Source organism: Nicotiana tomentosiformis, chromosome 2 (assembly GCF_000390325.3).
Source record: "Nicotiana tomentosiformis chromosome 2, ASM39032v3, whole genome shotgun sequence".
NCBI classification, from domain to species: domain Eukaryota; kingdom Viridiplantae; phylum Streptophyta; class Magnoliopsida; order Solanales; family Solanaceae; genus Nicotiana; species Nicotiana tomentosiformis.
In genome coordinates, this window is record NC_090813.1 from 139,384,097 (window position 1) to 139,456,185 (window position 72,089).

General features: G+C 38.9%; 4 protein-coding genes and 1 non-coding gene across 5 annotated transcripts in view; 3 read left to right on the forward strand and 2 right to left on the reverse strand.

The window, feature by feature from the left end:
* The window catches only part of LOC104084863 (protein EXPRESSION OF TERPENOIDS 1-like), a 4,867-nt gene extending 837 nt beyond the window's left edge, over positions 1 to 4,030 (reverse strand). The window contains exons 1-3 of the mRNA XM_018766908.3: positions 3,315 to 4,030; positions 2,321 to 2,662; positions 885 to 1,241 (exon numbers count right to left, since the gene is read on the reverse strand). Coding sequence (XP_018622424.2) covers positions 885 to 1,241; positions 2,321 to 2,662; positions 3,315 to 3,639 — 1,024 coding nt within the window. The 5' untranslated portion in view covers positions 3,640 to 4,030. The remainder of the gene's footprint in view (positions 1 to 884; positions 1,242 to 2,320; positions 2,663 to 3,314) is intronic.
* Positions 4,031 to 13,380: 9,350 nt separating this feature from the next.
* LOC138905713 (uncharacterized) lies at positions 13,381 to 14,876 on the forward strand. Its single transcript, XM_070194235.1, has 2 exons — positions 13,381 to 13,811; positions 14,732 to 14,876. The coding sequence occupies exons 1-2, from the start codon at positions 13,381 to 13,383 to the stop codon at positions 14,874 to 14,876; spliced, it is 576 nt and encodes a 191-aa protein (XP_070050336.1).
* Positions 14,877 to 25,373: 10,497 nt separating this feature from the next.
* On the reverse strand, positions 25,374 to 25,480 carry LOC117281013 (small nucleolar RNA R71). The gene has a single exon (XR_004511597.1). It is a non-coding gene; the product is annotated as a small nucleolar RNA R71 (small nucleolar RNA).
* Positions 25,481 to 26,182: 702 nt separating this feature from the next.
* LOC138891361 (uncharacterized) lies at positions 26,183 to 27,616 on the forward strand. Its single transcript, XM_070194236.1, has one exon. It carries the CDS (start codon positions 26,183 to 26,185, stop codon positions 27,614 to 27,616), a length of 1,434 nt encoding a protein of 477 aa, XP_070050337.1.
* A 9,326-nt stretch (positions 27,617 to 36,942) lies between these two features.
* Positions 36,943 to 39,488, forward strand: LOC138905714 (uncharacterized). The gene is made up of 3 exons (XM_070194237.1): positions 36,943 to 37,124; positions 38,081 to 38,561; positions 38,640 to 39,488. The coding sequence occupies exons 1-3, from the start codon at positions 36,943 to 36,945 to the stop codon at positions 39,486 to 39,488; spliced, it is 1,512 nt and encodes a 503-aa protein (XP_070050338.1).
* The last annotated feature ends 32,601 nt before the right edge of the window (positions 39,489 to 72,089 follow it).

The following is a 72,089-nucleotide window of genomic DNA, read 5'->3' on the forward strand; positions in this document are numbered from 1 at the left end:
CTTGATCAAATCAAAAGCTATTGCATATATATCTCCTATTGCATACAAGTCACATCTCTCCCATATGCAAAAGATCATTTAAAATACCATCGACATAACATGGCAACAGAAAAAGGTATTCCTACTTATTGCATTGCTGGTACAAGATATATAGTGAAAGAAAGGGTAAAATTACGATGATTTACATTGTACATTTTCCAAACAAAGAAGTAACCTCTTTCCTTTAATATGTTAAAAAGAATTAAAATGACATATTTTCTGTATTCAAAAACTTCTTAAACTTTAAATATCATGCCAAGTTTTAGACCATTAGTTCTAAAGATATACATGGCAAAAACATTTATTTCTTTCTTAAACTCTCGATCATGTTCAGTCAAAACCCTTATATTCAGTCAAATACTACCCAAAAAAAAATAAAAAAAACGTGTAACAAACAATACATGTAAACAATTCAACTCTGCATCCGTATTTCTACTAAAAACTAGACATAACGCCCTCATTTTTCTCCCGCTAATTTTTTCTATCTCGTGCTCCTATTCTTCCTGGAATCTCTTCGAATCATCAACGTGTGTCATTTTTCTAAACTACTACTATATAGTATTACCTAGAAAGAGGATGTAGTGCTTTAGTTATGGGTTCACATAAACTCGATAATTGTCTCAAATTCAATACATGTGCTAACATAATAGAATTTGAACCCATTAAATCAAATGGTTTGTGATGAATATGAACACGAACCCATAACATTCAAATTCTGGAGTCGTCTCTAACTACAAACTAGCATAGCTGTGTCACATTAATACAGTAAAAAAGTCAATGTCAATTCGGTCATGAGATTTTTTTCTTTTATCTAGGAGATCTTGGAGGTGGAAAGAATTGCGTACCAGTTGACATGAAAGTACTAAGGGAAGCTGGAAATAAAGAAGGGTCAAGAAAATTTGAGGCTTCCGCTGCCGCTGCAGCACCGCCGCTTGCGATGGCTGTGGCAGCGGAGTTATGGTGGTGTGGAATGCCAGCACTACCACTTCCACCACCAGAAGAAGTATCACCGGCTGCAGCCATATTATTATACTGACTTTCAGGACCTTGATCATATAGAATTCCTTTGAACACGTGGCCCCCAATATTCACAGCGGCCTGATATGCTAACTGATCCTCAGCGTCCTCAATTGAGCTCATTTGGATGCACTGAAATAGGGCAGCTGAACTTACTTTTGCTGGAAATTTTCCCACTTCTAACCCTATAAACATCAAACACGCTACATTTAAATACTCGCAATAAGAGATTATGTTCCACGTAAAAAATATTTACAAAATTAGATCATTGAAAAAATCATCACAAGTAAATTTTTATCGCCAGCATTAATTAATAGTAACTTGATAAAAATAGTACAACCTGCATGTACAATTTATATAAGGGGATTTAAAAGTATCACCTAAGATTTTGAACTTGTGACCAAAAATTATTTTTGAACCCTCTTTTTGCCACTGCACTAACAATTTTCCATATGTCAAGATAATTCAACAGCTTATATATAACAAAAAGAATAGTTTCTGACCATTTAGACGGTATGATTTTCAATGAAGGGGTTTCAATCCCCTTTCTTCAAGCTAGCTCTGCCACTAAATGTAACATACTAGTATCAGTGTAAACAATTAAATCTAATATTAATCAACAATTGATACAGCGAATTATCATACGTAAATTGGAGGGTTTGAAATAAATTTGTGTAGGTCTAGAGAAAAGAGAGTGTGCATACATAGATACCAATGCAACGAGAGAGAAATGGGGAGAAGGGAGATATATAATAGCATATTCTTTGTCAATCTTTTGTCGGGAAAACCCCCCAAAAAAAGAATGTGATGAGAAAAGAATGACAACGAGCTAGAAGAAGGAAAAGCTGACGATTTTACTACTGCATTGTAGCGTTTCTCTTGACTTTCATCAAACTCTATGGTTATGGGCTTCTCTTTCTAGACCTACTTTATATAGAATTATTTTAGGCAAGCAACCTTAGCTCCTTTACATGATGAATCTCGAGACTCTATGTGTTTATACAAACAAAGGAAGAAAGATACTCCCTCAATTCGAATTCATAGGAACGTGTTTGACGGGACATAAAATTTATGAAGAAAAAGAAAAGACTAATAAATATGTTATAAATATTTCTGTGATATAAATCTATCTCATTAACAAAATTTAGAAATATAATTAAGTTACAAGTATTTTGAAAATATTGAAAAAATGTCATTCTTTTGAAACAAATTTTAAAAAAATATTGTGTTACATGAATTAAAAAAGAGGGAATAAGAACTTTACCATTAGTATTTGAAGGTAAAGGAGCACAAACAAGAGCGGAAGCACTTGGATCCTCTCTTTTCCTTTTAGGTTTATAATTATTATTATGATCTAAGTGCAACTGATCATGTCGTTCCTGTTGCTGCAAAGCAGAAAGTTGTTGTTGCCTTTCTCTGCGTTTAGCGGCTGGAACCCAAGTGCTTTTGACATGAGTTTGGCACTGTAACCCTCTACTCTTGCAGCAAGTCCTACATCTCATGTGTTGACAATCTTTCTTAGCTTGGTTCCCACAATCTTGGCAGCTAATTCCACCTCCTCCACTCCTCATCATCACAAACCCCGATCTTGATGCCTCATGATCACCTACAAAAAACGGATGCGGCCTTTCTGAATCTAATATTTTCGACATAAAATGATGCAATATCTCTTACCAGGTTCAACTTAACCTAATACTTATTTTTCATATAGAGCAAGTCATAGCTACATTTTTTGCAAAAACGGATGCGGCCTTTGAGAAATGGATTCAACTGAATCTAATATTTTCGACATAAATGATGCACCACGTGCAACTAAAATCTAATACTTAATTTTTACACAGAGCAAGTCAGAGCTAAATTTTTTTATTAAGGAGTATAAAAATATAAAAAAATAAACGCAAAGAATTCAACATATAATTAAAAACAAAAAGTTAATCTATCTATATTGTGTAATTTTCCAGTAACCAGAAGAGTAGGGAGCAAGATATATAAGTAAAAAAATATCAGTAAAATTTCATGATAAAAAAACCTAAAATTTTAACCTCAAAATTGATAAAGTGCAATGATTCTGTAATGATAGCATAAATTTTGAACCCATCAAATTTAAATTATAGATCTGGCTCTATGAGGAATATGAATATACATATGAATAATATAAGTTCAACTACTAATAAATTTCAAAAAGAATTTTTAAAGTATGGGTACTTCACAAATAGAATATTTCGTCAAGTTTAAATTCTTGATCCGCCGTTGATCACCTGCAAATATGTCAAAGCCACTTTGGTTGGGCCCTACACCTAATCCAACAGCAGTGGAATAAAGATCTTGCAAAGGATAAATTGGGTGACGAAACTGTTGTTGTTGTTGTTGTTCGGGTTGATGCTGAGGAGTTGTACTTTGCCATAGCTCGAAGCCTTTGTAAGTGGGCATTTCTTGATTATGATCATTTCTGTACAAGAACCAACTCTCTGCACTGATTTCTGTGGGTACTGGGTTAACGGTACGGTGGTGACTGCTGCTAATTTCTTGCTGTTGATCTTGGCTGCTACTTCCTCTTCCGTCTAGTGAAAAGAAATTAGCCATTTTGCCACCTTTAATCCTTTTTCCTCGTAGTTCAATTGTGACTCATGACAATCCATAACAGAAATGCACGATCACTTGCCTTGATTATAACCCAACAATGATGTTTGTACCCCTTAGATTTCTGTTGGATTTTCTTCATTAGAAAATGTCTTTATAAAATAAGAAATGAAAAAGTAAAAGTTCTTGTCTGCACTACTATATATTAGCGTGTAAAAGTGATGAATAAATTTAGAGGCTGGAAAATAAAAGGGAGGAGCATTTAGTAGCTGCAACTTTTGTGGAGATAATTAAAAAGGTTTAGCTCTTTCTAATTTCTTGGAGAGACAAAGTAATGAAGAATTTTGGGGATAGAGATTAATCGAAGAGGAAGTGAGGAAGGGACCTTTATTTTCCTTATGTTTCTATGTTGTGGCTTGTGTTGGAAACATTAAAATAAAGGTAGAATTATATTACAGCTCTGCAAACGCCGCCATGGCCCAAAAAAAAAAAAAAAAAAATCATAAGTCTTTTCTCTCTACTACTACGGTGACACTAACTCAAGTCTTACATGCAATAAATTAATGCAAAATTTATAATATAAAAATTAAATTAATAATGTAAGAATGAGCAATACAATAAATATAATGTAAAAATTTGTAATGCAATATTTATAGAGTGAGTTATTTTTTGTTTGATATTTTCAAGGTAAACAAAGAAATAAATTTAAAGAATGCGAGAGCATTTTTGTTATTTTTTTTCTTTTATCCATATATTACTAATTCGATATTCTTATTTCACATAAGGTATTATTTTCTGCGGGAAACAAAAGGTATAACCAAATTGTTTTATATAGTTATACAGAAGAGTTGAATGTGGTGATTAAATCACTCCTTCGACCAACCAAACGGGCTCTAAGTACTAAGCCGACTTAATCAAAATTCTGTATAACCTATCAGCTTTGTCTAAATTATATGCACTTGCCATGAAAAAAGAAAAATAATTACCACAATCAGAGCGAGCATTTGTTTGGAACGACTGAAAAGCTGAGCTTCTAATGGATGTTGTTCCATATTTATAATTTACTTTCATTTTTTATCTGTTAAAAAAAAGTATAAGTTTTCTATATTTTTATTTGCTAAGCAGCGGCGGCCCAATAGTAAAGCAACTCAAGCAATTGCTTGAGGCCCCACTATTTCTAATATTAAATAGTTGTATATGATAATTTTTTTTTTAAAAATATTTAGTTTATCAAAGAAAAAGCATATTTTTTTCATAAAAAAAAATAATTTGAGACCGCTAGAGATATTGGGTGAAAATAGCACGGGCTAGTCAGTTTTCGGACTGATAATTGAAAAATAGCCAACGTTTGCAAAGTCATTGAAAAAACATTAATTTTACCACTTTATTACTCCCTCTTCAAACCATATTTTACTTCAATCTTTTATATTCCGTTTGGCCTCTCTACACTCACAAGTTCATTGTCTCGTAAATCATTCTCTCAAATAAGATAGCAGAAAGCAATTGCCAACACTCTTTTTTTCAAACTTTCCCCACGTTACATCTTTTGTTCTTAATTATATATTGTCTTTTTTTTATTTATTAGAATTTTAATATATATATATATATATATATATATATATATATATATATATATATATATATATATATATATATATATATATAAAACAAGAAAATATGAATTCGCATATTTAAAATACCAAAAAAGGGAAGAGTTAAAACTTTAATACTTTCCAAAAAAGGAGTTATTGATAAATTTTTAGCGAACTATAAATTTTTTGAATCAGAAAATATAGAAGAATTTATGGTAGATGAACAAATCACTAATAAATTGAGCTAGACGATAATGAAATCCAAGAAGAAGAAGAAGCTGGTGAGAAATCTATCATAAATCTTTCGGAAAATTAGAAAATTCTAAGAGAATGGAATAATATCCTAGAACATATATGGTCCTAGTAAAAAAACCGATTACAGAGGCTATTTCCAATAGACCCTCGGCATCCTTCCCTCCAAGAACTCCCCACCTTGCTCTTGGGGTGACTCGAACTCACAACCTCTTGGTTGGAAGTGGAGGGTGCTTGCCATCAGAGCAACTCACCTTGTCATAAAAAAATCGATTATAAGTAAAGTATTAATAATTTTGTATCTCAAAAAGCTAGAAAAATAAATTTTAAATAAAATTTTACTAAATTATTTTTTGTAATACCGAAAATTCAAGGCCCCTCGTTGAAGTATGACTTTAGGCCCCAAATATCATTGAGCCGCCCCGTTGCTAAGTTGTTAATAACTAACACTCTATTTTACCCTTAATTACACAATATCACAAGATTAATAAAATATTTGATTTGTTATACACAAACCATTAATTTTTAACTTCACGAGATTCAAACCACTCTCACTGAAAATCTAAGAGCCCGTTTGGCTGCAAGCGGCCAAAAACTACCTATTTTTTAAAAAAATATTTTTTGCAAAATATCAGTTTGTGTTTGGTCATCTCATTTGAGTAATATTTTTTGTAAGCAAATTATGTTCGGTCGATCTTTTCAAAAAGTACTTTTGAATATCAAATTATAAAAAGGGAAAATAAAAATTCAGTTTGTAATTAGTATTATTTAAAAAGAGATATGCATTTAAATATTTATTATAAATAAATTCAACTAAAATACAAAACATAAAGTAACAATATAAATTTGAGATGATAATTAATATAAAATATAATTATTTCAAAACAATAATTTTGGATACTTGGTAGAGTATTACTTATTATTTACATGATGATTTAAATATATAAAAATACATCATTTAATATAAATTAAAAATCTACTCTTATAAATCACTTTATAAAAGAAGAGATCTATTTATAAATTATAATAGAGAGAATATTCCAAAAGAGGAATAGGAAAAAGAGAATAAAAATAATGGAAATAAAAAAGAGAAGAAAGGAATAGTAAAATGAAAAATAAAAATTTAAGTTAATAAGAGATAATTTGAAATATATAAATTTATTGCAAGGATATTTTTGTCTTGAATAAATTAATTTTTTATTTTTTGAAAGAAGTTAGAATTTATAACTTCTCCCCAAAAGCAGAAAAAACTAATTCAATTAATGCTCAAAAACACTTTTTTATCCCGGCAAAAAAGTACTTTTAATCTCCAAGAAGCTCCAAAGCAGGTCTGTTTGCATTCCGCAGTTTGCCCCCCCTCCCAATTTGCAGAGTTTTTTCCCACCATCAAAATAACTTTAAAAAAACAGTAAACTGCTAATCCTAATCTGATAACTTAAGATTCAGGGAGTACCTGATTAAAATAAAGAATTGATACTTTACAATTTTATACATATAAGTTTAATTTTTCTTTTTAGTCTACAATATCTAGCATCGATTTTGGAGTACAAGATTACTATTTACCTTTCTTTATTATTTGTAAATTGGTTGAAAGGAATATGAAGAGTTCACTTTACAATTACGGGAGCTTAGGTTTTTGCCATGTTGTCCTCCTATCGCCAAATAATATTTTGCAATTTTTATGCCACCCAACTATGGGTGGGCATAGTTTAGGTAAACCCAAAATCCAAATCGAAATTCGAATTGTTTGAACTTTTGGTTTGAATTTTTGGATTATAGATTGGATCTCGTATTTAATTTTTAAATTTTTTGGATTTCGGATTGGATATTAAATTTGATACTTCAGATTTTTGGATATCTGAAAATTTATAACTTTTATATTTTTAATTTAGTCCATTATTTATAAGTCAATAGTAATAAGTCCACTATCCTAACTATTTGTAATGACCCAACCGGTCATTTTGACTTTTAGAACCTCGTTCCCCTAAATAAAACTCTCCGTATGTGCTTTTATTAATTTATGACTTGCGGGGATGGTTGGTTCAAAATTTGAAAGTGATCGGGTTGAAATCGGAACAATTGGTTCCTTAGTTTAACTTTAAGAGGCCAAGTTTGACTTCGGTCAATATTTTAAGAAAACGACCCCAGAATCGGGATTTGACGGTTCCAATAGGTTCGTATAATAATTTCGAACTTGGGCTTATGTTCGAATCGAGTTTTGGATAACCCAGGAGGGTTGTAGCGCTTAATAGTGAAAACCAACTATTTGAAGGTTTAAAGTTCTTTAAATTTGGTTTACAGTAGGTTTTCGAGTAATCGAGGTCCGTTCGAAATTCTGAGTTTGAGAATAGTTCTGTATGGTAATTTACGACTTGCATGCAAAATTTGGTATCATTCTGAGTAGTATAAGTATGTTTCGGCGCATTCAGAGTAAGTTTGAAGAATTTGAAATTTCTAAGTTGAATCAATTTGGTTTGAGGTATGATTCTTAGTTTTGATGTTGTTTTACAAGTTCTGAGAGTTCGAGCAAGTCCGTTTTATGATGTCAATCTTGTTGGTATGTTCGGGCAGGGCCCCGGGAGCCCCGTGCGTTAATCAGACGAGGCTCGGACTAAGATGGAAATTGAGAGCCAAAGTTGAAGCTCCCGAGTTCTGTCAGATCCGCAGACGCGGAAAAAGGGCCGCACCTGCGAAGGAGCAGGTGCGAAGGAGAGAAGCGCAAGTGCGGAGAAGGCGCAGGTGCGACGTACAAGTCGCAGATGCGAGCCGCTGGCCGTAGAAGCGAAGGGCCGCTTAGGGGAAAAAATTGCATCTGCGATACCTTTTCCGCAGATGCGAAACAACTGCTTGATAGAATTGTTAAAAATCGGAGCTCGGACATTTTTGAGCCCATATTTCTCCATTTTCGGGCGATTTCATAGCTTTTGAGAGAGGATTTCAACTAGCAACTTTAAGCTACACACCTTGAGTGAAATACATAGATTATGGATAGATTATAACTGGTAAATCTTGGAAATTAAGGATTTAGATAAAAAACCTAGATTTTTATAAAAATAAGATTTTAACCACGAAAATGGTTATGGAATTGGATAGAAATTATATATTTGAGTTCTTGAGAATATGGGTAACGTTTTTCTCCGAATATTTTCGAAATCCGGGCAATTTTGGATAGGGTAGTTTATTTAATAGATGAATTTCGAATCATTGAACATGTATTAATTATTATATATAACTTTTGGATAGTTTCACATTTTTCGGCATTGAATTGAGATTTTACACGACATTTGATCGAACAGTGGAACTTTGAGAAAAGGTAAGTCTCTTATCTAATCTTGTGCGGGGAAATTTACCCCATAGATAATTTAATTTAATAATTGTTGCTAAATGTGGGGGCTACGTACGCACGAGGTGACGAGAGTCCGTACGTAGCTACTATTTATGCTAAAGTCCGAGTAGTTAGGACTCAAATCATGAATTACGTGTGTAAATTATATTCTTTATTTAATTAAATTATTTGTAATATATTATGAATTGTTAAGGAAATATAGTAAAAGATGGAAATCTAATATACTTAATTTTTCTATATAAATTAATTAATTTTTAAAAGAAATTGTGCATCCTCTCATTCCGGAGGTACATAAAAAAATGTCCTCCTTTTTTGTAGAGCGGGCCGAACGCCTCGACAATATAGATGCATCTCTAGATCGCGTCGCACGTCTTTACACAATACCTTGATATTTTAATTGCAGCTTGTGAATTTAATTAATAGATTGGGAATTGTTGCATTTGAAGGAATTTAATTATTTCTGTTGGTTAAATAAAATTATTGCTAACTCTGTGAATCGTGTTGATTTAAATATTTCTATTTTTATTTTATTTATTATTATTGACCCTTAGTGAGTGTCAAAGTCGACCATCTCGTCTCTACCTCTTCGAGATTAGGCTTGATAGTTACTGGGTACACGTTGTTTACGTACTCATGCTACACTTGCTACACTTTTTGTGCAGGACTTGATACAGGTGCTATAGTTGGACCTATCGACGCGCACCCACGATATCCAGAGGCTTAGTGGTGAGCTTCCTTTCTGAGCCATTCTGCAACAATCACTGCCTCTTCCTGAATTTTTATTCTGTCTATTTTATTTCAGACAGTATTTGAATTTTTGTATAATCTACTAAATGCTCATACACTTGTGACACCAGGTCTTGGCACACACACTAGTAGAATTTTTGGATTTAATTATTTGTTTGGTTATTTTAATTTACCAGATCTTTTCACATTGTCTTGATTATTGCAAGTAAGAAGAGTTTAATTATTCGGTTAATTTTTAAAAGGATTGAATATGTGTTTGAATTACTAGTTGGCTTGCCTAGCTGTAGTGTTAGGTGTCATTATGACCTATAGGTGAAATTGGGTCATGACAACATGGTATCAAAGCACTAGGTTCATGTAGATCTCACAAAGTTATGAGCAGACCTAATAGAGTCTTGCAGATCGGTACGGAGACGTCTGTACTTATCTTCGAGAGGCTATAAAGTGTTAGGAAACTACCTTTCTTCATATTCTATCGTGCGATTGATGTAGTACTAAATATCTTTCTCTTATTCACTCACAGATGGTGAGAAGGCGCTCTAACGAGGCTCCAGACCAGGGAAGATCTACTCCCCCAGTTGTTAGAGGCCGAGGGAAGGCTCCAGCCCGTAGTAGGGAACGAGGATGTCCCATGACAGTTCCAGTTAGGCCACCAGTGGGTCTAGAGGATCACATCATTGAGGAACATGGCGAGGTACCTGTGGTAGAGCCAGCTCCGGTGGATTTCACATCTGCACCGGGATTCCAGGATATCATGGGTCCTATGCTACGGTTCATGGACACTATGACTTAGGCCGGTTTATTTCCGGCAGACCCAGCCACATCTCAGGAGGGCAGATGAGCATAGACCCCTACCGCACATGCTCATGGGCAGGCAGCTGCTGTTTATCAGACCCAGGGTGTACTACCCATGGGTGGAGCCCAGCCAGTGGCAGCAGCTATACCTGAGCCCAGGCCAGCTGCAGCCGCTGATCTGCAAAAACTATTGGACAGATGGAGTAGACTACATCCTCCTGTCTTTTGGGGTAAGCGACATGAGGATCCCCAGGACTTCATTGATCGGTGCAGGGACAGACTGCACAACATGAGGATATTGGAGTCTCATGGGGTAGACTTTGCTACTTTTTAGCTAGAGGGCAGGGCCCATAGATGGTGGACGTCTTATCTTCTTGGCAGACCAGTAGATTCTCCTCCCATGACTTGGGACAGGTTCACCCGTATTTCTTGGACAGGTATATTCCACCCTCCCAGAGCGAAGAGTTGCGGTTTCAGTTTGAGCAGCTCCAGCAGGGTCAGATGTCAATGACCGATTATGAGGAGAGGTTCTCTGAGTTATCTCGCCATGCACTTATGATACTCCCTATCGAGGCGGAGAGAGTGCAGAGGTTTGTTGTGGGTTTACATATTGGCATTCAGACCACTATGGCTCAAGAGGTTGAGATGGGTACTTCTTATGAGCTAGTCATGGAGATAGCCTAGAGGATTGAGGGTGTGCGTCGGCGTAGCCGAGAGCAGGGTATGAGAGATAAGCAGTTTAGATATTCTGGAGAGTTCAGAGGTGCTCTGTCTGGGGGCAGAGGTCAGTTCATGAGAGGGCAGTCCAACAGGCCCCCATATCTAGCACCACCATCTCCTCGGGGTCCTCCAGTGCGACTTTGTTTCAGTGCTATGACAGAGAGTTCTTATCGCTCACCAGCTATTCAGGGTTCTTCCAGTGGATATTCAGGTCACCAGGGCCAGACTCTTAGTCAGCAGCCCATCACACCGAAGAGTTATTACGAGTGCGGGGATCCCAGTCACATGCGGAGATTCTGCCCCAAGCTTCGGGGTAGACCATTGGAGCTGGGTCAGCAACCTATGATTACCGCACCAGTTGCTCCACCAGTCGTCCGACCACCAAGAGGTGGAGGACAAGTGGATAGGGGCCGTCCTAGAGGTGGAGGTCAGCCAGGCGGAGGCCAACCAGTTGGCGCTCCAACTCGGTTCTATGCTTTTCCGGCCAGACCATATGCAAATGCCTCAAATGCTATGATTACAGGTATTATTTCTATTTGCGGCAAAGATGCCTCCGTATTATTTTATCCAGGGTCTACATATTCCTATATGTCGTCTCTATTTGCTCATTTCCTGGGTGTTTCTCGTGACTCCTTGAGTACTCTTGTTTATGTGTCCATTTCTGTGGGCGATTCTGTTATTGTGAATCGGATCTACCGATCCTATATTATTATATTCTGTGGTTATGAAACTAGAGCATATCTCATATTGCTTAAGATGACCGACTTTGAAATCATCCTGGCATGGACTGGTTATCTCTATGTCATGCCATCCTAGATTGCCATGCCAAGACTGTTACCTTGGCTATTCCAGAATTTCCTAGGTTGGAGTGGAAGGGTTCGTCTGTTAGTGCATCTAATCGGGTTATTTCTTTTATGAAGGCTCAACATATGGTTGAGAAGGGTTGTTTAGCTTATCTAGCCTATGTTCGAGATACTACTGCAGAGACTTCGACTATTAATTCAGTGCTTGTAGTTCAGGAGTTCTTCGATGTATTTCTTTTAGATCTTCCAAGCATGCCATCTAATCGTGATATTGATTTCTGTATTGATTTGGTCCCGGATACCTATCCTATATCTATCCCACGGTATCGCATAGCTCCAAAAGAATTGAAGGAATTGAAAGAACGACTTGAAGAGTTACTAGCCAAAGGGTTCGTCAGACCGAGTGTATCGCCTTGGGATGCACCGGTATTATTTGTGGATAAGAAGGATGGAATGATGTGAATGTATATTGATCATCGTCAATTGAACAAAGTCACTATTAAGAACAAGTACCCGTTGCAGCGTATTGATGATCTATTTGACCAGTTGCAGGGTGCTAGAGTGTTCTCTAAGATCGACTTGAGGTCGGGGTACCATTAGTTGAAGATTCGGGATTCAGATGTTCCGAGGACTGCTTTCTGGACTAGATATGGTCATTATGAGTTTCTGGTGATGTCCATCGGTTTAACTAACGCCCCGGTAACGTTTATGGATTTGATGAACATGGTATTTGGGCCATATTTTGATTCATTTGTCATTGTTTTCATTAATTATATTTTGATTTACTCGCGTAGAAAGGAAGAGCACGAGCAGCATATGAGAGTGGTGCTTCAGACGTTGCGAGAACAAAAGCTATATGCTAAGTTCTCCAAATGTAAATTATGACTGGAGTCTGTAGCATTTTTGGGGCATTTTTTATCGGGCGAGGGCATTAAAGTTGATCCCAAAAATATTGAGGCAGTTCAGAATTGGCATCGTCCCACTTCGATGACTGAGATTAGGAGTTTTCTGGGTTTAGTAGTTTATTATCGTCGGTTCGTGGAAGGTTTTTCATCTATTCTAGCACTTTTAACCAAATTAACCCAGAAGGGTGCTCTATTCCGATGATCCGATGATTGTGAGGTGATATTTCATAAGCTCAAGACAACATTGACTATAACACTGGTGTTAGTGTTGCCTTCCGGTTCGGGGATGTATACGATGTATTGTGAAGCTTCATGCATTGGCTTGGGTTGTGTATTGATGTAGAAAGGGCGAGTTATTGCGTATTCTTCACGTCAACTGAAGCCCCATGAGAAGAATTATCCAGTACATGATTTGGAGTTAGCTGCGATTGTTCACGCTCTTGATTTGGAGGTATTATCTTTATGGGGTGTCTTGTGAAGTTTAAACTGATCATAGCAGTTTGTAGCATTTGTTCAAGCAGATGAACCTAATTTTGAGACAGCACAGATGGATTGAGTGACTAAAAGATTATGATATCACTATCATGTATCATCCGGGCAAAGCAAATGTGGTTGCAGACGCCTTGAGTAGAAAGGCGGAGAGTATGGGTAGTTTGGCTTTCATTTCAGCAGAAGAGAGGCCAGTAGCTTTAGATATTCAGTCCTTGGCTAACAGACTTGTGAGGCAGGATATTTCAGAGCCCAGCCGAGTTCTTGCATGTGTTGTAGCCCGGTCTTCATTATTTGAGAAGATCAAGGCTCGCCAGTATGATGATCCATACTTAATGATTCTTCGAGAAACGGTACTACGGGGTGGTACCAAGGAAGTTACTATTGGAGCAGATGGTGTTCTGCGACTCCAGGATCGTCTATGTGTTCCTAATGTGGATGGACTGTGGAAACAGATCCTAGAGGAGGCACACAGTTCTCGGTATTCTATTCATCCAGCCACTACGAAGATGTATCGTGACCTGAGGTAGCATTATTGGTGGCGACGAATGAAAAAGGACATAGTTGAGTATGTAGCTAGGTGTCTAAATTGCCAGCAAGTTAAATATGAGCACCAGAGACCAGGTGGCCTACTTCAGCAGATGACTATACCAGAGTGGAAATGGGAACGCAACACTATGGACTTTCTAGTTGGGTTGTCGCGGACCTTGCGGAAGTTTGATGCAATTTGGGTCATTGTCAACAGGTTGACCAAGTCGGCACACTTTATTCTTGTTGTGACTACGTATACTTCAGAGAGGTTGGCCCAGATATATATTCAGGAGATAGTTCAGTTGCGCAGTGTGCCAATTTCTATCATATCCGATAGAGGCCCTCAGTTTACTTCACATTTTCGGAGAGAAATACAGAGTGAATTGGGGACCCGTGTAGATCTCAACACAACCTTTCATCCGCAGACCGACGGGTAGTTAGAGCGGACAATTCAGATTTTGGAGGATATGTTCAGGGCATGTGTGATTGACTTTGAGTCCAGTGGGATCGTTTCTTGCCTTTGGACGAGTTTGCTTATAATAACAGTTACTAATCCAGCATCGAGATGGCTCCACTTGAGGCTTTATATAATCGGCGATGTCGTTCGCCCATCAGATGGTTTGAGCCTGGTGAGGCTAAGTTATATGGTACTGATTTGGTAAAGGATGCCTTGAAAAAGGTAAAGTTGATTCAGGAGCGACTTCGTACGGCACAGTCCAGACAGAAGAGTTACGCGGATCAGAAAGCGCTTGACTTATCTTTTATGGTAGGTGAAAAAGTTCTCTTGAAAGTTTCACTGATGAAGGAAATTATTAGATTTGGAAAAAAGGGGAAGTTGAGCCCATGGTTTATAGGCCCATTTAAGGTGTTGAGATGAGTTGGGGAGTTTGCTTACGAGCTTGTTTTGCCTCCCAGTCTATCAGGAGTTCATCCAGTTTTCCATTTATCTATGCACCGAAAGTATCATGCCGACATGTCACATGTGTTAGACTTCAGCATAGTTCAACTAGATAATAGCTTGGGTTATGAAGAAGAGCTACTTGCCATTGTTGATAAATAGGTTCGCGAGTTGAGGTCTAAGAGGATTTCTGCACTAAAAGTCCAATTGAGGGGCCAACCAGTCTAGGAAACGACTTGGGAGGCCGAGAAAAACATGCGGAGCAGATATCCACACTTATTCAGCACTCCAGGTATAATTCTAAACTCGTTCGAGGACGAACGTTTGTTTAAGAGGTGGAGAATGTAATGACCCAACCGGTCATTTTGACTTTTAGAACCCCGTTCCCCTAACTAAAACTCCCCATATGTGCTTTTATTAATTTATGACTTGCGGGGATGGTTGGTTCAGAATTTGGAAGTGATTGGGTTGTAATCAGAACAATTGGCTCCTTAGTTTGACTTTAAGAGGCCAAGTTTGACTTTGGTTAACATTTTGAGAAAATGACCCTAAAATTGAGATATGACGGTTCCAATAGATTCGTATGATGATTTTGGACTTGGGCGTATGTTCGAATCGGGTTTTGGATAACCTGAGAGCGTTTTAGCGCTTAATAGTAAAAATTAACTATTTGAAGGTTTAAAGTTCTTTAAATTTGGTTTGAAGTAGGTTTTGGAGTAATCGAGGTCCGTTTGAAATTTCGAGTTTGGGAATAGTTCCGTATGATGATTTACGACTTGCACGCAAAATTTGGTGTCATTCCGAGTAGTATAAGTATGTTGCGCGTTCGGAGTAAGTTTGAAGAATTTGAAATTTCTAAGTTGAATCAATTTGGTTTGAGGTATGATTCTTAGTTTTGATGTTGTTTTACAAGTTCCGAGAGTTTGAGCGAGTCTGTTTTATGATTTAAAACTTGTTGGTATGTTCAGGCGGGGCCTCGGGGGCCCCGAACATTAATCGGACGAGGCTCAGACTAAGTTGGAAATTGAGAGCCAAATCTGAAGCTCCCCAGTTCTATCAGAACCGCAGATGCGGAAAACGATCCGCACCTGCGAAGGAGAGAAGCGCAGGTGCGGAGAAGGTACATGTGGGACTTTCAAGTCGCAGAAGCGGACTCGCAGATTCGAGCCGCTGACTGCAGAAGCGAAGGGTCGGCTTAGGGCGGAAAGCTTCATTTACGATACCTTTTCCGCAGAAGCGGCTAGCTAGCCGCATATGTGAAACCACTGCTTGGCAGAATGGTTAAAAATCGGGGGTTCAGACATTTTTGAGCCCATATTTCTTCATTTTTGGGCTATTTCAGAGCTTTTGAGAGGGAATTTCAACTAGCAAATTTAAGGTAAGTTAGTTCTACACACCTTGAGTGAAATACCTAGATTATGGGTAGATTATAACTGGTAAATCTTGAAAATCAAGGGTTTAGATAAAAAGCCTAATTTTAACCACGAAAATGGTTATGGAATTGGATAGAAATTATATATTTGAGTTCTTGAGATTAAGGGTAATGTTTGCCTCCAAATATTTTTGGAATCCGGGCACGTGGGCCAGGGGTGAATTTTAGAAATTTTACCAATTTGGATAGGGTAATTTATTTAATAGATGAATTTCGAATCATTGAACATGTATTAAATATTTTATATAACTTTTGGATAGTTTTGGATTTTTCTGCATTGAATTGAGGTTTTACGAGACATTTGATCGGAAAGTGGAACTTTGAGACAAAGTAAGTCTCTTGTCTAATCTTGTGAGGGTGAATTTACCCCATAGGTGATTTAAATTAATAATTGTTGCTAAATGTGGGGGCTACGTACGTACGAGGTAACGAGAGTCCGTACGTAGCTACTATTTATGCTAAAGTTCGGGTAATTTAGAACTCAAATCATTTAATTACATGTGTAAATTGTATTCTTTATTTAATTATATTATTTGTAATATATTGTGATTTGTTAGGAAAATATAGTAAAAGCTGGAAATCCAATATACTTAATTTTTCTGTATAAATTAATTAATTGTTAAAAGAAATTGTGCATCCTCTCATTCCGATGTACATAAGAAAATGCCCTCCTTTCTTATGGAGCGGGCCGAACGCCTCAGCAGTATAGATGCATCTATAGATCACGCCGCATGTCCCTCGACAGAAATCGTGCCTAATAATAATAATTACACAATACCTTGATATTTTAATTGCAGCTTGTGAATTTAATTAATAGATTGGGAATTGTTGCATTTGAAGGAATTTAATTATTTATGTTGGTTAAATAAAATTATTGTTAACTTTGTGAATCATATTGATTTAAATATTTTTATTTTTATTTTATTTATTATTATTGACCCTTAGTGAATGTCAAAGTCGACCATCTCGTCTCTACCTCTTCGAGATTAGGTTTGATACTTACCTAGTACACATTGTTTACACACTCATGCTACACTTGCTTTACTTTTTGTGCAGGACCTGATATAGGTGCTATAGTTGGACCTATCGGCGCACCCATGATATCCAAAGGCTTAGTGGTGAGCTGCCCTTCCGAGCCATTATGCAGCAATTAGTGCCTTTTTCTGAATTTTTATTCTGTCTATTTTATTTCAGACAGTATTTAAATTTTTGTATAATTTACTAGATGCTTATACACTTGTGATACCAGGTCTTGGCACACACACTAGTATAATTTTTGGATTTAATTATTTTCTTGGTTATTTTAATTTACCAGATCTTTTCACATTATCTTGATTATTGCAAGTAAGAAGAGTTTAATTATTCGGTTAATTTTTAAAAGGATTGAATATGTGTTTAAATTACTAGTTGGGTTGCCTACCTATAGTGTTGGGCGGCATCACGACCTATAGATGAAATTGGGTCGTGACACCATTAGACATAATCTCATATATTCAATACTAATTACTAAGTTACTATCAGAAGAATTTCTATTCGGACATGATTTTACTATTTCTACTTCTTATCGGCCTTACTAATGTCTTTGTTGTATTTCCTTGATGATGATTTCATTACTTGAATACTTTATTTGGATGATTGCGGTAAAAATAAAGAACTTTTTAGGCATTTTAACATGAACTGTTCTTTTGGATGTTCATTATCGTAGAAGAAACATGTCAACTTATAAGCTCAAAACTGAAAATCCAAAATATTCAAATCGATTAATCTGAATCCAAACTTAAAAAATTCGATCCAATCCGAATTTATTTATATTGGATTTGAATTGTCATTTCTTCAATCCGAAAATAAAAAATTCAAACTGAATTTTTTATATTCAATCCGAATTGCCCGACCGCGCACCCCACACCCAACTTATACGCGGAGAGCGTGACAACCGATAACCACTTATACCTTGTCGTTATAATGTGAAATTTCCTCTGTTTTATTTATATAGCGTTGTTTAATCAGGTACAAGTTTTAAGAAAGAAAGACTTTTCTTCATACTAAAAATACAATTAGAACCACTTGTCATTCAACATAAAATAATAAAAAGTTTAAAGTTAAAGAATGTACGAGACAAACATATATATCAATTTTGTTTAACCGACTAAAAATTTTTGGGATATCTAATATATATATATATATATATATATATATATATATATATATATATATATATATATATATATATATATATAAAAGAGAAAGAGATATATCTAACTATAGATAAGAAAAAGAAGCGGTACCAATTCCAAATGACTTTGAAATTATAGTGGCGAAAAGATTGAGAGTAAATAAAATGGATGTTTGGGAAGTACTAAAATCCATATTCCACTAAACTTATCAAATTAGAATAGTTATCAACATACTAAATTTAAGCTATATATATGTAACGACCCGACCGGTCGTTTTGAGTATTATAACCTCGTTCTCCTATTTACTACTTAATTTATGCTTTACAGTTGTTTTATGACTTACCGGGTTAGTTGGTTCCGGTCCGGAAGGAATTCAGAGTGAAATGAGATACTTAGTCTCAAAAATTAAAAATTTAAGTTAGAAAAGTTGATTGGATATGGATCTATATGTAAAAGACGTCGGATTTGAATTCTGATAATTTCAATAGCTCCGTATGGTGATTTTGGACTTAGGAGCATGTCCGGAATATTTATTGGAGGTCTGTAGTGGAATTAGGCTTGGAATGCCGAAAGTTAAATTTTTGGGAAGTTTGACCGGGGGTTGACTTTTTGATATCGGGGTCAAAATCTGATTCTGAAAATTTGAATATGTCCGTTATGTTATTTATGACTTGTTTGCAAAATTTGAGGTCAATCAGACGTGATTTGATAAGTTTCGGAGTTGTTTGTAGAAATTAGAAATTTCAAAGTTCATTAGGCTTGAATTGGGGTATGATTCATGATTTTAGCGTTGTTTGAGGTGATTTGAGGGTTCGAAAAAGTTCGTATGATGTTTTAGAACTTGTTGGTATATTTGGTTAAGGTCCCGAGAGGCTCGGATGAGTTTCGGATGATTAACGGATCAAAATTTGGACTTAAACAACTGCTGGAATTTTCTGATACCTGATCTGATTTCCTTATACGCGATCGCGTGAATGCGTCTGTGATCGCGGAGGCTTAGTTGGTCAGTAGAGGTTTTGTACTTCGTGATCGCGTGGGGATATCCACGATCGCGTAAGGTTAATTGAGGGCTGCTAAGTTTTGTGCTTCGCGGTCGCGTGAAGCGGGATGCGATCGTGTAGCTTTGAGATTTTGTGACTCGCGAACGCGTGAAGAAGGTCGCGTTCGCATAGAGTAAGTGGAGCAGAGGTAGAAGTCACGCATTTTGTGCTTCACGATTGCGTGGACGAGTCCGCGATCGCGTAGGTCTGTGATGTTGTGCATTACGATCGTGTGGGAAAGTCCGCGATCGCGTAAGGTTAAATCTGGGCTATGGAAAACTGTTCTTCGCGATCGCGTAGGAATGTTCGCGATCGTGTAGAGCAAATGACTGGGCAGAGAGTTTAAGTTCTGAAAATGGAATTTCATCCCATTTTCCATTTTTAATGATTTGGAGCTCGGATTGAGGCGATTTTTGGGAGATTTTCAGAGGAAACAACGGGGTAAGTGTTCTTAACTCAATATTGGTTAAATTACCCTATTCCATGGTTGTTTTTATCATTTAATTGCTGAATTAAGTTGAAAAAGTTTGAAAATCCTCTTGGATAAATTAGAGGATTTGAGGGCCGAATTTTTATCGAAATTTAGTAATTTTGGTATGGTTAGACTCGTGGTTGAATGGGCGTTCATATTTTGTAACTTTTGTCGAGTTCTAAGACGTTGGCCCCACGGCGCGATTCTTTGAGCTAAATTTTGGATTTATATGAAAAAATTGTATTTTCTTATGGAATTAATTCCAATAAATATTAGTGACTAAAACGAATTATTTGTGACTAGATTCGGGGTATTCGGAAGTCGATTTGCGAGGCAAAGGCATAACAGAGTAAAGAATTTCACGTTTTGAGGTAAGTAGCAGTTATAAATCTGGTCCCGAGGGTATGAAACTCCAAAATTTGGTATCATGTGATTACTTTGGAGGTGACGCACATGATAGGTAACGGGCGTGTGGGCGTGCACCGAGGGGATTATGACTTGGTCCGTCCCGTGAAAGCTATAAAGTTGAATAACTTGTTGTTAGCTATGTGCTCTCTATGAGTTGTGAAAATTTGACTATAAACCATGTTTAGGATACATGTTGGTACTGTTGGGACCCACAGAAGTCGTGTACATGTTGAACTATCTGCTTAATTGTTGTTTTGTACTCAGTCACGATTTACTTGATTATTTTCTCCCATTCTCTATTGTTCATTATTGATGCATCATATCATTGTTGTTTCAGCTGATTTTCATGATTTGTCGAGAGCCCGAGAGACTGGAGAGATTTGTGACTTAGCGAGACCGATGGCCTGATTGTAAGACATTATGTTATAGCACGTGAGTTGTTCGTGCAGCACGTGAGTTGTCCGTGCAGATCCTTATATTATATTATAGCACGTGAGTTGTCCGTGCGGATCCAGATATTTATACTATGGCATGTGAGTTGTCCATGCAGCATGTGAGTTGTCCGTGCAGCACGTGAGTTGTCCGTGCAAATTATAGCGCTTGGTCTGTAGGAGCCCCTCCGTAGTCTGTACACCCCTAGTGAGCGCGGGTACCTATTAAGTATGAGTGCTGAGGGCCGAGAGCCGAGTGGTTGAGATGTTGTGATGAGTTGAGTGACTGTTGCCTGAGAGGTTGTACTTGCTTTGCATTTGTTGTTGTACTTGGTTGCTATCTGTCATTGTTGTGAAATCTCTGAAGGATTTATATCCGGATTACATGAACTTGACCTGTATAAAATTGATTTTTAAACTGTCGGATTTGAAAGCATGTCTATTCTTTGTTGGAATTACTGAAAGTGAACTATAACTGTGTAGCTCGTCACTATCTTCAGTTCTTTATTTATTATTGTTACTTGCTGAGTTGGTTGTACTCATACTACACCCTACACTTTGTGTGCAGATCCAGGTGTTCCCGGACATAGCGGGTGTTGATTCTTTCGCATAGCTGATTTTACAAGGATTCTGAAGTAGCTGTCGTATTTCGCAGACCTTGCCTCTCCTTCCTTATCTCCTTGTTTACTGTATTTGGTCTCAGACTATTATAGACTGTATTTTCAGACTTGTATTCATAATAGATGCTCATGTACTCAGTGACACCAAATTTTGGGGAGTGTTCGTTTCAGTATTTGTGGGATTTTGTATTGTATTTAAATATTATATTTTCAAACTTAAAGAGAAATTGTGGTTTTTTGAGATTTTCAGCTGTCCTAGTATCAAGATAGGAGCCATCATGACAGGTTGGAATTTTGGGTCGTGATAAGTTGGTATCAGAGCCTAGGTTACATAGGTCTCATGAGTCATGAGCAGGTTTAGTAGAGTCTTGCGGATCGGTACGGAGACGGCTGCACTTATCTTCGAGAGGCTACCGAACCCTTAGAAAAATTTCACTTTCTTGTATTCTGCCGTGTGGATTTGTTGATTCCGGAAAACTAAAATTTTGTTTTTCTATTCTCTCACAGATGGCGAGGACACGTACTACCGGATCGGATGGTCAGCCACCAGTGCCACCAGTTAGGGCGGCGAAAGACCGGGGCCGAGGTAGAGGTCGAGGTGTAGCTCGTACCACAGTTGGACCAGCACCTGTAATACCACCAGTTGCTCCAGCTCAGGAGCAGATTCCAGATATAGCTGAGCCGACAGGACCAGCTCAGGCACCAGCTGTGCCTATCGATATTTCAGGCCTTCAGAAGACTTTAGCTCAGATATTGACAGTTTGCACTGGTCTTGCACAGGTGGTTTCGGCTCAGGCCGGGGGAGGTACTCATACCCCTGTTGCCCGTACTCCATACTAGGTAGTGCAGGGACTTCATATACTGAGGGCACTACCAGCCCAGCTGGTTGCAACTGCTCAGGCCCCGGTAGTTCATGTTATGGCAGATGATGAGTAGAGGAGACTTAAGTGATTTGAGAGGCTTCGACCTCCACCATTTAGCGGTACTGAGTCAGAGGATGCTCAGGGGTTTCTGGATAGGTGTCAACGGATGCTTCGGACAACGGGTATTCTGGAGACCAGTGGGGTCTCGTTCACTACTTTTCAGTTTTCTGGGGCTGCCTTCGGATGGTGGGAGGCTTATGAGAGGCACAGGCCAGTTGGTGCAGTACCACTTACATGGCAGGAATTATCCGCTCTCTTTTTGGAGAAGTTCGTGCCGCAGTCTCGCAGAGAGGAGCTGCGCAGACAGTTTGAGCAGTTACATTAGGATGGCATGTCTGTGACACAGTACGAGATGAGATTTTCTAAGTTGGCCTCACATATCAGCTACGGTTACTTATGACTAGGGAGAGGGTATCTGGTGCTACTTTTGATGAGGTAGTTGACATTTCTCGCCAAGTAGAGATGATTCGTACCCAGGAACGTGGAGAGAGGGAGGCTAAGAGGCCTCGTGGTCCAGATGATTATAGCGGTGTTCCTTCAGGGGGTCAGTTTTACCGCGGTAGGGGTCGTTCTTACAGACACGCTCAGACGGGCCGTGCAGCTCATCGTGGTGCATTAGCTAGCCACAGTTCTTACAGTGATCACTCAGGCCAGCCTTCATTCAGTGCACTACTAGCGCAGAGTTCTCATCATGCCTCGTCAGCTCAGGCTTCTACAGGTAATTCCTCAGATTATCAGGAGCAGCAGTTCCGTCAGAGGAGGGGTTGTTTCGAGTGCAGGGAATTTGGTCATTTCAAGAGAGAGTGTCCTAGGCTGTTGAGTGGGGCTCCACAGGAGATTGCTCGACTGATGGCACCAGCACCAACAGTTCTACCACCCGCCCAGCTAGCTCGGGGTGGGGTCAGGCAGCTAAGGGTCTCCCAAGAGGGGGAGGACGATCAGGTGGCGCTCAAGCTCGATTCTATGCTTTTCCTGCCAGGCCAGATGTTGTTGCCCCAGATGCAGTGATCACATATATTGTTTCAGTGTGCCACATGGAGGCTTCTATATTATTTGACCCTGGTTATACTTATTCATATGTATCATCATATTTTACTAATTATATGGATATGCCATGTAAGTCCTTAGTTTCACCTATTTGTGTATCTACACCGGTGGGCGATAATATTACTGTATACCGTGTGCATCGGTCGTGTGTGGTAACTATTGGTGAACTGGAGACTAGAGTTGATCTATTATTACTTGGTATGGTTGATTGATATGCCGTAGAATTTCGGCACATTTGATACTAATTACATAGACTTTATCTTATCTTTCAATTCATTTTTAGTTAATTCTTATGAAGTTTTGGTGTTTTGAAGTGCATGAGGCTTGAGGATCCAAAAACATGGAAAAGAAGTCAAAAAGCCACAAAAAGGCAGAAATGATGCAAGTATGCGGTCGCATAAAGCATATGCGGACCGCATAACCATCGCAGACTGAAGCAGATTTTTGGTTAACTGAAGAGGAGAAAATGCGATTCATTATGCGGTCGCATAACGATTATACGGACCGCATAGTGATCACATAACTGAAATCAAGAAAGCTGAGAAGCACTTCTGCGGAAGAATATATGGTCGCATAATGGATATGCAGACCGCATAATTGAAATGCGGTCAAGAGTTGGGTTTGGAGACATGAGATTATGCGATGATTTCGAAGAATATGTGAACCGCATACGTGATCTGTGACCAGTATGCGGTCGCATAAATGCTCTGCAGGGTTATTTTTGTCCAATTTTGGCTCCGACTTTTAGCCCACTATAAATAGATTTATGAGGGCTTTTGTGGGGTATCTAGGCTGAAAAGGAGACTACAATTGAAGGTATTGAATATTCCATTATTTTGGAAGCTTTAGAAGAAAGATTCTTGCACTTTTGTAAGCCTTATGACTTTAATTATTGTTTTATCTTTGTATTTTAGTATGAGTGGCTAGTCTTAAATACTAAGATTGTGGACCCTAAATGGGTGTAATGTTAATGGGTGTTTACCATTGAATATATATATAATAGTTGGTTGATATTTATTCACTTCTTATTCTTCATTTATTGTTGGTGGTTGCAAACATTAACAAATGCCATTTTACCCTTTCTTTACTTGGAAAAGTGGGTTAAGGTTTGGTAGGAGTGAATATCAAAAACTCAAGTCTTTAGACCTTGTTTAATAGAATCGCTTAGGAATAAGTGGATTCTAGTTGGCATATATTGATTATTCTTAATTGCAACTCTTTTATATTTGGAAAAATCATAAAGAGGAAATACTACTCAACTATTGGAAAATATTGAGTAGTCATTTAGAAATCATTTGCATATCAAAGGATCTCTCATTAGAAATATATCATATTAACACTGATAGCATTACATTCCATTGAAGGGGACACAACCTTGGTTTCTTTAATCAAATTAAATACAATCTCACAATATTATACTTGTTTTCATTTCACTCAATTACAACACTCTTTTTAGCTAACGGAATAGAATTACGATTTAAGTCAAGTTTCACACTACTCAAGTAACCTTTTCACACCTATTCCCTGTGAGATTCGACCCCAACCTAGTCGGGTTATTATATTTGACATCGATCGCTTTACACTATTTATTAAGATGTAATTTCAGCGTATCAAATTTTGGCGTCGTTGCCGCGGAATACGGTTTTGAAATTACTAATTAGTGTGTGCTTTACTTTACATCTTTTTCTATTCCATCACACTTTTCTTGATTTGCTTGGTGTGCTAGGTAAACATGGCCAAGTATAAGGAAGAAGAGAATTCTTTTGCAGATATCGAGGAATACATTGAGGATACAAACGCTATTGTCCCTCTGCGAGTTGATGCTGCTACCTTCAAAGTGGAACATGGTTTAATCTTAATACTTAAGGCGGAGGGATTATTCAGAAATTCCATGATAATCCAACACAACATCTTAGAAACTTCTTGGGTGTGTGTGCGATGCATAAGCAGAACAGTGTGACAGATGATGCCCTGAGACTACGGGTATTCAAGTACTCATTAGCTGGAGAGGCGAGGAAATGGATCCAAAATCTACCTCTTCATTACATACACTCTTGGCCTAAAATCGTCCGTGCTTTCTTAGCTAAATGGTTCCCACAAAGTAAGAAGTCCGAGCTCAGAGATAAAATCTTCTTCTTCAAACAACTACCAGGAGAACACTTACATGAGGCATGGGACCGTTTCAAGCTATACCTAGTGAGATGGTCGAATCATGGTTTTATGGATGCAATCTTTTTGGAGAAATTTTTCATGGGTTTGGATCCATTGAACCAATCAATAGCCAAAAGTGCGGCGGATGGGTCTTTCATGGACAAAACATTCCCAAGGATTACACAGATTCTAGATAAGATGTCTGAGCACAACCAAGCTTGGCACTCGGAAGATACCACAGGTGGAATTACATACAGTACTCCCTCACTGACCAACATGATTAAGGAGAACCAATAGAGAGACCAAGTGATTGTTGGGCTTGCCACCGACATTAATGTGTTGACCAAGATGTTCACGGAAAGTCAGACTAAGAAAGTAAATATTGTGGAAGATATCCAACCCATGGTGAATCAAGAGTGCAAGGAAGCAAACTATGTCCATAATTCTCAAGGTGGTTATCGCCAACAAAATCAATGGAGGCCTAACCCGCAAGGGCTAGCCCATCGACTGTGGCACAATGATCAAGTGGATCAAGTCAAGGTAATTGGAGCAACAACAACAATAACTATGCAAACCGGAGTTCAAACCCCTATGTTCCACCAAAGGGGCAATACTCTAACTCCTCGCATTATAAAGAAGGTTCTTCAAGTGAGTTCAGGTTGGAGGGAATGCTTGAAAGAATATTGCAAAATCAAGAAAGAGGTGACACTACAATGAAAAACATGGCCTAACTTGTGGGGTCACACACCGCATCCATACAAAAGCTAGAAATGCAAATGAGAGATTTGTCAAGAGAGAAAAATCCAAAGCTAAAGGACACACTCCCAAGTGACACAATTGCAAACCCTAAAGGTAATGGGAGTGGTCTAATTTCTCATTGCATGGCAATCACCACGCGAAGCGGGAAGGTACTTCAAGAAGAAAATGAACAAATTGTTGGAGTAGATGATCTTGAGCAAGAGGTTGAGGCACGAGTTGAAGTGCTGATTGTTGATGAAGTAGAAAAGCTCCCAAAAGAAGTGAAAGTCCAAGAAGCAAATCATGAAAAGGTAAAGAAAAAGGTGAAAGAAGCACCAAAAGCTCTAGCACAAATTCCTAGACCTTCCCCTCCGTTTCCTCAAAGACTTGCTAGGAGGGTTGATGATAGCAAATTCGAGAAATTTTATGACATTCGCAAGCAATTGTCGGTGAACATACCATTTGTGGAAGCCTTTCAAGAGACGCCGAGTTTTGCTAAATACTTAAAGGACTTGATAACCAAGAAAAGAACCACCAAGAATGAAGTGGTGAATGTGACTCACCGGGTTAGCTCCATTATTGCAACAACTAACGTTGAAAAGAAAGAAGACCCGGGAGCATTCACCATTCCATGCACTATTGGCTTGCAAAATTTTGAAAGGGCTCTTTGTGACAATGGGGCTAGCATTAACTTGATTCCTCTTGCTATTTACAAGCAAGCGGGGTTAAGCATGCTGAGACCTACAAGCGTGAGGTTGCAAATGGTCGATCGTTCAATCAAAAGACCAGTGAGAGTTGTTGATGATGTCCTAGTGAAAGTGGGAAAGTTCCTCCTTCCAGACGATTTTGTGATCCTTGACTGTGCCGTTGACAAAGAAATCCCTATCATCTTGGGTAGGCCATTCCTTTCTACCGGAAGAGCACTTATGGATTCGGAACGAAATGAAATCAAGTTCCGAGTTAATGATGAAGAGGTCACCTTACAAGCAAGTAAGGGTATGAAGTTGCCACATGCATATGAAGGCATCTCAGTCATTGATGTTGTTGATGAGGTAGAGGACACAAGTGAAATGAAGATGGAAGAAGAAGGCCTAGGTGTGGCTTTGGCGGCGATATTGGTAAATTTTGATGGTGAACACATGGAGGGGTACATGGAATCGATGAATGCATTAGAAGGTCTTGGGTCCTACACTTACGCACCAAAGAAGCTTTCTCTTGACTTAGAGAATATAGCCACTCCCCCAGCAAAGCCTTCAATTATTGAGCCGCCACAACTTGAATTTAAGCCACTTCCACCACACTTAAGGTATAAATTTCTTGGCTCTAATGATACTTTACCGGTAATCGTTTCTTCTTTGTTGAATGATGTGCAGGTAGATCATTTATTGAATGTCCTAAGAGAAACATCGACAAGCCATTGGGTGGACAATAACGGACATCCGAGGGATTCCCGCCAGAATCTGTGAGCACAAAATATAGTTGGAGCAAGGAAGAAAACCTAGTGTGGAGCATCAAAGAAGATTAAACCCGTCCATGTAGGAGGTGGTGAAGAAGGAAATCATCAAGTGGTTAGACGTCGGGGTAGTCTACCCCATTGCCGATAGTTCTTAGGTGAGCCCGGTGCAATGTGTGCCAAAGAAAGGAGGCATGACCGTGATCCAAAATGAGAAAAATGAGCTCATCCCAACAAGGACTGTGACCAGATGGAGAGTTTGCATGAACTACCGGAAGCTCAACAGTGCCACTTGCAAAGACCATTTCCCTATTCCTTTTATTGATCAAATGCTTGATCGGCTAGCGGGAAGGTCATTCTATTGCTTCTTGGATGTATTCCGGCTATAACCAAATCAACATTGCATTGGAAGATCAGGAGAAGACAACATTCACATGCCCATATGGGACTTTGGCTTTTAGCCGGATGCCATTTGGGCTATGCAACGCTCCGGCTACCTTCTAACGGTGCATGATGTCAATTTTCTCGGACATGATGGAATATTTCCTAGAGGTGTTTATGGATGACTTCTCTGTAGTGGGTGATTCCTTTGAGCATTGTCTTGACAACCTTAGACAAGTGCTCAAAAGATGTGAAGAAACAAACCTTGTACTAAACTAGGAAAAGTGCCACTTCATAGTGGATAAGGGAATTGTTTTGGGCCACAAAATTTCCAAACAAGGCATAGAGGTTGATCGAGCAAAGATTGAAACTATTTCTAAGCTTCCTCCACCCACTTCAGTGAAGGGTGTCTGAAGTTTTTTGGGGCACGCCTATTTCTATAGGCGTTTTATCAAGGACTTCTCAAAAATTTCAAACCCCATGTGTAAGCTCCTTAAAAAATATGCTACATTCGTATTTGATGAAAAGTGTCTTAAAGCATTTGAGGAATTGAAAGAAAAGCTCACCACGACACCTATTATTGTCATACCAGATTGGTCTCTTCCATTTGAACTCATGTGTGACACAAGTGGTGTAGCTATTGGGGTGGTGCTTGGACAACGACATAACAAAGTCCTTCATCCTGTCTACTATGCAAGCAAGACACTCAATGGTGCTCAAAAAAATTATACTGTGACCGATCAAGAACTTCTTGCCATTGTCTATGCTTTTGAAAAATTTTGGGCCTATTTATTAGGATCCAAGGTGATAGTCTACACTGATCATGCTGCTCTTTGCTATCTTATGGCGAAGAAGGACGCCAAGCCAAGATTGATTCGATGGGTCCTTTTGTTGCAAGAGTTTGACTTTGAAGTCAGGGATCGAAAAGGGACAGAAAACCAAGTTGCGGATCACCTATCTAGGCTTGAAGAAGTAGGGAGGCCAAAAGAGAACTTTGACATCAATGATGCTTTTCCAGATGAGCACATATTGGCATTGTCTGACACATTCACTCCTTGGTATGCCAATACTGCTAACTATTTGGTTAGCGACCTTGTCCCTGATGGCTTGAAAACATATCAAAAGAAAAAGTTCTTATAGGAGTGTAGGCAATACTATTAGGAGGAGCCCTTCTTGTTTCGTATTTGTGCCGACAACATCATTCGGCGATGTGTTCTGGAAGATGAGGTAATGCCAATTCTCAAGGCATGCCATGACTCCCCGGTTGGGGGTCATCATGGAGGAAATCGGACGGCCGCAAAAGTGATTGAATGTGGCTACTATTGGCCATCGATCTACCATGACGCGAATCAAATAGTCAAGGCTTGTGATCAATGTCAAAGGCAAGGATCAATCTCTAAAAGGCATGAGATGCCTATGAATTTTGTAATGGAGGTCGAGATCTTTGATGTGTGGGGGATTGATTTTATGGGTCCCTTTGTGAGTTCTTATGGCATGAAATATATCTTAGTGGGCGTGAACTATGTCTCCAAATGGTTTGAGGCAATCGCCTTGCCCAACAATGAGGCAAGGAGTGTGACCGCATTCTTAAGGAAGAACATATTCACGCGGTTTGGTACTCCCCGGGCCATCCTTAGTGATGGTGGTTCTCATTTCTGCAACAAGGAATTCACCGGGCTGCTCGAAAAGTATGGCGTAAAGCACAAGGTGGCCACACCTTATCATCCTCAGTCGAGTGATCAAGTTGAAGTTTCCAATAGGGAGATTAAAAACTTCCTAGCAAAAACTGTCAATGCAAACAGGACTGACTGGTCAAGGAAGCTAGATGATGCGTTGTGGGCATATCGCACTGCATTTAAGACTCTTATTGGCACCTCACCGTACCGGTTAGTCTTAGGTAAGGCGTGTCATTTACCCGTGGAGCTTGAACACAAAGCCATGTGGGCTCTGAAAAGGTTGAATCTTGGCTGGGCTGAAGCTGCTAATCTGAGAATGACACAACTCAACGAAATGGAAGAATTCCGTCTCCATGACTATGAGAATGCAGCCTTGTATAAGGAACGAATGAAGTTTGTTCATGACAAGAAGATCTTGAAGCGGGAATTCAAATCTGGTGACTTGGTCTTGCTCTTCAACTCGAGACTCAAGTTATTTCCAGGCAAACTCAAATCCAAATGGTCTGGCCCGTTCAAAATTATGAATGTGTCCCCTTCCGGTGCTATTGAATTAGAATCGGAGAACGGACTTCGAACTTTCAAAGTAAATGGCCAACGAGTTAAGCATTACCTGGGCACAACAGGACACAAGCATTTGGTAGAGCAATTTGCTCTCAAGGATAGTCCAACCCCACCACTGAGTAGCCCAAAAGGGACCAACATAGTCATGTCGCGACGTTAAATCAAGCGCTTCTTGGAAGGCAACCCATGCATGGTAACATTTTTTTTCTTTAGTTGTTAGTGTTGAATAGGTTGACATGTGTATTATAGTGAAGGTAGCCCAATATACCATGAAACATGGTGCAAGGACTAAATCAAGTGAAGAAACAAAAAGTGAATCAGGGGTTTGCGGCAACTATGCGGTCGCATAATGACTTTGCGAACCGCATAGTAGTCGCAGACACGGTCAGAGAATTTGGGTGTGCAAATTGTGGTAAGGGTTCAAGTTCTACGGTCCGCATATCAATTATGCGATAGCAAAATGCATCGCAGAATGGAGGTAAATAACCCAGCTCTAAAATCATCGCATAACACATATACGACCGCATAATGTGTTATGCGACCACTTGCCCAACGCAAAACGTCCTGGTATAACTCCCTAACCCTTCGCATACTGTCAATCCCACTCACACACGAACACTTCACAACTCTCACAAAATCAAAAACACAAAAACAAAAGAAACGAAAGAAAAGCCAAAAACATTTTAATCACGCACACAGATCACATATCAAGGATCGAAATTAAGGAATTTACCTCGCTCATAACTCAAATTTCATCTCCGCCTTGCTCTGATATCTGGTATGTGACCCTTTCCCCTCTTTGTTGTGAATTCATTGCATAATGCCCATCATTTGAACTCCATATCTCGTTTTTGTTCTCAAACATGTGCGGTGGGTACCTGTGTGGGAGATTGGTGGTTAACGTTTTGCCTGCGAGTGTTAGGAATTGTGTAGGTGGGAGGTTTGACCATTGTTGACCGAAGAAGATAATCTCTGCGGCCCGCATAATTGGTTTACTGTCCGCAAAGTCATTGCAAACAAAACCCTAGAAGGCCTAGTGAATTGAAATTATGTGACAGCTTATGCGGTCACAAAAGTGTTTTGCGGACCGCATAGCTACCGCAAACACAATCAGATAAACTTTCTTTCGTGTGTGCAATTCTGAGTATAGCATTTCACCCTCAGATGGACGGACAGTCCGAGCGCACTATTCAGATATTGGAGGATATGCTACATGCTTGTGTCATTGATTTTGGGGGTTCTTGGGATTAATTTCTGCCACTCGCAGAGTTTGCTTAGAGAAGGTCAAAGTGATTCAGGAACGGCTTTGCACGGCACAGTCTAGACATAAGAGTTATGCCGACAGGAAGGTTCGTGATATTGTTCACATGGTTGGGGAGAAGGTTCTGCTCAAGATTTCACCCATGAAGGGTGTGTTGATGTTCGGGAAGAAGGACAAGTTGATCCCTCGGTATATTGGGCCTTTTGAGATACTTAAGAAAATTAGAGATGTGGCTTATAAACTTGCTTTGCCACCTAGTATATTGGGTGTTCATCCAGTGTTACATGTATCCATGTTCCGAAAGTATGTCGGGGATCTGTCTCATATTCTGAATTTCCGTACAGTGCAGCTGGACGATAATTTGACTTATGATGTGGAGCCAACGGCTATATTAGACCAGTAGGTTTGAAAGCTGAGGTCAAAGAACATAACATCAGTGAAGGTGCAGTGGAGAGGCCATCCAGTCAGAGAAGCTACTTGGGAGATTAAGCAGGAGATGCGGAGTAAATACCCACACTTATTTGAGACTCCAGGTATTATTCTAAACCCGTTCGAGGACGAACGTTTGTTTAAGAGGGGGAGAATGTAACGACCTGACCGGTCATTTTGAGTATTATAACACCATTCCCCTATTTACTACTCAGTTTATACTTTACAATATTTTTATGACTTACCAGATTAGTTGGTTCGGGTCCGAAAAGAATTCGAAGTGAAATGAGACACTTAGTCTCAAAAATTAAAAATTTAAGTTAGAAAAGTTGATCGGATATGGACCTATGTGTAAAAAACATCGGATTTGAATTCTGATTATTCCAATAGCTCCGTATGGTAATTTTGAACTTAGGAGCGTGTCCGAAAAATTTATTTGAGGTCTGTAGTGGAATTAGGCTTGGAATGCCGGAAGTTGAATTTTTGGGAAGTTTGACCAGAAGGGGGGGTGACGTTTTGATATCGGGGTCGAAATCCGATTCAGAAAATTTGAATAGGTCCGTTATGTTATTTATGAATTGTGTGCAAAATTTGAGGTCAATCGGACGTGATTTGATAGGTTTCAGAGTTGTTTGTAGAAATTGGAAATTTCAAAGTTCATTAGGCTTGAATTGGGGTATGATTCGTGGTTTTAGCATTTTTAAGAGTTCGACTAAATTTGTATGATATTTTAGGACTTGTTGGTATATTTGGTTAAGGTCCCGAGGGGCTCGGGTGAGTTTCAGATGGTTAACAGATCAAAATTTGGATTTAAACAGCTGCTGGAATTTTCTGATATCTGTATCTGATTTGCGTATACGCGATCGTGTGAATGCGTCTGCGATCGCGTAGGCTTAGTTGGTCAGTAGAGGTTTTGTGCTTCGCAATCGCGTGGGGATATCCGCTATCGCGTAAGGTTAATTGAGGCCCGCTGAGTTTTGTGCTTCCCAATCGCGTGAAGCATGATGCGATCGCATAGCTTTGAGATTTTGTGACTCGCGAACGCGTGAAGAAGGTCGCGGTCGCGTAGAGTAAGTGGAGAGAAGGTAGAAGTCATATGTTTTGTGCTTCGCGATCACGTGGACGAGTCTGCGATCGCGTAGGTCTGTGATGTTGTGCACCGCGATCGCGTGAAAAAGTCCCTGATCGCGTAGGGTTAAATCTGGGCTGTGAAAAACTGTTCTTCGCGATCGCGTGGGAATGTTCGCGATCGCTTCGAGCAAATGACTGGGTAGAGAGTTTAAGTTCTGAAAATGGGACTACATCCCATTTTCAATTTTTAACGATTTTGAGCACGGATTGAGGCGATGTTTGGGAGATTTTTCAGAGGAAACAATGGGGTAAGTGTTCTTAACTCAATATTTGTTAAATTACCCGAATCCATGGTTGTTTTTATCATTTAATTGGTGAATTAAGTTGAAAAAGTTTGAAAACCATCTTGGATAAATTTGAGGATTTGAGGGCCGAATGGTCGGAATTTAGTAATTTTGGTATGGTTAGACTCGTGGTTGAATGGGCGTTCATATTTTATAACTTTTGTCGAGTTCCGAGACGTGGGCCCCACAGACGATATTTTGAGCTAAATTTCAGATTTTTATGGAAAATTTATATTTTCTTATGGAATTAATTCCAATAAATTTTATTGACTGAAACGAATTATTTGTGACTAGATTCGAGGCATTCTGAGGCCGATTTGCGAGGCAAAGGCATAGCAGAGTAAAGAATTTCATGTTTTGAGGTAAGTAACAGTTATAAATCTGGTCCTATGGGTATGAAACCCCGGAATTTGGTATCATGTGCTTACTTTGGAGGTGACGCACATGCTAGGTGACGGGCGTGTGGGCGTGCACCGAGAGGATTGTGACTTGGTCCGTCCCGTGAAAACTATTAAGTGGAATAACTTGTTGTTAGCTATATTCTCTCTATGTGTTGTAGAAATTTGACTATAAACCATGTTAGAAACCATGTTTAGGCTACATGTTGGTACTGTTGAGACCCACAGAGGTCGTGTACATGTTGAACTATCTACTTAATTGTTGTTTTGTACTCAGTCATAGTTTACTTGATTATTTTCTCCCATTCTCTATTGTTCATCATTGATGCATCATATCATTATTGTTTGGGTTAATTTTCATGATTTGTTGAGAGCCCGAGAGACTGGAGAGATTTGTGACTGAGCAGGGCCGAGGGCTTGATTGTGAGATATTATGTTATAGCACATGAGTTGTCCGTGCAGCACGTGAGTTGTTCGTGCAGCACGTGAGTTGTCTGTGCAGATCCTTATATTATATTATAGCACGTGAGTTATCCATGCGGATCGAGATATTTATACTATGGCACGTGAGTTCTCCGTGTAGCACGTGAGTTGTCCGTGCAGATTATAGCGCTTGGGATGTAGGAGTCCCTCCGGAGTCTGTACACCCCCAGTGAACGCAGGTAACCATTGAGTGTGAGTGCAGAGGGCGGAAAGCCGAGAGCCGAGTGGTTGAGCTGTTGTGATGAGTTGAGTGACTGTTGCCTGAGAGGTTGTACTTGCTTTGCATTTGTTGTTGCAATTGGTTGCTATCTATCATTGTTGTAAAATCTCTAAAGGATTTATATCCGGATTACATGAACTTGAACTGTATAAAATTGATTTGACTTAAGCTGCCGGATTTGAAAGCATGTCTATTCTTTGCTGTAATTACTGAAAGTAAACTATAGTTGTGTAGCTCGTCACTATCTTCAGTTCTTTATTTATTATTGTAACTTGCTGAGTTGGTTGTACTCGTATTACACCATGCACTTCGTGTGCAGATCCAGGTATTCCCGGACATAGCGGGTGTTGATTTTTTTGCACAGCTGATTTTACGGAGATTTTGAGGTAGCTGCCGTATTTCGTAGACCTTGCCTCCCCTTCCCTATCTCCTTGTTTACTGTATTTGGTCTCAGACTATTATAGGCCGTATTTTTCATACTTGTATTCATAATAGATGCTCATGTACTCAGTGACACCAGGTTTTGGGAGTGTTCGTATCAGTATTTGTGGGATTTTATATTGTATTTAAATATTATATTTTCAAACTTAAAGAGAAATTATGGTTTATTGAGATTATCGGCTTGCCTAGTATCGAGATAGGCGTTATCACGACAGGTTGAGATTTTGGATCGTAACAATATACTGAGTATATATATATTATTAATACTTAACATAAAGATTTACATGCTAACAAAATTAGTGATAATTGCACTGTTGGAGGGTGTGGACTGCTGAATAAAAGAAATTCTGCTGCCGGCGATGATATCAAAATTTAAGAATAAGAACCACTACTTCTACATATGAAATGTGATATCTAAAACATAGAAGGATTTGATAGGCTATACAGTCTTGAATTTTCAGACAGCTAAACGTTCAAGATACAAACCTAGAGCTTACTAGTAATCGCTTTACGAGCGTTAATTGCTTTTGCTCTCCATTAACTTAATTTTCCGCATTATATTCAACCTTGGAGAGATTTTAGCATCAGTAGCACGATTTATTGTTTACCAGTAGTCCAGTACTCGTTTAAAAATGGAAAAGTAATAAAGTCGTGTGATATTCTATTTTTTCCACCCTTTTCGATAACATAAAATACTTCTCAGTGTTAATAACACTTTTGGATGTGACAGACTCATTAGCTCTCAGTTAACTACTCCAGTTTATTCTGTGGGTTTCAGAATCTGGTTAATGAGTAAATGTGTACTTTAAAGCTGAAATTTTAATGCGACATGCATCCAACCTTCTCTTTTTGGGAACCTTCAGTCATATGCAAATATGACTACAAAATAAACCAATAGGAAGTGCAAAACAAAAACCTTTTTCTAAACGAAAGAATGACATTGTTTTTTTATTATTCTTGTTTATCCGAAAAATGGATAGAATTGAATTTATACGCAGTTTCGAAAATATGTGGTACAACTTAACACAAAATGCAAGGATAAATAAAAATGTGAATATAGATTAGAGAAAAAGTAATCTAGACAAGACAATCACGAACAGTGAACCTTAGGATTTAACAAAAATAGAATCAATCTAAGGAACTGTAATGATCACTCTTTCTTGTAGAGGAAATAATACTTTTGTTATAGTGTAAATCTCATAAAAAGATCCTCCTACAGAAATGATAACCAAGCCCTTTTATAATGGAGAGATTTGGCTCCAAGCATAATAAAATAAACATTCAGTGGGAGACCCATGATAAATCAACTTTTCCATAATTTTTGCCAAGATTCCCTTTAGTGGGATTACAACGGCTTTTGTCTGCGAACTCGATCTTGCTTAGAATCCTCGATTTTGGTTCGAGCTTGATTTCGGCTCGAATTTGTGATCTTGGTTTGAGCCCGACCCCAGTTCGAGCCCTTGAATTGATTCCAGATCGATGTAGGTTGGTTTTTGGATTATCAGCACAATAGGTCTACCCGCGTCATAGTTTGATTCTTGTTCGAGTTTGATTATGATATCGATCTCATCACGGACCGGCCTCCCCGGGTTCTAGGTTAGTTCGTGCCCCCTTCGGGATCTTACTTCGATACACCACCCTTCGAACCGTACCGGATATACCGAGGCTGAAATCTATTTCGACCGTATACAGATAGTCCCCTCGTTTCTCAGAAAGAAATATGGCGAGAAACGATATGATTTTTAACAGCTCGATCGGATTATATCTTGTCGCTTCCATCAGGTTCGACCATGACGCATATGGTAGCTGTCCCGTCGATTTCATCTTTCAAGGCATTTAATGCATGTCAGGCGGTGGTCGGCCACTGCTGATAATGAATCGCCATCGCTTGAACCTATAAATAACTCTTACTTTTATCTTTTACCATTTTTACACCTTATATCTTCTAAAATCTCTCAATTTCTTCTTTATGCTCTCCAACTTACCAGAAAAGCTGTGATTTCTTTCCGAAAGGACCCCTCAATTCTACCAAATCTCCATCAATTTCTTCTACTCCTTACTTTTGAATTCAAAAATGGCAAAAACATCGCAAACCGTTCCTCAGAAAGAGAAAGCTTCCTCTTCACAGTGTGTCGCCGATGAGACACCGGCGGAACCACGGCCAGAGGAGTGTGTCCCCGGGGCGTGCGTCCTTACTTCAGATTTTAAAGTTGATAAAGGTTCATCGGTCCTTGGCCGGTGTGAGCCGGTATTGAGGTACATGTGTTCGATTTCTGAGAAGCACCTGGATCTGTTAAAGAAGGACTGCAATTGGGGCAAAAAAGAAGTGATAATACCTACCCCTAATAAAGATATCACTCCTTACGTGAAAGGGTTTTTGAACGTATATGCTTACCCTTTCACTTTGGGTCCCCTCGATTCCGTCATTATTGACTTCTGTCGACAGTATCAGGTAACGTTAGGCCAGGTCCATCCTTCTTTGTGGCGGATCGTTATCCTGATCCGATATTTCGTGAGCAAAATCGAGGGGATGTCGTTCACCCTCAATCATCTTATCCGGCTGTACCGTCCCCGACTTTTTCGGGGAGGGTTAATAAAACTCCAGCATCGGGCTACCAAGGCTTTGTTCTCGAGTATTGACGAGGACAGGGACCGGGGTTGGATGAGCAGGTTCGTTCGAGTAAGGACTTTGGACCTGATCCCGACTGAAAAGATGCCCTTTCCCGAGGAGTGAAATATGAAACGTAAGTGTGATCTTGTTGTTGCTTCTATTTTGTTCTTTCATTTATTCTCTTATCGACACTCCTCTTTTCGTGATGTAGCAGTTCCCTGGATGCCCGGAGAGGTTCCCGACTCAAGAACTGGGTACGGGCTCTTGTTTCGACCTCCACATACGCCGACCGCTCATGGCGTGATTTGTCTAAGGGTCGGTGGGAGACCAAAAATCACGGTAAGCTCATTTCTCGAACTCTGACGAGGCATTTCTCAAAATATTTTTTATAAGGTTTCCCATATGTAGGTTTGGGTAAAGACGCGGTCTTGAGACCTCTGTCTAATGAGGAGGATGTTTCGACCTCCGTCCCAAAGCCGGTGAAGGAAAATAAAAGGAAGAGAGCTTCGTTGCCCGAATATCCAAAACCGAAGAAGAGGACGGCTCGTAAGCCGAACAAGAATATTATTCCTTTGACCGTAGAATCCGTTTTGCGCCTAAGGGATGAAGAAGAAGAAGAAGAAGAAGAAGAGGACAATGAGTCCACGCTGGTGGTCCGGACGAAGAGAGCCACCGATGCTTCATTGCCGGCTAGATCGATGATGCCCTATGGGGCTCCGTCTCGAACTGAAAATATACCGGAGAGAGGTTCTGGTAGAATCCCCGAACTATCGGATGTCGAAGACGCCTCTCATCGGAGTCAACCGGCAGGGGTTACAATCGAAGAACCCCTCGAACCCCTCCGAGCCGAGGGGAATGCTCCGAGCGAGTCACTTAGGGTAGCAGCGATCGAGGATTCGTCTACCTTTCCCGCTTTTTCTGCTGGGGTGATTCGGGAAGCTCAAGCTCTGGGGGCCCTCGATCTAGACAGGCCTCACGATGAAGAGGATCCGTTTCGTGACCTGTTTACTGGTATCGAGGACGTTGCCGGTGCCGATGATGAATCGGATCTTTGTCACGGTTTACGGCAGGCTTTGAACCAGGTGAGTCTTTAAAAATCTTCTTGTTGGTACTGCCTTTATGTTCGTTTTTCATTAACTTCGCTTCTTGTTTCTTCGTAGGCTGCGGCAGTCCATCGAGAACAATTTTATCGTTCCCAGAATGAGCTGCATCGATATGCGGCCGACCTAAACCGCGCTACCGATGAGAGGAACTCTCTCAAACTTTCCTTAGGGAAGAGAGAGGAGGAAATAAAAGATCTTCGAGCCGAGCTGGCCAAGGCTTATCGAGACCAGAATGATTTGTCTGAGCAGGTAATGATGCTTTTGAAAACCTATGGGTTCGATATCGGAACGACAGCTAACATTTTGGTCTCACAGCTGCAGCAAAAAATCGAGATGATAGGGAAGCTTCGTGAGGAGGTCGATGTGATAAGGATGGAATCCTTGCGGTGGAAAGAAGGTATGGACCGCTTTACTGCAGAAAAAGTGACTGCTCAAGCCCAGTTATCGTCGTCTGAAACCCAACTTCAGAAAATGAAGGAAAAAGGCCTGGTTCAAGCAAGAAGAATTGAGGAGCTTGAGGCTCGGTTGGCCTCAGTACTCGCCAAGGCCGAATCCGATGCTGAAACGGCAAAGGCTTATGCAGATGCGCTCGTGGCCGTCTATCGGGCTGATGCTGAAGCTCCCCAAGTCCAGGCAAGAGAGGCAGCCGAATCCGCCGATGGTCGGGCGCATTGGGTCGCCGAACTTGCTAAGTACCGATCCAAAAGAGAAACTCTCGAGGAGATCCATGCTCGCGGCTTCGATCTCACGGAAGAGATAAAAAGGGTCAAAGAACTCGAAGCTGATGTTGAAGCTCTGGTTTTCGATGATGATGACGACGACGATGGGAGCAAGAGCGGATCTGAGAACGGGGGGAACCTGATAAAGAAGAGACCGCTCCCGTTTGAAAAGTTTTTTAGTTCTTAGTTTTTACGCTGTAACCACCCATGTAGATAAATTTTGTGTATAGGCATATCTCTTCTTTCGCTGACTCGCTTTTGTTTCTGTTTTTTGTGTTGCGAGGATTTTATTTGCCTTATGAATATTTTCATAATGTTTTAAACCACTTAATCAAACTTGGACCTCATAGTCTCTGCAACCAAGCGAGCGTTTATTCAAACTTAGGGAAATGTAGCCCTTTAGACTTATTAGTTGTCAACGATTCGATCTTGAAGAAAATATAGCTCGTGGGCATGACGGTCGAGCGAGTGTTTTCTTGTAATCGAATTAATGTAGCCCTTAGGCTTGGTCGAGTGAATGATTCGAACTCGAAATTAATGTAGCCCGTAGGCTTAATAGCCGAGTGAGTGTTTGCTCGAACTCAAAATAAAAAATAGCCCATAGGCTTGGTCGAGTGAATGATTCGAACTCAAATTAATGTAGCCCGTAGGCTATTTGGTCGAGTGAGTGTTTGCTCAAACTCGAAATAAAAAATAGCCCATAGGCTTGATCGAGTGAATGATTCAAACTCGAATTAATGTAGCCCGTAGGCTATTTGGTCGAGTGAGTGTTTGCTCGAACTCGAAATAAAAAATAGCCCGTGGGCTTGATCGAGTGAATAATTCGAACTCGAGTTAATGCAACTCATAGGCTTAATGGTCGAGTGAATGTTTGCTCGAACTCGAAATAAAAAATAGCCCGTAGGCTTGATCGAGTGAATGATTCGAACCCGAGTTAATGCAGCCCGTAGGCTTAATGGTCGAATGAATGTTTGCTTGAACTCGAAATAAAAAATAGCCCGTAGTCTTAATGGTCGCATTATATCTTAATTCTTCGCATGTTATTACACGCCAGGGTTTGGGCCAACCTATACGAGCATGGCTCGCTTCGACCATTTGGCTCTTTACAGTTTTCCTATCGGGACCCTGTTGTTGTGAAGTAACTCTCTTGTGGGGCCTCGGATATTATTATAAATGCTGCACGACCAGTGGTTGCCTCATTAAAAACCTTGCCGAAAAACCCGTTTGGGATAAAACTAGTATAAGGGAAAAAGTGTGCAACGCGTGCTTTCTGGCGAGAGATCCGTCCCTTGTTCGGACTTCTGCAGGGGTCAGTTTCGAGATATAAACGAATATGGAAAGGTTGTACCTTAACAATAGTACCGTTTTAGATGTGATACATTCCAGTTGCTTGATAACTGTTTGCCGTTAATAACGCCGATCCTGTATGACCCCTTTCTGGTGTCCTCGAGTACCTGATATGGTCCTTCCCAATTCAGTCCTAGCTTCCCTTCATTCGGATTTCGGGTATTGATGGTAATTTTTCTCAACACTAAGTCCCCAGGCTTGAAATGGCGGAGCTTGGTTCTTCGATTATAATACCTTTCGATTCGCTGCTTTTGGGCGGCCATTCGGACGAGGGAAGCTTCTCGCCTTTTGTCCGATAGTTCGAGGATTGTGTTCATAGCCTCGTTATTTGATTCTTCCATTGAGAATCGAAATATGGCACTGGGTTCACTAACCTCGACTGGTATCAATGCTTCGGATCCATATACTAAGGAGAACGGGGTCGCCCCCGTACTGGATTTTGATGTTGTCCGATATGCCCAAAGGACTTCGGGTAGGATTTCTCTCCATCTCCCTTTAGCATCGTTCAACCTCTTCTTTAAGTTTTGAATGACAGTTTTATTTGTTGATTCGGCCTGTCCATTCCCACTAGGGTGGTATGGCATCGACAGTATCCTTCTTATCTTGTGGTCTTCGAGGAATCTTGTTACTTTGCCGCCAATGAATTGCTTTCCATTATCACATACTATTTCGGCGGGTATCCCGAACCGGCATATGATATGATCCCAAATAAAGTCTATAACTTCTTTCTCTCTTATTTTCTCAAATGTCTGCGCGTCAACCCATTTAGAAAAATAGTCAGTCATAAACAAAATGAATTTGGCTTTACCTGGGGTCGATGGCAGAGGGCCGACAATATCCATTCCCCATTTCATGAAAGGCCACGGGGATAGGATCGAGTGGAGTTGTTCTCTGGGCTGGTGGATCATTGGTGCGAACCTTTGACATTTATCACATTTACGAACAAATTCCTTCGTATCTTTGCCCATATCGATCCAATAATACCCAGCTCTGATTATTGTTTGGACTAATGTGTCGGCTCCAGAGTGATTCCCGCAAGTACCCTCATGCACTTCCCGTAGGACATAATCGACATCCCCCGGACCCAAGCATACCACCAACGGTCCATCGAACGTTCTTCGGTACAGTGTTCCATCTAAAGCCAGAGTGAATCGAGCAGCCTTGGTCCGTAGGGTTCTGGAATCTTTAGGGTCCACTGGGAGTTTTCCGTTTTTCAAATATTCGATATACTTGTTTCTCCAATCCCAGGTTAAGCTTGTAGAATTTATTTCGGCATGTCCTTCTTCGATTACCGATCTCGAAAGTTGAACAACATTCCCCGAGCCTGTATCATCTACCTCGACCGACGACCCCAAATTTGCCAGTGCGTTGGCCTCATTATTCTGTTCCCGTGGCACATGTAGTAAAGTCCATTGTTTGAAATGGCGCAAAGTGATAAGCAGTTTATCTAAATACCTCTGCATTCTACCTTCTCGAACTTCGAAGGTTTTGTTTACTTGACTCACCACCAGCAAGGAATCGCAGTTGGCTTCAATGATTTCTGCTCCCAAATTTCTAGCTAGCTCGAGACCTGCAATCATGGCTTCATACTCGGCCTCGTTGTTAGTCAACCTGATAGTTTTAATAGATTGTCTAATAATGCCACCCGTGGGCGGTTTTAAAACTATGCCCAGCCCGAACCCCTTTACGTTCGAAGCCCTATCCGTAAAAAGGATCCATACCCCCGATGATGTACCTGATTTCAACAGTTCTTTTTCGGCTTCGGGTACGAGGGCTGGTGTGAAATCGGCCATGAAGTCTTCTAGGACTTGAGACTTGATGGTCGTGCGGGGTTGATATTCGATATCGTACCCACTGAGTTCGACGGCCCATTTGGCCAGTCGGCCTGATAACTCGGGTTTGTGCAAAATATTACGAAGCGGGTAAGTGGACAATACGCATATGGGATGACATTGGAAGTATGGCCTTAACTTCCCCGAGGCGCTTATCAGTGCAAGCACCAACCTTTCTAGGAGCGGATATCTAGTTTTCGCCTCTCCTAAGGTTCGACTTGTATAATAAATTGGGAATTGCGTACCTTGCTCTTCTCGAACTAGGACACTGCTTACGGCGACTTTCGATACTGCCAAGTACAAACAAAGTTTCTCGTCCGTTTTTGGAGTGTGAAGCAGTGGTGCGCTTGATAGATATCGCTTTAGTCCTTCTAATTCTTGTTGGCACTCCGGGGTCCAAGAAAAATCGTTCTTCTTTTTGAGTAGAGGAAATAATTTATGACTTCGATCGGATGATCTCGATATGAACCGGCTTAAGGCGGCGATCCGACCCGTTAGTCTTTGTACGGCCTTCACGCTGTCTACGACGGTGATGTCTTCGACATCCTTGATTTTATCGGGGTTAATCTCTATTCCCCGATGTGATACCATGAATCCGAGGAACTTGCCCGAACCGACCCCGAAGGCACATTTTTTGGGGTTGAGCTTCATTTTGTATTTCCTCAGAATCTCGAACGTTTCCTACAAATGAATTAAATGGTCCTCTGCGCGCAGGGATTTGACTAACATGTCATCAATATAAACCTCCTTTGATTTTCCTATTTGTTCTTCGAACATTTTATTCACTAGGCGTTGGTAAGTGGCCCCTGCATTTTTTAGCCCGAAGGGCATCACATTATAACAATACGTTCCATATTTGGTGACAAATGAGGTTTTTTCCTGGTCCTCCGGGTTCATCTGTATTTGATTATACCCGGAATAGGCATCAAGAAAAGTGAGGATCTCGTGGACGGCCGTGGCATCGATCATGCGATCGATGTTGGGCAACGGAAAAGAATCTTTGGGGCATGCTTTGTTCAAATCCTTATAGTCCACGCACATTCTAAGTTTGTCTCCTTTTTAGGGACTATAACTACGTTGGCTAATCATTCGGGATATTTTACCTCCCGAATGGACCCTAATTTGAGAAGTTTGGTTACCTCGTCCTTTATGAAGGCGTTCTTTCTATCGGACTGGGGTCTTCTTTTTTGCTTCACCGGTCTAAACCTAGGGTCCAAACTTAGCTGATGCGTCATTATGTCCGGGTGGATCCCTGTTATATCTAAATGGGACCAGGCAAAATAATGGATGTTATTGATAAGAAATTAAACGTGTTTCTTCTTGAGTTCAGGGCTCAACCCCGTTCCCAAGTATACCTTCTGCTCGGGCCGGCGCTCGATTAATATGACTTGCTCTAGCTCCTCGATCGTCGATTTTATGGCATCGGAGTCATCGGGAATTACAAAAGATCGAGGGACCCTTTGGTCTCCATCCTCTTCAATTTTCTGGTTGTCTGGCTGGGTTGAAGTCGTTGTCTGTGATTGCTATTTGGTATCCCGTTCTCCTTCAGGCCCCGATCCTTTTATCGGCGAAAGTGAGGACATTGGTTTGGCGCCCCCGACGGCGAACATTTCTTTCGTGGCTGGTTGTTCTCTGTACACCGTTTTGACATCTCCCGACGTCGGAAATTTGAGGACGTGGTGTAGGGTCGAAGGCACGACTCTCATGTTGTGGATCCATGGCCTTCCGAAAAGGGTGTTATATCTCATATCACCTTCGATCACGTGAAACTTTGTTTCCTAGACAGTTCCGGCCACGTTTATTGGTAAGACTATCTCCCATTTGGTGGTTTCGCATGCCATATTGAATCCGTTAAGGACCAGAGTTGCAGGTACGATCTGATCCTGCATGCTGAGCTAATCCACTACCTTCAATCGGATGATATTGGCCGAGCTACCTAGATCGATCAACACACGCTTAATTTTAGTTTTATTTACGAGTACGGAGATTACCAGCGCGTCGTTGTGAGGTTGGATGACCCCCTCTGCATCTTCATCACCAAAGGACAGAGTCCCCATGGGTACGTAATCTTGAGTCCGAGATCGCTTTTCCCTCACCATCGATGTTTTAGTGCGTTTAACCATCGATCCCTGGGTGGTATCGATGTCGCTGATGATCATGTGGATAACGTGTTGTGGTTCTTCTTGCTCGTTCTGCTTGTTGAAATCCCTACTTCTAAAATGGCTCTTTGCCCTATCACTCAGAAACTCCCGAAGATGCCCTTTGTTAAATAGTCGAGCTATTTCCTCTCTTAGTTGCTTGCAATCATCCGTTCTGTGGCCATGGGTACCATGATATTCGCACGTTTGATTGGGATTTCTTCGGGCAGGATCGGTCTGCATTGGTCGAGGCCATTTAGTGTCTTCGATGCGTCCGATGGCCGACACGAGAGGATGCACCAATGCTGAAGTTATATTCTGATAATCGAGGTGCTTCTATAGGCTCGGCATATTTATCGAAGCCGCTCTTACTCATAAGCCCCCGAGAATTTTGTCCCCGATCAATTCTTTGACTGTTCCGAACTGCGTTGCATGTTGAACCATTATTCACTCGATCGGCGATGTACGATCGATATATGTTCGACCTTTGCTCTCTGTCGATCTGCTTTTGATTAATAACTATCCTGTTCTAATGAACAGGTCTGTACGGGGCCCCCGACTGGTCATCCTCGACCCTAATTTTTGATTGATATCGGTTGTGCACATCTGCCCAAGTTACCGCTGGATACTCGATCAAATTTTGTTTCAGCCGATGTGATGCTGTCGAACTTAGCTTGTACGGCCCAGTCGTCGGTTACCGAGGGTAATTCCATCCATTCCATTTGAAATCGGGATACGAATTCCCTCAGCATTTCTCCCCGCCTTTGCTTTACTTTGAAGAGGTCTGATTTTCTCGTTGCAACCTTTATGGCACCAGCATGCGCTTTTACGAACGAATCTGCCAACATGGCAAAAGAATCGATGGAATTCGATGGTAAATTGTGATACCAAATCATAGCTCCTTTTGAGAGGGTCTCCCCGAACTTTTTCAATAGCACGGATTCGATCTCATCGTCTTCCAAATCGTTGCCTTTTATGGCACATGTGTAAGAGGTGACATGTTCGTTAGGATCGGTCGTACCGTTATATTTGGGAATTTCTGGCATACGGAATTTTTTGGGGATTGGCTTCAGTGCCGCACTCGACGGAAAAGGTTTTGTATGAATTTTTTTGAATCAAGCCCTTTTATCATTGGTGGAGCCCCCGGGATTTGATCAACCCTGGCATTATACGTTTCCACCCTCTTGTCGTTTGCTTCGACTCGTTTTGTGAGTTCCTCGAACAATTTAGTAATTCCGGGAGTAGTCCCCGATTCCTGCTCGTTAGATTTTACTATGGCAGGCTCTGTTCTGGGGTGACTTCTCGAAGTGAATTGGAAACCGGCCTGCTTTATGCGCGAGTTTGGCTCTGTAACTGAGCTATCACTAATTGTTGGGCTTGCAACATCTCGAATATCATACGTAAGCTGGCCCCGATTTCCTCAGGGTTTTGGGTGTTTTGGGCTACGGATCGAGCACCGCCCTGAATGCTTCTTTCCGGTTCGGAATGCTGGTTCGCTTCCAAAGTAATTTGTGAATTGACATCCAGTGGTATTTCGGCTCGAATCTCGGGTAGTGCCAAGTTGTTGGTTTCATCTTGAAGGCCAGCTTCGTAATCAGTCGGTGAAGCCATTCGGTCGGTGGCTATTCGTAGCCGAGCCTGAATTGAAGATGTTTTCGGAAATAAGTGACCACTGTTATCCTCAGCCCCACGGTGGGCGCCAAACTGTTTACCCGAAAAATGGATAGAGTTGAATTTATACGCAGTTCTGAAGATATGTGGTACAACTTAATACAAAATGCAAGGATAAATAAAAATGTGAATATAGATTGGAGAAAAAGTAATCTAGACAAGGAAATCACGAACAGTGAACCTTAGGATTTAACAAAAATAGAATCAATCTAAGGAAATGTAATGATCACTCTTTCTTGTAGAGGAAATAATACTTTTGTTATAGTGTAAATCTCAGAAAAAGATCCTCCTATAGAAATGATAACCAAGCCCTTTTATAGTGGAGAGATTTGGCTCCAAGCATAATAAAATAAATATTCAGTGGGAGACCCATGATAAATCAGTTTTTCCATAATTTCTGCCAAGATTCCCTCTAGTGGGATTACAACAACTTTTGTCTGCGAGCTCGATCTTGCTTAGAATCCTCGATTTTGGTTTGAGCTTGATTTCGGCTCGAATTTGTGATCTTGGTTTGAGCCCGACCCCGGTTCGAGCCCTTGAATTGATTCCAGGTCAATGTAGGTTAGTTTTTGAATTATCAGCACGATAGGTCTACCTGCGTCATAGTTCGATTCTTGTTCGAGTTTGATTATGATATCGATCTCATCACGGACCGGCCTCGCCGGGTTCTAGGTTAGTTCGTGCCCCCTTCGGGATCTTATTTCGATACACCACCCTCCGAACCGTACCGGACATGCCAAGGCTGAAATCTATTTCGACCGTATATAATTCTATTTTTAAAATATTTTAAATTTAAAAATAATTAACTTGAACTTCTCATTTTTTTTCTTAATAATAAGTTTTCATGACCATACAAATATTATGACACGTTTAAAATTACAAAATTCAAATAAAATATTTAAGATCACAATTCTTAAGTCTCTTTTTGTTGGGATTGAAGGTTGGTGAATGGGAAATGGAGGGAAAAAATGTGAAGGGAAAGTGAGCTCCCTTATGCTTTGAAAAGAGCAATTGTCCCTCATTGGTGATGGAAAAAAAAGGAATGTGCTTATATTGAGAAAACACCTCCCTTGGTGTTAAATGAGTTGAAAAGAAGATAAGCCTCGTGTCATCGTCGCTCGCTTCGATTTGGATTTGAATTGATCGATTGAATTTCTTTCAATTATTTAATTAATAATTAATTATCGAAAAGTCAACCTGGAATAACCCTAGACCCGTGCGCGACGCGACCCGGTCTGTTTTTTTTTTGGATTATTTTAAAATCCTTTTCCCAGAATATTTTGAACGTTCCCACCTGTTCCAACAGTCATGGTTGGTTCTGAAAGGTTGCAAACTTTTCAGAAACAGTGCCAAAAAATGGCTATAAATATACATTGATCCCAGAATTTTTCCTTACGAAAATTTTCTGAACTTCTTCTCCTTCTTCTGCACAAATAAATTTCAGTGTGATTTACAACCATTAAGTGGTTCGTTATTCACCGACATTTTTGGTACCGATACTCTAGTGAGTTAAATCATTCTATATTGGGAGAATAATATTCCAACACCTCGGGTACTTGAGAAGAATAATTTTCTTAAAGACACACTATGCATTCAATGGGCTCGATTTCATTCCGAAAATTATTTTCTGATTCTGGTTTCTGACAATCTCCAGTTTCAACCTTATTTCTGTTTTTTCTTGTTTCTGTTTTATATTACAGAAATTTACAGTTTCGTAATATTATATTATAGTAATACAGATTAATAACATTTTTTTTCTTTTGAATTTCATGTCCATAGTTCCCTGTCCACATGGGCAAAGCTACATTTGTTAAAGGGTGGTCAATTGACCACCTTTCGTCGAAAAACTACACTGCATATATAGGTAAAGTATTAGGTTTTAGCGGTATATAACATATATTGAACACCCTTTGTCGAGAAATTTGTTTCACTTCTTTCAAGTATGAACACCCTTGAGGAAATTTTTTGCTTCGCCACTGTCTGCCCAGTCAAACTATGCCGCATAAATTAAAATTGTAGGAAATATAATAGGATTATGCTAATAAAAAATAGAAAATGGGAAACGATTCAATTGAGGATCTAGCTGGTAACGTGAGTGGAATATCTGCTAGGACCCCGCTGAATAATATATATCGTTCAATTACTTAAAATACAGTCACACTCGAATTATAGTGCTGCCACCTAACATTATAGCAGTAGCTTCTACTAAATGTAGGCATAATTTAACAGGTAGTACAATATTTATTTATTTTTCAAGCACGTAACACTAACAATGCAGCAGCCGCAATCTTAATTTCAATTGTACCATATATATGAATGGCACAACACCAACTAACCATTTTGGCATTAATTACATAATTGGTTTCTTCACATCTTCTTGTCCGCTTTATTAACTGGCCTACCTAAATACAACAGCGGATAATTATTTTGAGTCTATAAACTAGGGAAAATTGCCTAAAACTAAAATAAAGACCTAGCAATTCACTCAAATAAAATTGTGTAAAGCTAACTAGGATCCTACGGTATGATGTATAAGCAAAATAATGATCGTATATTATTTTATTCAATGTTTGATTTAGATTTTGAATTTTGTATAACTAATCCTTGTATAATTTAATAAGCCAATTGATATATTATTTTATGTTAGTAATCTGTATTTGCAAAGTAATTATGAAATAAAATAACGTAAAAATAAAAAATATAGAAGAAACATAATTTAATCTGAGCCAACTGAATTCACAGTGTTTCCTTAAGGAAATTAATTCCCTCCTAGTACCCGAGGTTGGGGATTATTTTCTCTCAGAATAGAACGGATTACACACTGGTGTAATGGTACTTCAAACCTCAATGTTTCAACGAACACACTAATCGGTAGCAAATCACAATTACTATTGCTTTCTTTCAGTTAAAACAATGCAGAAGAAAGAAGGAGAATTCAGAATTTCGTAAGGAAAATCTGAGAGAATGGTCTGGTATTTATAACTAATAGGTTGGTTTCAAACGAAGAGGAGTGCAACTCTTCAGGATGATTGTTCGCGTAAAACGACCATAACGTAAATGCCTATTTACGCAAAATAAAATGGAAAAATCATACGCAAAAGAAAACGACTAATTTGGATTAAAATAATATTACGTTAATCTTAATATTAAAAAATAAATTTGGTCCAAAAAATTAATCAATCAATCAGATCATTTGACCAAATGCCGAAGCCAAAGCTGAAGTCGAGCCAAGCAAGCGACGACGACGACAACGCGAGGCTTGCCTTCTTCTCAACTATTTAAGAGCGAGAAGAAGAAAAAATTATATATATACCTATCAAAACTCTTTTCCTCTTTCAATAAGGGACACTGTTCCTTTGTCAAAGAGGAAAATTCAAATATTTTATTTTTCCCTCTATTTCCGATTCACTCTATTTTAAGCTTTAACAAGCTTAAATCCAATAATCCCCCACATGAATGGGGAATCCATATAACGGAAATATGCATGAAAAGCGGTGTGATTTGCAAGAAAGGATTAATCACATCTGGATAAGTAGGTTTTTCGTAGTGAACTTATGTCGGAAATACTCGGTCAATCGGTAGATTTGATATTTTGAACCGTCGAACTTTGGTGTACACCTAGACAACCATAAGTCACACAATCAACTCTTAACCGTCTTTGGTCATCATTGTTGTGTTCGTTTCAGCCATGAACACCGCATGGTTTCATAAGTGCATAGAGAAATGACCTTGCAAAATTCTCCTCGAAGCTCCTAACATTTTACACTTACATAGGTGTAACGACCCGACCAGTCGCTTTGATCTTTAGCGTTTCATTCGATGGTTTGAGACTTTGAGTAGCTTCATATTATGTAGTATGACTTGCGCATATGGTTGATTTCAGTTTTTGAGCGGTTCGGGATTGATTTGGAAGAATGATTCTCGTTTTAGAAAGTTGGAGGAGTTGATCAAAGTTTGACTATTGGGAAAACGGACTTGGAATTGAGTTTGAATTAATACAATAAGTTTGTATGATGATTTTGGATATGTTCACAAAGTTTGGTTAAATTCCGATAAGTTTTGGATAAGTTTGGGTTGTATGGAGATTATTTTCGATTTCGATGTCGATTTGAGTATAAAAGTTACCATATTGAGAAAACGGCCTTTGATTCGTATTTAGACTAAACCATTATATCTGTATCGTAATTTTGGAACCATAGCAACTAAAATCATCAAGTTTCGACATCGTATGAAGAATTTATGGTCATTTTACTAAGATTTGGGTTGCAAGTTTTTCAGATTAATTACAAGATTGCCACTGAATTCGTATTTAAAAATCTACACAATATTGAAACCAACATATCTCCTTCTTTATAAGGTCAAATAGAGTGATTCAAAAGCATAACATGACTGAAATTTCACGAGGGATCCATTGGATGAATCAAAAGCGAGTTTCAGAATCTTTTGGCACAAGAAACAAGGCAAAACAACTGGGTATGTTTTGGCTATTAATGTTGGAATTTTTCTCATTTTGAAAGTTTGGGATTGGGAGAATTCAAGTATGTTTTTCAAGTTTCTTCCATGGGGTAAGTTCTAAACTATAACCTAAGTATTGTTCTTTGATTAATTTCCTTGGTTTAAGCTTTAATCCATGATTTTTTTGAAAATTCATTTAATTCTTTAAATCAAGACCTAGTGTTATGTCCTAAATTTTAAAAACTGAAAATGAGTTAGAGGTGTTTACTTTCCGATTCCTTTTGGGGTCTTGTTATCCTATATTATGAGAACAACATACTTGAATTTGGAGAGTTTTAGAGGAGTATTTCGGGAGATATGAGACCTAATTAGTGTGGGTTGGACTCTTGGGTTATGAACACCCAAGAGTGATGTTTTGGCGAATTGGTTGAGCTATCGGACTCCGATTAAGTCAGTTTTTGTTCGTGTGAGCTTATATTGGTTCGGGCTTCGCTTGGGTCAAGGCGAGTTTGACGTTGACTTATGTTGACTTTTTGGAGAAAATGTAAAGATCATAGCTTTATTTATTGTAATTGGTTTCTCTTACATTGTTTGATGTTATTAACTTATTTTTGGTTAGATTTGAGCCGTGTGGAGATGAATTTCAGGGGAAAAGCTATTTCGGATGGTTGAGTTGGCCTAGTTGAGGTAAGTATCTTACTTAATTTTGTGTGGGAGAAACTACCCCTTAGGATTTGGGTTGATTGTGCTATTTGTGTTATGTGAAAGCCGTGTACGCAAGGTGACGAGTGGATAAATGGGCTATATGTGGTATTTGACCGGTTTAGATTATCTAGACTCTTTCCATGCCTTTAATTGAATTGTCATAACATGTTATATCTCTCATTGTTAATCTACTCTTACATGCTCTATTTGACGTTGTTAGCACGCGTTCTACCTCTTACTTGTTATTTTGCTCTTATATGCATTAGTTGAAGTTATTACCTTCCTTATTGTCTTGTTACCTCTTAATTGTTGAATCACTTTTAATTGAAGTAGTTATTTCGTGTAATATCATCTTGTTGAGTTATTGGTGTTGAAGTTGTAATAGTCGTTATCACATTAAGGAGAAGTTGTTAATTGTTGAGATACCTTTCCTTGTTGAGTATTCCCATTCATTTTGTTATTGTTAAAATTCTTGTACACATTGGGGTTGAGTCATGAGCTATTTGTTGTGAAAATATTGAATTATTTGTCCCTTCCATGGCTCCGTGCTTATTTGCTACTCGCCTTAATTGTTTTACTTGCATACCTTAATTGTCACGTGCTTTACTTATCTTGTTATTTTTGTAATATTTGTTTCATTCCTTTTATTATTACGTGGTTCCTTTATTGCCTTGTACTCATACCCTTTGATTGTAGAAATTCTTGTAAATTGAGTTATTGAATTGTTTATATTTATTGAAATTGTTTGTGGATCGGGTTGCACGCCGCAACGGGAATTGAAGGATAATAAATTGAAATGGTAGAATAAGGGAGGATTATGATATTGATAAATAATGATATGGTAGGATTGGGTTGCGCGCCACAATGGTTTGTGTACGTAATAATTGATATTGATAAATGATAATATGGTAGAATAAGGGAGGATTATGATATTGATAAATAATGATATGGTGAGATCGGATTGCGTGCTGCAACAGTTTGTGTACGTAATAATTGATAATGATAAATGATAATATGGTGGAATAAGGGAGAATTATGATGTTGATTAATGATGATATGGTGGGATCGGGTTGCGCGCCGCAACAGATTGTTTACGTTACACTTGATATTGATAAAGGATGTTACGGTGGGATCGGGTTGCGCGTCGTAACAGATTGTGTGTGTTGTAGTGGTTGTTGTTGTTGTGTTAGTTTCAACATTTTTATATGAGATTACGAGGTTTGTTATTATGGGCTTTCTGATAGTGAGGTTTGAATTCATTTTCATAAACTAACTGCTTTACTTTCATTTCCTCTTTTCTTTCCCTGTTATTATTATTTAATTGCGTGGAGTCGCTATATCATATTTTGTTGAGTTGTTGGTAACATAATAGTTTAAATACAAGAATTAATAATATGCTTTATTCTATGTGCCTCTTAAGATAGAACTTGTTATCTCACTCGGTGCCTTATTATTCTAAATGGTTATCACACTTTCACCATAATTGGGTTCTCAAATTATACTCATCACCCTGTTAGATTTTTACCTTACTTAAAATTGCTATCATGTTTTTCCTTAATATATTCTATATCTAATTCGTTAATTTAACTTATATTTTGTTTTGTTTAAAAATGATACTATTACTCAATTTTATTTATTTCTAAACTAAACCCATTTTATACTCTGTTTCGTACAAATTGTGTATTATTTTACTTTACTTTATTTCTAAAATAAACTCATTATTTCATTTGACACCTTACTTTATTCAAAATTGTTATTATGCTTTATGGTGTTTAAATATATCTTTCGTTCATCTAAATTAATATTTACCACGGTTGCAAAGTACATGATAGTGCGTGGGCTTTGTCGTGTGCAGGTGATTGTTATTATGGGCACGAGGTGCCATATGTGTAAGATTTGAAAATTGTGGTCCATGACTTGTACTTTATGAGGTGTGGTGCCTCAGGGTAATTCTTATTGTAAGTCCATGCGTTGGGAGCGATTTGATTATTTGAGTTGTCATATATTTTTCCTTATTTGAGTTCATTTACATCTCATCGGTATTCTGATTATGTTGTTTCTTTATTACTCATTTACTACTTGCTACCGTTTATGTTTCTATTAATTTATTGTTGGTTGTAAATCAATAATATTTTCATCGTTGGTCTTACATTGATGTTCTTTCCATTGTTAGCTTATGTATATCTTGAACAGGTTTCTACGTCTCGTAGGTGTCTTGACCTAGCCTCGTCACTACTCTACCGAGGTTAGGATTGATACTTACTGGATACCATTGTGGTGTACTCATGCTACCGTTCTACATATTTTTATGCAGATCCAGGTATTCTGATTATGTTGTTGAGAGTTACGTCTATGCAGCGGGATACTTCAAGGTATACCTGCTTGACGTTCGCAGGCCTCGAAGTCACCATCTTACTTCATTATGCTACTGTTAAATTATAATTCAAAACAATATTGTGTTTAGAAGTTCTAGTGTGTTTTAGTAGTACTTATGACTTCGTACTACTGATTTTGAAAAATATATAACTATTGGCCGGTTGCGGCTATGTATTTCATTTAATGGTTTGTGATAAATGATTAAATAGTTCAAGTCTGTTATTAAATCAGCATGTATTAGGTTTACCTAGTCTTAGAGATTAGGTGCCATCACGACATCCTAAGGTAGAAAATTAGGGTCGTGACAATAGGTGATTCATAAACGTGTCATCCCGTAAATAAACTATTTGATATATCCCGTATCGAATTTAGAAATCATTAAAATGCCTTAATGCTTTATTGTAACGACCCGGCCGGTCATTTTGAGTATTATAACCCCGTTTCTCAATTTACTGCTTAATTTATGCCTTACAATTGCTTTATGACTTATCGGGTTAGTTGGTTCGGGTCCGGAAGGATATCAGAGTGAAATGAGATACTTAGTCACATAATTGAAAACTTAAGTTGGAAAAGTTAACCGGATATTGACTTATATGTAAACAACCCCGGAATTTAATTTTGATGATTCCAATAGCTCTGTATGGTGATTTTGGACTTAGGAGCGTGTCCGAAAAATTATTTGGAGGTACGTAGTGGAATTAGGCTTGACATGCCGAAAGTTGAATTTTTGAAAAGTTTAACTGGGGGTTGACTTTTTGATATCGAGGTCGGGATCTGATTCTGGAAATTGGAATAGCTTTGTTTTTTCATTTATGATTTGTGTGAAATATTTGAAGTCATACCGGATTGATTTGATGTATTTCAGCACAAGATATAGAACTTGAAATTTCAAAGTTCATTAATCTCGAATTTGGGCATGATTCGTAGTTTTAGCATCCTTTGATGTGATTTGAGGCTTCGACTAAGTTCGTATGATATTTTAGGATTTGTTGGTATATTTGGTTGAGGTCCCGAGGGGCTCGGGTAAGTTTCGGACCATTTCTTGGCCATTCTTAGTTGCTGGTTTTTGGCCACAGCGGTATGCATCGCGATCGCGGACAAATGGTTGCGATCACGATCGTTAAGAGCAATTTTGCTGTTTGGGCACTGTGAATCGCGATCACGGAAGCCTTTTCGCGATCGCGTAGAGGAAAATCTTCCGGCACTGACCCGACTTTGGAGGCTTATATCTCGCAATCTATAAGGAATTTGGAGATTATACAAAAATGAAAGTTATAGCTCTTGATGTCTTGCTTTCATAAAGATAAACCATTTGTAATTTGGAGATATGTACAAAAGGTTATGGTCGATACACTATAGGCTATCTTGGAAGAGTTTGGAAATCTCTGTTGCACAGGGCTAACTTTGGAAGCTTATATATAGAAATCTATAAAGAATTAGGAGATGAGCAACAAATGACAGTTATAGTCCTTGATGTCTAGTTTTCAGAAAGTTAAACCATGTATAATTTGGAGTTTTGTACAAAACATTATGACCATTATATTAGAGGCTGTCTGGAAGAGTTGGGGGAGTTTGTTCTTCGCGAAGAGCAATTTTGGGGCTGAAAAATTTTGTGCTTCGTCATCACAAAGCATGTTCCGCGATCACGAAGAGTAAATACCTGGGCAGTAGCTATATTTCGAGGTTTCAGCCAGTTTTAGCATATTTGGATCTATGGAGCTCGGATTGAAGCGATAATTGAGGCAATTTTCACCATATGGATTGGGGTAAGTGTTCTATATCCGAAAGTGATTATACTTCATGATTATATGGTTATATTCATCATTTATTTCAGATTTAAATGGAAGAAATCAAGATTTTTTGCAAAATCTTCCAAAAATGAAAATTTAAGATTTGGAGGTCGAGTTGTTATCGGAATTTGATAAAATTCGTATTTTGTAACTTTTGTCGGGTTTCGAGAAGTGGGCCCCACGGGTGATGTTTTAGCTAAATTTCGGATTTTTATGGAAAATTAGCATTCTCTTATGGAATTAATTCTAATAAATTTTAATGATTGAATCGAATTATTTGTGGCTATATTCGAGGCGTTTGGAGGCCAATTCACGAGGCAGAGGCTTAGCGGAATAAGAATTTCACACTTTAGGGTAAGTAACAGTTATAAATCTAGTCCTGAGGGTATGAAACCCCGGATTTTTGTGTCATGTGATTATTTTGGAGGTGACGCACATCCTAGGTGACGGTCATGTGGGCATGAACCGAGGGGGTTGTGACTTGGTCCGTCCCGTGAAAACTATCAAGTTGAATAACTTGTTGTTAGCTATATGCTCTCTATGTTTTGTAGAGATTTGACTGTAAATCATGTTAGAAACCATGTTTAGGCTATCTGTTGGAACTGTTGGGACCCACAGAGGTCGTACATGATAAATTATCTGCTAAATTGTTGTTTGGTACTCAATCACAATTTACTTGTTTATTTTATCTAAGTCTTTATTGTTCACAATTGATGCATCATATCATTGTTGTTTGGGCTGATTTCATGATTATTGAGAGCCCGAGAGATTGGAGAGATTTATGACTTAGTGAGGCCGAGGGACTGATTGTGAGATATTGATACTATAGCACGTGAGTTGTCCGTGCAGCACGTGAGTTGGCCGTGCGTATCCAGATATTGATACTATAATACGTGAGTTGGCCGTGCGGATCCAGATATTGATACTATAACACGTGAGTTGTCCGTGCAGCACGTGAGTTGGCCGTGTAGATTATAGCGCTTGGGCTGTAGGAGCCCCTCCGGAGTCTGTACACCCCCGGTGAGCGCGGGTACCCATTGAGTGTGAGTGCTGAGGGCTGGGAGCTTAGTGAGTGATTGTTGTCCTAAGAGGTTGTACTTGCTTTTCATTTGTTGTTGCACTTAGTTGCTATATGTCATTGTTGTGAAATTTTCTGAAAGATTTTATATCCGGAATACATGAACTTGAACTGTGTAGAATTGATTTGACTTAAAATGATGGATTTGAAAGCATGTCTATTCTTTGCTGGAATTACTGAAAATGAACTATAACTGTGTAGCTCGTCACTATCTTCAGTTCCTTATTTATTATTGTTACTTACTTAGTTAGTTGTACTCATACTACACCCTGTACTTCGTGTGTAGATTCAGGTGTTCCCGGCCATAGCGGGTGTTGATTTCTTTCACACAGTTGATTTTTCGGAGATTCAGAGGTAGCTGTTGTATTTCGCAGACCTTGCATCTCCTTCCCTATCTCCTTATTTAGTTCATTTAGTCTCAGACTATTATGGGCCGTATTTCCCATACTTGTATTCATATTAGATGCTCATGTACTTAGTGACACCAGGTTTTGGGGAGTGTTCGTATCAATATTTGTGGGATTTTGTATTGTATTTAAATATTATATTTTTTTGTTTTAAACTTAAAGGAAATCGGGGGCTATTGATGTTATCGGCCTTCATAGTATTGAGATAGGTGCTATCACGACAGGTCAGATTTCGGGTTGTGACAAGTTGGTATCAGAGCTTTAGGTAATATAGGTCTCACGAGTCATGAGTAGGTTTAGTAGAGTCTTGCGGATCGGTACTGAGACGTCTGTACTTATCTTCGAGAGGCTGCCGTAGCTATCACAAATAATTAACGCAACTAGTGCCTCCACTAGGTTTAAAGAAAATACTCATCTCAAATAGGTCGCAATCCGAAACAATATACTTCTGAGAACTCACAGTCTCCAAATTCATCGAACACATGAATCACCGTAACTGATCCTAACTCCAGCACTAAAATGACTAACACATCTTCCATTCACGATAATCTCATGAGAAATACTTTCATAATTCTTCTGTGCCACATAGCAATAATTTAAATATCAGCAGTCTATCAACTAGGTGAGTACTGCAATACCAATGAACATCCGTAAGTCAAAACACAATGCGCCTTTTGAAATGTGCACCCTTCTCATGGATTATCGAGCAGTTATAACATTCATCTAAAACTAACCATTCTGTCAAAAATTCGTGATCTTCCTTTCAAGAATGAATTGTCACCTTGTACATGTAAATCTAAATCCGGCACAACACATCACATCTATCATGTGAAAGGCACGAGAATCTCATTATAAACTCTGAGTCACCAGTAAATTACATACCATATTAGTTAGAAACCTCTCTTGCTTTTTTCCAGGAGGAAATCACAATACACAACATGTTCCCCACACCGGTAGAAAATATCTGGTTCAAACCATAGTAGAAACCATCATGAACACTTTGAAATCCATTTTCACATAATCAGGCTATCAGAACTGAATTCCTCTAACTCGACCAAACCACAGAGGTTGCCAAATCCGAGAGTATTGCCACAAAGTACCCGTAAAGCCTCACCTCATCATAAGAACTAAAAGAGCCGAGCATACCATTACCATATTGATCCAACATGTTATCCATTTGTCCTATTTTCTCCGAGTATCTTCTGGATTATCCTCAAGTTGCCATTTCTCCTTGTCAGAACACCACTACTTTACCCAAAGCTCACTACAAGACATCCTAACATAAAAATACACCGCCCTAAGGCCCATAAGCCATTGTATTCTTCTTAAGCACCTCCATAAATACCACAATTGTAACACTCACTTTGAAAATACTTTATTTGAGTCTATGGCCATTTCATTCATCTTCCTGATACCGAAATATAAAACCCATAATGATATACAAAAATACCACAAGTCTCGACACCATCCAACTTAAATCTCAGATTTTTGCCATAAATAAATCAACCAAAATTTCTCAATTGTTACATATTAATCTCGAATCCATTAGAACTTTCTCGAGAGTCACCCCCTTTGTTCAAATCCACATTACACTGCCTAAATGGGCCAAAAGACACGTGCCCCATTAGCACAACCACACTCAAAGAAGTAACTCTACTTTAATACCACCTATCAAATTCATACTCCGTACGCACTATATCATTCACAAATAACAACTCACTCATCCCACGATTTTCATATACTCATAAAGCGCAATATAACCCGTGTTCAGAAATTTCTTTACTCGAGTCATTCTCGAACTTCACTTCTGCAAGTCATCACTAATTCCCAAGTATACTTCAGACCAAAACAAAAACAAATTGACACATAACCATGAATTGCATTGTCAATAGCAGGCTCCCCCACTTGGCTCAAAGCCATAGATTAAAATACTTGATAACTCGCAATACCTATACTTTATTACTACCTTAATACCGCAGTCAGTTCAATAAAATTTCTTCTCAAGCTTAATACACACCAACCATAAAATACCTCAATCATCTGCTAATCTTGCTTTCATTCTCTTAACACTCAAGTCAACTTTCTCAACCAGATTCAAATTCAAGTCTCAACACATACACCCCGCTGGCAGAAAAGAAACTCTCTATTCACATCATAAGGAACACACCTACATAAATTACTCTGCAGGAGATAACCCACCTGCTTAGTCTTAAATTGGCATCTTGTTATACCCTTTTGCAGCCACAATTACTATGAAATTACTTAATCTTTCTGAGTCCAAACTCATTAACCAGACACGAGAATTTAATGTGCCGCAAAATTTAACAACATGAAAGATCTTTCAAAACATTCACACTCGAGATTGTACGTCACATCAAAACGAAAATAAATCACCCAATGGCCTTCCTTTACATTTTAAGGAAACACTTCTCGTCACATTCAAATTATCTTAACACATCCTACAGTTACATCATACTCATTACAAAGCTATTCCACCGTTCATCGAGCCACAAATTCTACTCGTAAGGACATTACCGGACATATGAGTCCAAATGTACAAATTACATCTGAAGCTACCGAGCCTAAGCTGCGGTCTAAACCAGGCCTCAAGTACTCCAGACTGGCCTATCACCAGAACACGAAATACACATCTCAAACATCGTTCATAGAACCACAAGTCGGCGATGCATAACTGATACCGAGAGCTCATGTGCGCATACGAATGCGTGGAAGGAATTCAAAGAGTTATGTTTCAAGATGAATCAATTCTGCATAATAGAATACAAGAAATTAAAATTTTCCTAAGGGTTCGCTATAAGTGTGCATATATGTGAGGTTTGAGCCAATGTGCGAGCATCAGGGCAAGTATTCATACTCGAAAGAATGCTTAGGCTATGATATGCCTAGAGTTGACTATTAAGCATAAATTTATAACGTTTCTCATGTTCATACCTTTGTTGAAAACTATCTGGGCTACATTTGAGGTTACAAAGAGGCTAATTTCCTTGAATAAATGGGGTAGTTACTATTTTGCGTTAAATTGCCGATTTGAAGTGTGATAGTAGACTTTGCACATGCTTACACTATGGTGTGTTATTTATACCAGTCGAGGAGCATGATAATCTTATTTCATTATCATATACAAGTGTACTTGTTTAATTGCTTTTGTATGATATACTGGGACTGGAGGCCTGTGATCATGCCAGGCGATTCATATTATTGGCACGTGAGTCATCCGTACCGTGTGTGAGAATTTTATTTCTATGATAATTTATCTTATTTATTAATTTTCTTCCTCTATAATTTTGCATATGTGCCTACGATTATCCTCTTCACGAAATTTGAGGAGTTGGTTGTAACATTATGATTGTGGTGGTGCTTGTTGAACTTGCAATATGGTTCTCTTTCTTGAGATATCTCCCATATTTGGGTACATGGATTGCGCAGTGGTGGCTGGAGTTATATTTATGTGGCGTGTCTGTGGGATAGTTGTGTTTAATAATATAAGGTTATTGGACCTAGAATGGGTACTATCAAGCTTGATTATGGTATATTCGAGAGGATTATGGTTCTGGTTGGGGCGAGAGAGCTCCATAGCTAGTTGATCTGATGAGTGGTTATGAGTTTTTGATTGTTTCTTTCATCATTGGCAGTGCACGAAGGTTTTGGAATGAAGTTCTGTTGAATGCGAGGTTTTATACTAGTACGTGGTTGGTTTTGAATAGTTACTGTGATCAGAAATGGTGTTACGAGTATGCGAGTTGTGTAGTATGTTATGCGATTGTATCTGGGATTATGGTCATGGCTGGGTACAGCTTGTTCAGGCTTATACAGTGTGTAGATATGAGATTCAGGTCTTGAAAAGAATTCTAGATATTAGAAATTTGGGCTCCAAGGGTTTTAGGCTAAGGTTAAATTAATGATTTTCAGTTATGTTGCGTGGACAGGCCTATATAGAATAGGGTGATGTGAGATCACCCCGGGTACATGCGTGGTAACATGGAATATTGATGTGGTGGCTTGGATACAACTCCTAGCACGTTCGAGGACGAACGTATGTTTAAGTGGGGGAGAATGTAACGACTCGGCCGGTCGTTTTGAGTATTATAACCCCGTTCTCCAATTTACTACTCAATTTATTTATGACTTATCGGGTTAGTTGGTTCGGGTCCGGAAGGATTTCGGAGTGAAATGAGACACATAGCCTCATAATTAAAAACTTAAGTTGGAAAAGTTGACCGGATATTGACTTATGTGTAAACGATATCGGAATTTAATTTTGATGATTCCAATAGCTCCGTATGGTGATTTTGGACTTAGGAGCGTGTCCAGAAAATTATTTGGAGGTTCGTAGTGGAATTAGGCTTGAAATGCCGAAAGTTAAATTTTTGGAAAGTTTGACTGGGGGGTTGACTTTTTTATATGGATGTCGGAATCTGATTCTGGAAATTGGAATAGCTTCGCTATGCCATTTATGACTTGTGTGCAAAATTTGAAGTCATTCCGGATTGATTTGATGTATTTCGGCACAAGATATAGAACTTGAAATTTCAAAGTTCATTAATCTCGAATTGGGGCATGATTCGTGGTTTTAGCGTTGTTTGATGTGATTTGAGGCTTCGACTAAGTTCGTATGATGTTTTAGGACATGTTGGTATATTTGGTTGAGGTCCTGAGGGGCTCGGGTGAGTTTCGGGGTGATTTCGGACCATTTCTTGGCCATTCTTAGTTGCTGGTTTTTGGCCACAGAGGTATGCATCGCGATCGCGGACAAATGGTCGCGATCGCGAAGAGCAATTTTGTTGTTTGGGCACTCTGAATCGCGATCGCGGAAGCCTTTTCGTGATCGCGTAGAGGAAACTCCTACTGCACTGACCCAATTTTGGAAGCTTATATCTCGCAATCTATAAGGAATTTGGAGATTATCCAAAAATGAACGTTGTAGCCCAAATGTCTAGTTTTCCAAAAGGTAAACCATTTGTAATTTGGAGTTATGTACAAAACGTTATGATGGATACACTATAAGCTGTCTGGGAAGAGTTTGAAAATCTCCATTGCACAGGGCTGACTTTGGAAGCTTATATCTAGATATATATAAGGAATTGAGAGATGAGCAACAAATGAAAGTGATATCTCTTGGTGTCTAGTTTTCAGAAAGTTAAACCATTTATAATTTGGAGTTTTGTACAAAAGGTTATGATCATTATACTAGAGGTTGTCTCGAAGAGTTGGGGGAGTTTGTTCTTTGCGATCGCTATTTGTTTTCTGCGATCGCGAAGAGCAATTTTGGGGCTGAAAAATTTTGTGCTTCGCGATCGCGAAGAGTAATTACCTGGGAAGTAGCTATATTTTGAGGTTTCAGCCATTTTTAGCATATTTGGAGCTATGGAGCTCGGATTGAAGCGATATTTGAGGCGATTTTCACCATATGGATGGGGGTAAGTGTTATATATCCGAAAGTAATTATACTTCATGATTATATGATTATATTCATCATTTATTTCGGATTTAAATGGAAGAAATCAAGATTTTTTGCAAAATCTTCCAAAAATAAAAATTTAAGATTTGGAGGTCGAGTTGTTATCGGAATTTGATAAAATTGGTATGGTTGAACTCATATCGGAATGGGTGTTCGTATTTTGTAACTTTTGTCGGGTTTCGAGAAGTGGGCCCCACGGGTGATATTTTAGCTAAATTTCGGATTTTTATGGAAAATTAGCATTCTCTTATGGAATTAATTCTAATAAATTTTAATGACTGAATCAAATTATTTGTGGCTATATTCGAGGCGTTTGGAGGCCAATTCACGAGGCAGAGGCTTAGCGGAATAAGAATTTCACGGTTTAGGGTAAGTAACAGTTATAAATCTAGTCCGGAGGGTATGAAACCCCGGAGTTTTGTGTCATGTAATTATTTTGGAGGTGACGCACATGCTAGGTGACGGTCATGTGGGCATGAACCGAGGGGATTATGACTTGGTCCGTCCCGTGGAAACTATCAAGTTGAATAACTTGTTGTTAGCTATATGCTCTCTATGTTTTGTATAGATTTGACAATAAATCATGTTAGAAACCATGTTTAGGCTATATGTTGGAACTACTGGGACCCACAGAGGTCGTACATGATGAATTATCTGCTAAATTGTTGTTTGGTACTCAGTCACAGTTTACTTATTTATTTTATCTAAGTCTTTATTGTTCACTATTGATGTATCATATCATTATTGTTTGGGCTGATTTCATGATTATTGAGAGCCCGAGAGATTGGATAGATTTATGACTTAGTGAGACCGAGGGCCTGATTGTGAGATATTGATACTATAGCACGTGAGTTGGCCGTGAAGCACGTGAGTTGGCCGTGCATATCCAGATATTGATACTATAACACGTGAGTTGGCCGTGCGGATCCAGATATTGATACTATAACACGTGAGTTATCCGTACAGCACGTGAGTTGGCCGTGTAGATTATAGCGCTTGGGCTGTAGGAGCCCCTCCGGAGTCTGTACACCCCCAGTGAGCGCGGGTACCCATTGAGTGTGAGTGCTGAGGGCTGGGAGCTTAGTGAGTGATTGTTGTCCTAAGAGGTTGTACTTGCTTTTCATTTGTTGTTGCACTTAGTTGCTATATGTCATTGTTATGAAATTTTCTGAAAGATTTATATCTGGAATACATGAACTTGAACTGTGTAGAATTGATTTGACTTAAAATGATGGATGTGAAAGCATGTCTATTCTTTGCTGGAATTACTGAAAATGAACTATAACTGTGTATCTCGTCACTATCTTTAGTTCCTTATTTATTATTGTTACTTACTTAGTTAGTTGTACTCATACTACACCTTGCACTTCGTGTGCAGATTCAAGTGTTCCCGGCCATAGCGGGTGTTGATTTCTTTCGCACAGTTGATTTTTCGGAGATTCAGAGGTAGCTGTTGTATTTCGCAGACCTTGCATCTCCTTCCCTATCTCCTTATTTACTTCATTTAGTCTCAGACTATTATGGGCCGTATTTCCCATACTTGTATTCATATTAGATGCTCATGTACTTAGTGACACCAGGTTTTGGGGAGTGTTCGTATCAATATTTATGGGATATTGTATTGTATTTAAATATTATATTTTTTTGTTTTAAATTTAAAGGAAATCGGGGGCTATTGATGTTATCGGCCTTCATAGTATTGAGATAGGTGCTATCACGACAGGTCAGATTTCGGGTTGTGACAAGTTGGTATCAGAGCTTTAGGTAATATAGGTCTTACGAGTCATGAGTAGTTTAGTAGAGTCTTGCGGATCGGTACAAAGACGTCTGTACTTATCTTCGAGAGGCTGCCGTAGCTATCACAAATAATTAACGCAACTAGTGCCTCTACTAGGTTTAAAGAAAATACTCATCTCAAATAGGTCGCAACCCGAAACAATATGTTTTAGCTTGTTGAAACATATTGGTCCGTCCCGTGGAAACTGTCAAGTTGAATAACTTGTTGTTAGCTATATGCTATCTATGTTTTGTAGAGATTTGACTGTAAATCATGTTAGAAACTATGTTTAGGCTATATGTTGGTACTGCTGGGACCCACAGAGGTCGTACATGTTGAATTATCTGCTAAATTGTTGTTTGGTACTCAGTCACAGTTTACTTGTTTATTTTATCTCAGTCTTTATTGTTTACTATTGATGCATCATATCATTGTTATTTGGGCTGATTTCATGATTATTGAGAGCCCAAGAGGCTGGAGAGATTTATGATTGAGTGAGACCGAGGGCTTGATTGTGAGATATTGATACTATAGCACGTGAGTTGTCCGTGCAGCACATGAGTTGGACGTGCTGATCCAGATATTGATACTATAGCACGTGAGTTGTCCGTGCAGCATGTGAGTTGGTCGTGCGGATCCAGATATTGATACTATAGCACGTGAGTTGTCCGTGCAGCACGTGAGTTGGCCATGCAGATCTAGATATTGATACTATGGCATGTGAGTTGTTCGTGCAACACGTGAGTTGGCCGTGCATATTATAGCACTTGGGCTGTAGGAGCCCCTCCGGAGTCTGTACACCCCTAGTGAGTGCGGGTACCCTTTGAGTGTGAGTGTTGAGGGCTGGGAGCCCAGTGAGTGATTGTTGTCCTGAGAGGCTGTACTTGTTTTTCATTTGTTGTTGCACTTAGTTGCTATCTGTCATTGTTGTGAAATTTTCTGAAAGACTTTATATCCGGAATACATGAACTTGAACTGTATAGAATTGATTTGACTTAAAATGCTGGATTTGAAAACATGTCTATTCTTTGCTGGAATTACTGAAAATAAACTATAACTGTGTAGCTCGTCACTACCTTCAGTTCCTTATTTATTATTGTTACTTACTTAGTTGGTTGTACTCATACTACACCTTGCATTTCATGTGCAGATTCAGGTATTCTCGGCCATAGCGGGTGTTGATTTCTTTCGCATAGTTTATTTTTCGGAGATTCAGAGGTAGCTGCCGTGTTTCGCAGACCTTGCCTCTCCTTCCCTATCTCCTTATTTACTGCATTTGGTCTCAGACTATTATGGGCCGTATTTTCCAGACTTGTATTCATATTAGATGCTCATGTACTCAGTAAGACCAGGTTTTGGGGAGTGTTCGTATCAGTATTTGTGGGATTTTGTATTGTATTTAAATATTATATTATTTTATTTTAAACTTAAAGAAAATCGGGGGTTATTGATGTTATCGGCTTGCCTAGTTTTGAGATTGGTGCCATCACAACAGGTCAAATTTCGGCTCGTGACATTTATCCTTGGTACTGAATATTGTCTCATCACGAGAATTGATTAAAATTTTAGTTGACAACGTTGAACCATCATTAATGACTTTGTTTGATCTCCTTGAACCTAGATCTTGGGAACTCCAGTCTTCTAGGTAGATTTACTGCCATAATGACTTGTACTCGGCGATAGTCCCATTCCGCTCGATGATCTTTCAACTACTTCTCTAGTTAAGCCTTTTGTAAGCGGATCCGACACATTATCGCTTGATTTTACGTGGTCAATTGTGATAATCCCCCTAGAGAGTGACGATTTTATGTCTTCGTTGTATATGACGAGATTTACCGTTATACATAATGCTCCCAGCACTTCCAATTGCCGCTTGAATATCGCAATGTATGCATATTGGTGCCAACGATTTGGGCCAAAAGGGAATATCTTCCAAGAAATTTTGGAGCCACTTAGCTTCTTCACCGGCTTTATCTAAGGATATGAACTCAGCTTCCATTATAGAGCGGGCAATACACGTTTGTTTGGACAACTTCCAAGATACCACTCCTCCACCAATAGTGATTACATATCCACTTGTGGATTTAGAATCAGTTGAACCGGTGATTCAATTTGCATCACAGTATCCCTCAATCACCGCAGAATATTTACTGTAGTACAAAGCAAAGTCTTGTGTATGTTTTAAATATTCTAAAACTCGTTTAATTTCCATCCAGTGAGATTGACATTACTCGTGTATTGACTCAGTTTACTCATAGCATAAGCTATATCTGGTCAAGTACAATTCATGATATACATTAAATATCCCAACACACGAGCATAATCTAATTGTGATATGCTTTGGCCTTTGTTCTTTGCTAGTGTAAGATTCACGTCAATTGAAGCCTTTGAAATTTTAAAATCTAATGCTTGAATTTCTCAAGTATTGTTTTAATATAATGAGATTGCAACAATGCCTGACCTTGAGGAGTCTTATGGATCATAATACCCATAATTAAATCGGCAACTCCCAAGTCTTTCATACCAAACTTGCTAGTTAGCATACGCTTAGTCGCATTTATGTTGGCAATGTTATTACTCATTATTAGCATATCATCCACATATAAGCAAATAATGACTATGTGATTTTGAACATTTTTAATGTACACTCATTTATCATATTCATTTATCTTAAAACTATTTGACAATATTGTTTGGTCAAAATTTGCATGCCATTCTTTGGGTGTTTGTTTTAGTCCGTAAAGCTACTTAACAAGTCTACATACCTTATTTTCTTTACCTGGAATCACAAAACCTTCAGGTTATTCCATGTAAATTTCTTCCTCCAAATATCCATTTAAGAAGGTCGTCCTAACGTTTTGATGAATTTCAAGACCATATACTGCAGCTAATGCTACTAACGTCCGTATGGACGTAATTCTTGTAACTGGAGAGTATGTATCAAAATAGTCAAGATATTCTCGTTGTCTATACCTTTGACTATAAGTCTTGCCTTATATTTATCAATAGTGCCATCATATTTCATTTTTCTCTTAAAATCTATTTAGAACCCACCGGTTTATTTCTAGTAGGAGGATCAACCAACTCCCATGTATGGTTGTTCAATATGTATTCTATTTTACTATTGACTGCCTCTTTCAAAATAATAATTCCGAAGAAGACATAGCTTCTTTAAATGTTCGCGGCTCATTTTCCAATAAGAAAGTTACAAAATCTGGTCCAAATGAAGTAGACGTTCTTTGACGCTTACTACCTCTTGGATCCTCCTGATTAGACCTACTTTATTTTGTTTCTTCCCGAGGTCATTTAGATCTTTCACCAATCGACTCACATTCCTTTTTACACGGATATATATATTTTGAAGAATTCAGCATTATCTGATTCTATAATCATATTATTATGAATGTCGAGATTTTCTGATTTATGAACCAGAAATCGATATGCTTTACTATTGGTTGCATATCCTATGAAAACACAATCAACAGTTTTCAGTCATAACTTTACCCTTTTGGGTTTAGGAACTTGCACTTTTGCCAAACACCTCCATACTGTAAAATAACTCAAGTTGAGTTTCCTTCTTTTTCATTTTTCATTTGGAATAGATTGTATTTTATTGTGGGGTACTCGGTTTAGTATCCGGTTAGCCGTAAGAATGGCTTCCCCCCGACAAGTTCTGTGGAAGATCAGAACTTATCAACAAAGCGTTCATCATCTCCTTTAATGATCGATTCTTTCTTTCTGAAATCCCATTGGATTGGGGCGTGTAAGGGGCCGTTGTTTGATGAATAATTCCATGTTCTAAACATATTTCTTCAAAAGGAGATTCGTATTCACCACCCCTATTACTTCTTATCATTTTTATTTTCTTGTTAAGTTTCATTTAAACTTCAATTTTGTATTACTTGAATGCATTTATTACTTCATCTTTACTACTAAGTAAGTAAACATAGCAATAGCGAGTACAATCGTCAATAAAAGTTATGAAATACTTCTTTCCGCCATGAGATGGTATTGACTTCATGTCACAAATATCTGTATGAATTAAGTATAAAGGATTTGAATTCCTTTCAACAGACTTATAGGGATGTATAACATATTTAGATTTCACACATATTTGATATTTTGATTGGTCGCATTCAAACGTAGGCAATACTTCCGAATTAATCATTTTTCGTAAGGTTTTATAATTGACATGTCCCAAACATATATGCCATAAATCATTTGACTCAATTAACTAAGAAGAAGTTGAAATTTTATTATTCTCAATGACCATTATATTCAGTTTGAAAAAGGTCCTCGGTGAGGTAACCTTTTCCTACAAATATTCCGTTCTTACTTATTACAACCTTATCAGATACAAAATACACTTAAACCCGTTCTTGACGAGAAGTGAAGTAGAGATTAAGTTCTTCCTAATTTCAGTAACATGAAGGGAGTTGTTCAGAGTCACCACCTTGCCAGAAGTCATTTTCAGAAATACCTTGCCACATCTTTCAATCTTGGCCATTGTAGAATTTACCATAGAAAGCGTCTCTTCGAGTCCAACTGGAACATATGTAGCAAACGCTTCTCTAACAGCACAAATATGGCGAGTGGTTCCAGAATCAATCCACCATTCCTTAGGATTTTCCACCAGGTTGCATTCAGAAAGCATAGCGTCATCAATATCCTCGTGTTTTTCAACCATGTTTGCTTGACCCTTATTCTTGTCTTTCTTTGTGTCACGACCCAATTTTACCTATAGGTCTTGATGGCGCCCAACACTACAGCTACGCAAGCTAACCAATAATTTAAAATAACCAAGAAAATAAGCAACTCTTAATTCAACCAATGTGTGTGCAAAGACCTGGTGTCACAGGTGTATGAGCATCTAGTAGATTATACAAGACTCCAATTACTGTCCGAAATAAAAATAGACAGAATAAAAATAATACAAGAAGAGGCACTGGTAGCTGCAGGACAACTCATAAAGGAAGCTCACCACTACGCTCCTGGATAACAAAGATGTGCGATGATAGGTCCTCCACTAGTATCTGTCTCAGATCCTGCACAAAAAGTGCAGCAAGTGTAGCATGAGTACGTAAACAACGTGTACCCAGTAAGTATCAAGCCTAATCTCGAAGTGGTAGAGACGAGATGGCCGAATTTGACACTCACTAAGGGTCAACAATAATAAATGGAATAAATTATAATTATTCAAGTCAGCATGATTCACAGAATTTACAATAATTTATTTAACCAGCAGAAATAATTAAATTCCTTCAAATGCATTAATTCTCAATATATTAATTAAATTCCTTCAATTCAAATAATTTCCAATTTATAAATTGTCTCATTCGCAAGAATAACAAATAATTCCTTAACAAGCAGGAATAACAATTTCTTCCATATTCCAAAGATCTCCAATTTATCAATTAGTTTTGCAAGCTGAAATAAACCATCAAAGTATCATGTAATTATGATTATTAAGCACGATTTCTGCCGAGGTCGTACGGCCCGATCTAGAGTTTCGTGTACACTACCGAGGGACGAGCGGCACAATCCATAGATGCATCTATTCTGCCGAGGCGTTCGGCCCGATCCACAAGAAAAGAGGACATTTTCTTATGTACTTCCGGAATGAGAGTATTTATTTCAAGATTGATTCGAGAGGATAAACAATTTATTTCAACAATTAATTAATCAAAACAAAAATTAAGCATATGAAAATTTCATCTTTTACTACCACTACTAGATATTCGGCAAAAACCGACCAAGGTCGACCGTTGGTCGGTCAAACAACCGACCAAAAAACCGACCAAAGTTGGTTGATTTTTCTAAATATTTTATTTTTTAATTTATTTTTACGAAATCGACCAACTTTGGTCGGTTTTTTTTTGTGCAAAAATGCGGGAAACTATTTTTGAGTCCCGCAAAATTTATTTTTCAGGAAACTGACCAACTTTGGTTGGTTTTTCAATTAAAATAAATAAAAATTAATATTAAAAAAACCGACCAAAATTGGTTTGTTAATTCGGCCAGTCATTTAAAAATACCGACCAACTTTGGTCGGTTATTTTCGTGCAAAAATATAATTAAAGAGTATAAATTAAATAAAAGACAGTCTTAAAATAAAATATACCAATGGTCTAGTGGTAGAATAGTATCTTGCCACAGTACAGACCCCGGTTCGATTCCCAAATGGTGAATCTTTTTATTACATAATTAAAATACCGACCAACTTTGGTCGGTTTTTTTTGCAATATTTTTTTTTTTAATTTAATTGACCGACCAAAGTTGGTCGGTAATTTCCGACCAACTTTGGTCGATATGCCTTTTCGATCACAAAAATACCGTCCACACGTAAATGGTCGCGTTTTGGTCGGTTTTTGGCCATTACCGACCAACGTTGGTCGGTTTTTTTGATCGGTTTTTATCGGATTTCTAGTAGTGTACCTTTCATAAAAATTCACAATATATACATCGAATAATTTAATTAATAAAGAATATAATTTACACAAGTAATTCATGCTTTGAGTCCTAAACTACCCAGACTTTAGTATTAATAGTAGCTACGCACGGACTCTCGTTACCTCGTGCGTACGTAGCCCCCGCAATTAGCAACAATTATTTAATTTAATCCCTATTGGGTATTTTTTCCCTCACAAGATTAGACAAGGGACTTACCTTGTCTCAAAGTCCACTTTCCGATTACCACGTCACATAAAATTCTCTATTCGATGCCGAAAAATTCGAAGCTATCCAAATATTATACACAATAATTAATATATGTTCAATAATTCGAAATTCATCTATTAAATAAATTACCCTATCCAAAATGGTAAAATTTCAAAAATTCACCCCGGGCCCACGTGCCCGGATTCCAAACATTTTTGGATGAAAACGTTATCCATAATCTCAAGAACTCAAATATATAATTTCTATCCAATTCCATAACTATTTTCGTGGTTAAAATCTCGTTTTTATAAAAATCTAAGTTTTTCACCTAAACCCTTAATTTCTAAGATTTACTAGTAATAATATACCCATAATCTATGTATTTAACTCGAGGTGTGTAGAATTAACTTACCTCCAGATTTCTAGTTGAAATCTCCTTCTCAAAAGCTCTGAAATCGCTCGGAAATGGAGGAAATATGGGCTCAAAATGACTGAGCCCCGACTTTTTAACCATTCTGTCCAACAGTGTTTTCGCACCTGCGGAGCTGTGACCGCACATGCGGTCCCACTTCTGCGGCTAAGCCCTTCGCACATACGCCCTTTCCGCTTCTGCGATCCTGGTCTTCGCACCTGCGGGCTCGTAGGTGCGCTTCCTTGGTCGCTTCTGCGGTCAGTGCCAGCCTCTCCCTTTTTCGCATCTGCGGCTTGGAGTTCGCTTATGCGAGCTCGCATTTGCGGCTTCCCAAGCGCAACTGCAGTTGCAGCAGAAACTAGAAGCTTCAGCTTTTGGCTCAAAGTTTCAAAAATTGGTCCGAGCCTCGTCCGGTTAATACTCGGGGCCCCCAGGGCCCCACCCGAACCTACCAACAGGTTTGAAATCATAAAACGGCTTGCTCGAACTCTAGGAACGTGTAAAACAATATCAAATCAAAGAATCATACCCTAAACCAAATTGATTCAAACTTAAAATTTTTCAAGTTCTTCAATTTACTTCCAACACGCCGAAACATACTTAAACTACTCGGAATGACACGAAATTTTGCGTGCAAGTCTCAAATCATAATACGGAACTATTC

What these genes read in the sequence shown, in the direction of transcription:
- LOC138905713 (XM_070194235.1), top strand. Translation starts at nt 13,381, where the DNA reads ATGTATCATCCGGGCAAAGCAAATGTGGTTGCAGACGCCTTGAGTAGA. An exon ending in AAGATGTATCGTGACCTGAG is followed by an intron (nt 13,812 to 14,731) that starts GTAGCATTATTG and finishes TTTGCCTCCCAG; the next exon opens with TCTATCAGGAGTTCATCCAG.
- LOC138891361 (XM_070194236.1), top strand. Translation starts at nt 26,183, where the DNA reads ATGCAAATGAGAGATTTGTCAAGAGAGAAAAATCCAAAGCTAAAGGAC.
- LOC138905714 (XM_070194237.1), top strand. Translation starts at nt 36,943, where the DNA reads ATGGCAAAAACATCGCAAACCGTTCCTCAGAAAGAGAAAGCTTCCTCT. An exon ending in CGGTGTGAGCCGGTATTGAG is followed by an intron (nt 37,125 to 38,080) that starts GTACATGTGTTC and finishes TTTGCGCCTAAG; the next exon opens with GGATGAAGAAGAAGAAGAAG. An exon ending in TACGGCAGGCTTTGAACCAG is followed by an intron (nt 38,562 to 38,639) that starts GTGAGTCTTTAA and finishes GTTTCTTCGTAG; the next exon opens with GCTGCGGCAGTCCATCGAGA.